At 38.7% G+C, this 60948-nt stretch overlaps 2 protein-coding genes across 3 annotated transcripts; one reads left to right on the forward strand and one right to left on the reverse strand.

Annotated features, from left to right (window-relative positions):
- Positions 1-24194: 24194 nt before the first annotated feature.
- Positions 24195-47064, reverse strand: NUDCD1 (NudC domain containing 1). The gene is made up of 10 exons (XM_034422187.3): positions 46641-47064; positions 43003-43157; positions 41957-42142; positions 39178-39361; positions 38029-38211; positions 36351-36558; positions 35547-35694; positions 34867-34992; positions 27132-27288; positions 24195-25064 (listed from the first exon to the last, which is right to left on the reverse strand). Exons 1-10 carry the CDS (start codon positions 46756-46758, stop codon positions 24772-24774), a joined length of 1758 nt encoding a protein of 585 aa, XP_034278078.1. The 5' UTR covers positions 46759-47064; the 3' UTR covers positions 24195-24771.
- A 2846-nt stretch (positions 47065-49910) lies between these two features.
- ENY2 (ENY2 transcription and export complex 2 subunit) lies at positions 49911-58111 on the forward strand. 2 transcript variants are annotated; one of them, XM_034422189.3, is made up of 5 exons: positions 49911-50151; positions 51117-51214; positions 51340-51410; positions 52701-52775; positions 57852-58111. In XM_034422189.3, the coding sequence occupies exons 2-5, from the start codon at positions 51147-51149 to the stop codon at positions 57926-57928; spliced, it is 291 nt and encodes a 96-aa protein (XP_034278080.1). In that variant the 5' UTR covers positions 49911-50151; positions 51117-51146; the 3' UTR covers positions 57929-58111. The 2 variants fall into 2 exon arrangements, with proteins under 2 accessions (XP_034278080.1, XP_034278079.1); XM_034422188.3 differs by having other exon boundaries at positions 49933-50151; positions 51114-51214.
- Positions 58112-60948: the final 2837 nt, after the last annotated feature.

Here is a 60948-nt window from a genome sequence, read left to right on the forward strand (position 1 = left end):
ACTCAGCTTGGATCGTCAGGCATTATCTTGGATCGTCAAACTCAGCTTGACGATCAGGCAACTCAGCTTGGATCGTCAGGCATTATCTTGGATCGTCAAACTCAGCTTGACGATCAGGCAACTCAGCTTGGATCGTCAGGCATTATCTTGGATCGTCAAACTCAGCTTGACGATCAGGCAACTCAGCTTGGATCGTCAGGCATTATCTTGGATCGTCAAACTCAGCTTGATGATCAGGCAACTCAGCTTGGATCGTCAGGCATTATCTTGGATCGTCAAACTCAGCTTGATGATCAGGCAACTCAGCTTGGATCGTCAGGCATTATCTTGGATCGTCAAACTCAGCTTGATGATCAGGCAACACAGCTTGGATCGTCAGGCATTATCTTGGATCGTCAAACTCAGCTTGATGATCAGGCAACTCAGCTTGGATCGTCAGAGGCATAAATGCCTCTGACGATCCAAGCTGAGTTGCCTGATCATCAGAGGCTTTTTTTCTTTTAAATGTCTCTGAGGATCCAAGCTGAGTTGCCTGATCATCAGAGGCTTTTTTTCTTTTAAATGTCTCTGAGGATCCAAGCTGAGTTGCCTGATCATCAGAGGCTTTTTTTCTTTTAAATGTCTCTGAGGATCCAAGCTGAGTTGCCTGATCGGCAGAGGCTTTATAAGGGCATGGGGGGGGGTCATGGGGGGGCAGGGATTTTTGCTACCAGTTCTCCGAACCACCCGCCTCCATCGCTACCAGATTGGGTGATCCAGTCAGAACCGGGAGCATATCACCCCTGCACTAGACCTATTCTTAAAGTCACATTCCTTAAACAATCTTGCCTGAAAATTGTTGAGATCACAGCTTGCGTTCATATGTCTATCCCTCTTGCTAATCAAATTCTGATGCAACTTTTGAGTCATAATCAATTATATTTGCACTTGACATTTTATTTTTGTCTCTCGGGTTACTTTCCAGTCTGACTCTTTTTTCAAAGGTCAAGTTTTTTACAGTCTCTGGAGAAAATGTAATTTCAAATTACAGCATTTGACAAATCTGCTCTATGTTCTGGCTTCCAACAAGAAACTGAACTTTATTAGAGATTCACACAATACACTAACTCATAATGTGAACTGATCGATTTGGGTTAAATGAATAAACATCATAGATACACGCTGGTTGCCAAGGGCCAGAATTGTGATCATATGACCATGGGGCTGCTGCAACTATTGAAAGTGAAAAAACCTGTTTCGTGTTACTTTTTTAGTGTCATTGTAACTTCAAACAGCCATTAAACTATCTCCAAGACTATCTGTAGTTTAGTGGATGTATGCAATGAAAGAACAGACAGCAAAAACAGACATACTTTAATTTGCATTTCTGCACTGAGCAGGAATTATTCAATAGTCCCTTCCAATTTTAGGATTCTAAGAAGTAAATTTAAAAAGCATCTCATTTTTCCTCCTTTATGCTTATATAACTTGTTTTGGGATAGAAGATTTTTGAGAGCATCCAACTCAAGGGTGAAATCCAGCAGGTTCTGGAGAACCAGTAGCAGAAATTTTGAGCAGTTTGGAGAACCGGTAGCAGAAATTTTAAACAGTTCAGAGAATCGGTAGCAGAAATTTTGAGTAGTTCAGAGAATCAGTAGCGGAAATTTTGAGCAGTTTGGAGAACCGGTAGCAGAAATTTTGAGTAGTTCAGAGAACCGGTAGCAGAAATTTTGAGTAGTTCAGAGAACCAGTAGCGGAAATTTTGAGCAGTTTGGAGAACCGGTAGCAGAAATTTTGAACAGTTCAGAGAACCGGTAGCAGAAATTTTGAGCAGTTTGGAGAACTACTGGCCGCAGAGTGGGGAGGAAATGGGGATTTTGCAGAATCCTTCCCCTGGAGAGGGGTGGGATTGGAGATTTTGCAATATCCTTTCCCTGCCCTGCCCACCAAGCCCTGCCCACCAAGCCACACCATGCCCACCAAGCTGCACCCACAGAACCAGTAGTAAAAAAAAAATTGGATTTCACCGCTGATCCAACTCATCGTCTTTTTTATTCCTGAATGAACCAATCCAGCCTTGCAGGGTTTGGTGGTTTGTTTGTTTTTTTAAGGAGCTTTAAGGGTGGTCTAAAGCACCCTGTTATTAAGACCAGATGCCTGCAATTACTGCAGGTTTGAATCTCGCCAAGGCTCAAGGTTGACTCAGCCTTCCATCCTTTCTAAGGTAGGTAAATTGAGGACCCAGTTTGTGGGGGCAATAAGATGACTTTGTATAAATATACAAAAGGATGAAGGCTATTGCTGAGCACATTGTAAGCCGCCCTGAGTCTCCGGAGAAGGGCGGCATATAAATCAAATTAAAAAAAAAAAAAAGTAAAAACAAAAAAGTAAAATTTCCAGAATAAGGAAGTAAGGTGGAAGCTGGGCAGATCTAAAGAGGAACAACTACTTTGGAGGGCAAGAATGGAGCACCTTGTCTCCAATAATTTAAAGCAGCTTCACGTTTTTCTGAGATCACACAGATTTCTGAGGAAAAGAAACATTTTGCAACAGAAAAAAAGATTGTGAAAGGGAAGGATTAACTTTCTTTCTCTTGGATCAGGGGCCCAATTTAATTTGAAGGTTCCAAAGCCTGCCTTTGATTTTCAAAAACAAGAAACTCACACTGGAAGTAATGCACCTACTGATCTAAGATGTCCTTTGGCAGTAAGGTCATCAGAAAGCTGTTCTGAGATAATGGTGATTATTTTTGTTTTGTTTTTGGCTTCTTGCGGAAGAAAAGCACATTCTATTTTTAAAATTATTTAAATGTCCACCCAATTTGGTCCAGCCATGCTTGTAATTGCATTTCTGATTTATCTTCATCAGAAGTAAAGGATTATAAATACTATTGGGCATGGCACAACGCAGCTAGACAATCTCAGCTTCTGTTGTGGTCTGCCAGCAGCCTGCGGAGCTGGCAGAGGAGTCAGACAGTGATGAGGCTAAGGAAGAACATGGGCCAGTCCTGGAGGCTGGGGAAGGCCTAGTCTAATAGATAAATAAAATGTCTTCTTTCTTGAATCTTAACCATGACATTGGAATTTCCACTTTTTTCTATGATTTAAAGGTAGAGTTGGTAGAGTAGTTAAGACATCAGGACAGAAACCAAGAAACTGTGAGTTCTAGGCTTGCTTGAGGCACAACACAAGCTGGGTTACTTTTTTTTAAAAAAAAAATTGATTTATATGCCGCCCTTCTCCAGAGACTCAGGGCAGCTTACAATGCGCTAAGCAATAGCCTTCATACTTTTGTATATTTTTACAAAGTCAGCTTATTGCCCCCCCAAACTGGGTCCTCAATTTATCTACCTTAGAAAGGATGGAAGGCTGAGTCAACCTTGAGCCTGGCAAGATTCGAATTTACTAATTGCAGACAGCTGGAGTTAAATTACAATGCATTAGTCTGCTGAGCTATCCTGGCTACTTTGGGCCAGTCACTTTCTCTCAGTCCTTGGAAAGGAAGCAATGGAAAGCCACTTCCAAAATCTTGCATTTCAAAAATATGGGATAGCTTTATAAGTCAGGATCCAGGTACACAGAGTTTCCTTGACGAAGATATAGAAAGATGCTCAAGAGTCAGTTCAGACTGGGTGGCAAATAAATTTGATAATAATAATAATAATACCTTCAAATATCCACATCTGCCTATCCCAGGACCTTGGGAATGCCTCAATAAGTGGACAAAAATGCCAAATCCAGTGTAAAAATCTGGTTGACTGTGCAACAAACCATAACAACAATAACAACAGCAACAACAATAATAATGACAAAGTTTTGGAACACAATACCCTGGATATCATGATTGTGAGAAGAAAAAAGTGTGGATCGTCGACATTGCCATACCTGGTGACAGCAGAATCGACAAGAAACAACTAGAAAAAGTCACCAGATATCAGGACTTGAGAATCGAACTGCAGAGACTCTGGCATAAACCAGTGCAGGTAGTTCCAGTGGTACTCGGCACACTGGGTGCTGTGCCTAAAGACCTAGGCAAACACTTAAAAACAATTGGTGCTGACAAGATCACCATTGGTCAGCTGCAGAAGCCACCTTACTGGGATCTGCTCGCATAATCCGCCGATACATCACGCAGTCCTAAACGCTTGGGAAGTGTTCGATTAGTGATTTGGGATACAAAATCCAGCATGGTCATCTCGTTTGCTGTGTATACTGTAATAATAATAATAATAATAATAATAATAATAATAATAATAATAATAATATATTCTATAATATGTGTTGTCCCAATTGTAATTGGAGCCCTTGAAGCAATACCCAAAAGGCTACCCCGCTATTTAGAAATTCTAAATTTGCCGGACTTTTGACTCTACAAAAAACCACCTTACTCAGAACAGCTTACATCCTCCGACAATACCTTAACAGTTCCTAGGTCCTTGGTTAGGACTCGAGCTGCTGAGCTATTAACCAGCCTCAAAGGCTGTGAATCTCACTAAAGATTAACCAATAATAATAGTAGTAGTAGTAGTAGTAGTAGTAGTAGTAGTAGTAGTAATAATAATAATAATAATAATAATAATAATAATAATAATAATATATTCTCACCAACATCTGGTGAGTTCCGCTTCTTCAGTCATGATAATGACACCCTTGATATATTTATCCCTGATGCATCTATAAAAATATAGCATGTTCCTTCTCCCAAAATTAATCTCTCATAGTAGTTCTTGAAGCAAAATCCAGACTGTCAACCATCCATCCAAAACCAAAGTAACATTTCCAGCTTCTACCAAAGAGTCGTCAAGTTATGATGTGTCTCTCCAGATGTGGACCATTAATGGTGGCTATCAACTAACTCATGAGGGCCATTATTTTTGGAACTGGGCAGAATATTTTAATAGTTTATCATCAATACCAATTCTCAGAAATACTTTATAGCAGTGTTAAAAATCACCCAAGGGTGGTGGTGTTTGCACAGAAAGGATGTGGAGAATGAGCATTTCCTCAAACAAAACATCCATACCGGAGCTTAGACAATTGAAACTATTAGGGGGAAAATTGCACCCGGAAATTATTAAAATCAGTGTTTATGAGATGATCATTGATGTAACAAATTATCTTGGAAGGTAGACAACTTTCCTAGTTGGAGATTTTAATGCTTAGGCAGTGTAATCTTTAGTGAAGCATTTTCTAGATATCACATATTTTCTAAGATCTTTGATTGACTAAATAACCTTCAAGGTTTGTTAAAGCTTTATAAATCTGTTTAAATCTGTCCCCTATCCCCTTCTCCTCTTGGATATTCTCATTGTTGCAGAGCAAATGAAATAGGTTTTTTTTCTTTTCATTACTATTCAAATTGTAGAGTTTTTGGTGCTCTCTGAGCTTAGTTGTTTGTTTGCAAATGTTTCATTAGGGTAATGAAACATTTGCAAGCAACCAAGCTCAGGGAGCACCAAGGACTCCACAGTTCAACACCGAGCTACAGATATTCTCTTCTACTGAGATTATTCAAATCATAAAAATACACTTGGCTGGTTCCTGAATTGATAACTGAATCATAAACTGGAAATTAAGGTGGTGCTCCTAAGCATACTTGCTTGAAAGTTAAGTCCATTAGAATCATAAATCTTGCTTAAGGAACAATATATTTCAGGTGGCAGCAAAGATATAACATCTGCAGTTATTCCTTACTTAAATTTAGAAATTGAGATATTAGAGGGAAGGAAGATTCAAGAAAGATTCATGCGTTCAAGAAAGGAAAATAGACTTTCCCACCTTTTACTTTGGTATCAGTCACATATGAAAAAGAAGAAAAGAAAAAATGAGATCAAACTCCCCCCACAAACATTAGTGGGGTATAAGAGTACAAGAGAGGTATCCAAAAATCTTGCATGAATCCATTAGAAATCTCCAAAATTTGCCTTCAAATAGAAGGTTTGAATGTGTCAGAAGGAGAAAATTATTAAATGGATAATGCAGAAATCAGAAATCAATTAATTTTGTTCTGTTTTAAATTTAATTTTAAAATGAAATGTAAATTCCTTTTTAATTGGCTTGACTCTGCCTACATTTTGGAATATGGACTGCAATTCAAGATCTTACAGGAGATTTTAGCCTGGAAGTTGTACGTGCCTAAATTATAATACACGTCAAATTCAGATTCTTTGTGTTGACCAAATGAGTTAAATGAGCTTCAGAAATTTTATACACTTGCAAAGAATAAAATCTGATGCTCAGCCACATGTCTGTCTAAACAAAATTTTATGTGATGATGCAAGTTGGTAAGTACTATTTATCAGCCAACTATCCATTTGAAACTGTGGCGATAAATTCTCCTTTACGGGAGGCTTTCAAGTGGCTGTCTGTTGGGAACGGCTAAGCACTGAGCAAGCAATTGGACTAGTTTGTTTCTCAACCTCACCAACTTTAAGAATACCAGAGGTGGTATTCAGCAGGTTCTGACCAGTTCTGGAGAACCGGTAGCAGAAATTTTGAGTAGTTCAGAGAAGCAGCAAATACCACCTCTGACTGACCCCGCCCCCCATCTATTCTCTGCCTCCCGAGTCCCAGCTGATTGGGTGGAAATGGGGATTTTGCAGTAACCTTCCCCTGCCAATGAACTTCCCCGAGAGGTTCCTATGATCCCTGACCTGCGTACCTTCCGCCGCGCCCTTAAGACTCTTTTGTTCCAACAGGCTGGGCTGGCTTAATATGAATTTTAAATCGGGTGTTTGTTAGCTTTTAACCTTGTGGGCCAAATTTTATATATTCGTTTTAAATTGTTTTTAAATTTTGTGAGTTTATATGTGTTTTAATATGGCTGTACACCACCCTGAGTCCTTTGGGAGAAGGGCGGTATAGGTTTAGGTTTAGGTTTTATTTGATTTATATGCCGCCCTACTCCCGAAGGACTCAGGGCGGTGAACAACCACAAGATAAAATACATAAATACAAAATTTAAAAGCAAAATAAAACCGAATTAAATAATTTGGCCCAAGACAGATTTAAAACACCCCAATAATTAAGAACAGATTTAAAATTTACATTTTAAAAGGGAAAAAGGGAAAGTTAGGCCAGGCCAGGCCAGCCTGATGGAATAAAAAGGTCTTGAGAGCGCGGCGGAAGGTGCGCAGATCCGGGATCCTCCGTATCTCCGGGGGGAGCTCATTCCAGATAGTAGGTGCCCCCACAGAGAAGGCTCTCCTCCTGGGGGCCGCCAGTCAACATTGTTTGGCCAACAGCACCTGGAGGAGCCCCTCTCTATGAGACCGTACCGGCCGGTGGGAAGCTACTGGTGGCAGCAGGCGGTCCCGTAGATAACCAGGTTCTAAGCCATGGAGCGCTCTAAAGGTGGTAACCAAAACCTTGAAGCACACACGGAAGACCACCGGGAGCCAGTGCAGCTCATGCAGGAGAGGTGTTACATGGGAACGCCATGTCGCTCCCATAACCACCCGCGTGGCCGCACTCTGCGCCAGTTGGAGCCTCCGGGTGCTCCTCAAGGGGAACCCCATGTAGAGAGCATTACAGTAGTCCAGGCAGGAAGTGACAAGGGCATGAGTGACCGTGCGTAAGGAGTCCCGATCCAGAAAGGGACGCAACTGGCGAATCAGGAGAACCTGATGAAAAATCTCATGCACATTTTATGTGGACCATAGATCGTGTAGATAATTATTTTCATCCAGCTTTTCCCCTGGCATTTCCCTACTGTATATAATAGCTTTTTGTAACTCAGTGCTATTGTATTTAACAATGAGAAGTGCATACTTTAGGCCAACTTTAATGAGCCAGCTTGCAATATTAAAAATAAGAGTATCAAGACCAAATAATTGAATGAATACGGCAAACTACGGCTTTCAAGTACAAGAAATACACAAACTGAACATCTGTACTAAGTCTATAGTAAGTAAGTCCAAATCATTAGCAATGATCTCCATCATTTATTTGCAGAACCCTTTTCCCTATAACTCTAGAATGGTTATGTCTAGTTTTGCTCATCTGGCAGCTAAACAAAAAGGAATCAAGTACTTCTTAGTTTCTCCAGAAAGTGCTAGTTTATCCTGTGACATTAGCATGGAGAGGTTTTATGATTTAGGTGCTGCTAACACATTTTGTCATGGGATTATCTCAATTAGAAAAACAACAGTCTTTTTAGTTTTTTTTCACTTTTAAAGACTATTGTAGCTGGTGGTGGGTGGTGGAAATGAGATGGTCCTAGTTTCTATTCTTCTTTCATTTGTTTTTGGGATGCCTTTAAAGCAGTGGTGAAATCTAAAATTTGTTACTACCGGTTCTGTGGGCGTGGCTTGGTGGTGAGGGGGTAATGTGACTGGGTGGGCATGGCCAAGTTTTTTTTTACTTTTAAAACCATTTTTTCTACAACCTCTTCAGCGAAGAGGTTGTAAAAAAATTCTTTCAAAAGGCTCTGATGATCCCAGCTGAGTTGCCTGATCGGCAGAGGCTTTTTTTTCTTTTAAAAGCCTTTGACGATCCCAGCTGAGCCGCGCGATCATCAGAGGCTTTTTTTTTTCTTTTAAAAGCATTTTTTGGCCGAAGAGGTTGTAGAAAAAAATGCTTTTAAAAGTTAAAAAAAAAAGCCTCTGATGATTGTGCGGCTCAGCTGGGCATGGAGGGGCAGGGATTTTTGCTACCAATTCTCCGAACCACCCGCCTCCATCGCTACCGGATTGAGTGATCCGGTCCGAACCGGGAGCATTTTACCCCTGCTTTAAAGCATATGTACATGGTGTCACTTTACACATTTACCACCTGGGAAAAGAACAATGAAACAGTTTGGGCATACACGTGAGACTCCAATATATTAGAATTATATGCAGCTTTTACGAATGTTAAAAACTAACTTAATTCCCCTTATACTCTTGCAACAGAATATACACTCAATCACATAAAGCAATGATACTGGGAGTGAGTGAAAAACCTGATAAATTACTTGCTCTATGCTACAACATTTACAACAATATCTGGACTATTAAAAAAAACCTCCTAATGATATTGGTTCAATGAATCATACATTTATTTATTTATTTGAATTTATTTGAATTTCATTATGTAATACTGAGTCAAATGTAATTGAGAGACCAATAAGTCACTTTTCATATAGAATGGCTCTTCCAAAGAACCAGTTTCGTCTAGTCTTGTGGTCCCAGTCTAGAAAACCAAGAGACATTGAATTCTAGTCCCCTTATATGTAAAAGTCAGCTAGGTGATTTGGGCTAGTCTCTCTTTCTCTCTCTCTCTCCCTCTTTCTTCCCCACCTCTCTCTCGTATATTTATCATACTTAACATTGTTTCTTATGTATTTTTAATATCAAAATTGCAAAAGTTTACAAAATTGTAAAAAAAAAAAGGTAACTTACCAGCCTATTAGTTTATTAGAATTGGTTCCTATGTTTCCTGTGGGCTGTAGTATTTCTATGGAAATTTATAAAATTAGTAATTGGCTTGTTGCTTAAATTCTTTTAAATATCTGGGAGTAATTATTCTGAGAAAGCTATCTCCATTTATGTATTGAAATATATCAGGTTTTTTTTCCATAAAAAATAAATATAGATATTAACATCACATATTAATATTTATTATTATTTATTACATTTAAATAGGGATGGGGTGGCTCAGTGGCTAAGACGCTGAGCTTGTCGATCAAAAGGTTGGCAGTTCAGCAGTTCGAATCCCTAGTGCTGCGTAACAGGGTGAGCTCCCATTACTTGTCCCAGCTTCTGCCAACCTAGCAGTTCGAAAGCACATAAAAAATACAAATAAAAAAATAGGGACCACCTTCGGTAGGAAGGTAACAGCATTCTGTGCATCTTTGGCATTTAGTCATGCCGGCCACATGATCACGGAAACGTCTTCAGACAGCGCTAGCTCTTCGGCTTTGAAATGGAGATGAACACCACCCCCTAGAGTCGAGAATGATTAGCACATATGTGCGAGGGGAACCTTCACCTTTACCTTTTTACTTTACATTTATATGCTACCTGAGAGTAAATCTGAATGGTTCACACCTATTAAAAACTGTTATGTAGTGCTAATGGGAAAAGATAAATGTTATACAAATGAATATTGCTTTAAATTTATATAAAGCAATATTCATTTGCATTAGTCAATTTTTTTATAAATGTTCCTATCTTCGCAAGTTATTTCAAGCAGATTATGATGATTTTAAAATCCGAATTTGACAAGAAAGCCCTAAAGATTTAATTCAAGCTCCAGTGATGTATCAGCCTGTTGTAATGTTAGGAGTTGTCTATCTGACCTCTGATGTGGTATATTTTATTTATTTTGTTTTATTATTTTATCATTTTCCTTTGTGTTTAATTTTTTAAAACATTTCTTAGCCATAAAACATTTCTTAGCCACCTAGAGCTGCCTGGCAAGGGCCGGCAGCTATAAATTTTATAACTTTATTGATTTTCAGAAAAGTACAAAGTGAAATGTTAATCAAACAGAAAAAAAAAGATTTGAAAGAAGAAAATGGTCAGAACAGAAAAGGGGTTAAAAGATGCAAGAGGAAAAGTAGAAAAAGAATGATTTCTGACTTTCTTTGGTAGACATATTAGTAAACAAATACATGAAACTCTTACTCTAACATTAGCATCTATCTGCATTATTTCTATAGCTCCATATAATTCTAATCATCAAATCCCCAAATCAACCTTTCTTTTCTTTCAATTTCTCAAAAGAAGTTCAGAAGTGGTTTCCAAGCAGAAATAAAATTTGTCAAAGTCTTTTCTTTCCACAAGGCTGTCAGTTTTAGTATGGTAATTCCAGCAGCTTCACTATCCATTCTTCTACTGCAGGTGTTTGTATGCCCTACCTTTCAGCATATCAGTCATAAATAAGAACATGGGGTGGCCCTATATATCGGATAAATCAATAACTAAAATTTCAGTGGGAAAAAGGATTGCCTAGATTTACTTTATTTACTGTATTTTTCGGAGTATAAGACGCACCGGAGTATAAGATGCACCTACCTTTTTTGGTGAGGAAAAGAAGAAAAAGAAATTTCTCTCTGCCTTTGCCTCTGAGCAATTTTACAGCAAACAGCAAACAGCCTGCTTTACTTTCATTTTCGTTTTCAGCATAGCTTGATTAGCACAAGGGGAAAAAAAAATCTGCTCTAGCAATTTACCTCTTTGCAGCAAGCAGCAGAGCCCTACACAAAACAGCTGAGAGCAAATCAGCTGAGAATCAGGAGGCCAATCCAATCAACTTGTGCTGATGGAACTATAATTTTGATGCTTATTCCAGTGGTGGGATTCAAATTTTTTTACTACCGGTTCTGTGGGCGTGGCTTGGTGGGTGTGACATGCTTGGTGGGTGTGGCTTGGTGGGTGTGGCAGGGGAAGGATACTGTAAAATGTCCATTCCCATCCCATTCCAGGGGAAGGATACTGTAAAATCTCCATTCCCACCCCACTCCAGGGAAGGATACTGCAAAATCCCCATTCCTTCCTGATCAGCTGGGACTCAGGAGGCAGAGAATTTAATTTAATTTATTTAATTTAATTTCCAATTTATATACCGCCCTTCTCCCTGAGGACTCAGGGCGGTGTACAGCCAAGATAAAAAACATAGAATACAAATATTAAAACATTTAAAAATATATATAAATTTGGGCCCGAAAGTTAAAAAATCACAGACTAATTAAAAGAATTTAAAAATTTCTTCTTAAGCCAACCCGGCTTGCTGGAAAAGATGGGTTTTCAGGGAACGACGGAAGGCATTGAGGTCATGGATTCTCCTTATCTCTGGGGGCAGCTGATTCCAGAGGGTGGGAGCCCCCACAGAGAAGGCCCTCCCCCTGGGGGCCACCAGCCTACACTGTTTGGCTGATGGAACCCTGAGGAGGCCCTCTCTGTGGGAGCGCACGGGTCGATGGGAGGTCATCGGTAGCAGCAGGCGGTCTCGCAGATAGCTAGGCCCTATGCCATGGAGTGCTTTAAAGGTGATAACCAACACCTTGAAGCGCACCCGGAAGACCACCGGGAGCCAGTGCAGCTCGCGCAGGAGCGGTGTTACATGGGAGCGCCATGTTGCTCCCATTACTACCCGCGCTGCTGCATTCTGGACCATCTGGAGCCTCCGGGTACTCTTCAAGGGGAGCCCCATGTAGAGAGCGTTGCAGTAGTCAAGGCAAGAGGTGACGAGGGCGTGAGTGACTGTGCACAGGGAATCCCGATCAAGAAAGGGCCGCAACTGGTGAATCAGGCGAACCTGATAAAAGGTCCCCCTGGTAACAGCCGTCAGATGTTCCTCCAAAGACAGCTGCCTATCCAGGAGGACTCCCAGATTGCGAGCCCTTTCAGTGGGGGCCAAAGACTCGTCCCCAATAGTCAGTGATGGAGTCAACTGACTATATCGGGATGCCGGGAGCCACAGCCACTCAGTCTTGGAAGGGTTGCGCTTGAGCCTGTTCCTCCCCATCCAGATCCGCACAGCCTCCAGGCACTGGGACATCACTTCAAGGGCATCGTTGGGGTGGCCTGGGGTGGAGATGTACAGCTGGGTGTCATCAGCGTACTGATGGTATCTCACCCCAAAGCCACGGATGATCTTACCCAGTGGCCTCACATAAATGTTGAACAGAAGGGGCGAGAGGACCGATCCCTGCGGCACTCCACAAATAAGAGGCCTCGAGGTCGACCTCTGCCCCCCTGCCAACACAAACTGCGACCGGTCGGAGAGAAAGGAGGAGAACCACTGCAACACAGTGCCTCCCACCCCCAACTCTTCCAACCAGTGCAGCATGATACCATGGTCGATGGTATCAAAAGCCGCTAAGAGATCTAATAGGACCAGAACAGAGGAACAACCCCTGTCCCGAGCCTTCCAGAGATTATCCACCAATGCGACCAATGCCGTTTCCGTGCTGTGCCCAGACCTGAAACCCGACTGGAACGGATCTAGATAGGATGTTTCTTCCAGGAATTGTGGAAACTGTTGCGCGACCACACTCTCAACAACCTTCGCAATGAAGCGAAGGTTGGAGACAGGGCGATAGTTAGCCAATATTGCCGGATCCAGGGACAGCTTTTTGAGGAGAGGCCTCACCACCGCCTCTTTCAGGGCAGCGGGGAAGTGACCCTCACTCAACGAAGCATTAATGACGCCCTGGAGCCAGCCTCGTGTAACCTCCCGGGAAGCCAGTAGCAACCAGGAGGGACACGGGTCCAGTAAACATGTGGCCGCACTAAGTCTCCCCAAAATCCTGTCCACATCATCGGGAGTCACAGCATCAAACTCCTCCCAGATAACATTCTCAAGACTATTCCTCATCACCCTGCCCTGATCTACCCAGTCAGAGTCCAAATCCCCCCGGATCTGAGCGATTTTGTCATACAGGTATTGTCCGAAATCCTCCGCCCTGCCTTCTAAGGGATCCTCCTGCACTCCCAGATGGAGCAGGGAGCGGGTCACCCTAAACAGGGCGGCCGGACAATTCCCTGATGACGCAATAGAGGCGGAAAAGTAGTTAGACTTTGCCGTCTTTATCGCCACTAGGTAGGCCTTAATATGCGACCTTACCAGTGTTCGATCAGATTCAGCGAGACTGGCCCTCCATCCGCTCTCCAGGCGTCTTTTCTGGCGCTTCATTTCCCTCAGCTCCTCAGTAAACCAAGGAGCCGCACGGGATCGGCATCGGGTCAGAGGCCGCAAAGGCACGACTCGGTCCAAGGCCCCACCAGCCGCCCGATCCCAGGCGACTACCAGGTCCTCGGCCGAGTCATGTGCTAGATCCTCAGGAAATGGCCCAAGCTCAGTCTGGAACCTATCAGAATCCATCAGGCACCTGGGGCGGATCCATCTAATTGGGTCCGCCTCCCTGCAGCGAGGGGTCGCGGTTCGAAGATCTAGGCGAAGGAGTGAGTGGTCAGTCCATGACAAGGGTTCCATGTCTATATCCCCTATAACAAGACCACTCAACCACTTGCCAGAGACAAAAATCAAGTCCAGAGTGTGACCTCCCCTGTGAGTAGGGCCATGAACTAACTGGGTCAGGTCCATGGCCATCATGGAAGCCATGAACTCCCGAGCCACCTCAGACGTTTCACCAACGGATGGCAAGTTGAAATCACCCATGACTAAAAGCCTCGGTGTATCTACTGCCACCGTGGCTATCACGTCGAGTAGCTCAGGTAGGGCTGTTGCCACGCGGCAGGGAGCCAGGTACGTAAGCAACAAGCCCATCTGGACCCCACGGCCCCACCTCACAAGGAGGGACTCACATCCGGCTATCTGAGGCACAGTGGTCTCCCTCGGACCCAGATCCTCGTTAATAATAACCGCCACCCCCCTGCCCCTCCCCTGGGCCCTCGGCTGATGGAATGCTCTGAAGCCTGGTGGGCACATTTCAACCAGAGGGACGCCACCCTCTGGGCCCAACCAGGTCTCCGTAATACCCGCCAGGTCCGCTCCTCCCTCTTGTATAAGATCGTGAATGAGGGGGGCCTTATTGACCACGGACCTGGCATTGCACAGCATCAGCCGAAGGCCCAGCTCCTGAGTATCTAAGCCACCTAGTATCCGAGCGGAGCCTTGGGGACCGGGGCAAGCAATTGCTCTCAGACAGTGAGTGCGAGCCCCCAACACCTGATGTGGTCCCCTGCTCCCGCCATATCTGCCCCTCCCATCTACCGTGCCGATGGTACAGCCCTCATAGATATCGTTCCCCATCCCTTTCCCGGTGCCCCCCAAATCGTTACCCTGTGCCGGGCACGGCTCTGACCCTGGTGGATTTCCCCCCCCCATCCACCATAGTCATCTTCCCAGTATCTTTAAAAGAATAATTACAACCCCCCCCCAGAACCCCTTAAAATCTTAAAAAATTTCCCTAAAAAGCCCCATAAATTCTTCCTTGCTCCATGCCATCTCTCCGGACTCCAAAGTCCGTCATCGAGATAGGCCCTCGATAATGTGGGGGGCCACACCTGCGAGAGGGGAGAATCTCACAGGGCGAGGAGTTCCGACACCGAGAATAGATGGGAGTGGGGCCAGTCAGAGGTGGTATTTACTGGTTCTCCGAACTACTCAAAATTTCCGCTACCGGTTCTCCAGAACTGGTCAGAACTTGCTGAATATCATCTCTGGCTTATTCCTATGATGAATTTACAGCAGGTGACAATCCCTGTTTGAACATGGCAGGTATACCTTTGCTTTGATAGTCATGGGCAAGTAGAAGTATTTATATTGTAGATAAGTTTAGTACTGCGAAAAACCAAAGAAAAAAAACAAAACAAAAAACCCAACAACCCTGCATGGTTGAGAATAATATTTGATCTCATAATTACATTCTTAAATTGCTATTATGGCTTTGCATTTTGGATGTGAGATTGCTCTTTGTTAATGTCAATGTTATGAATGTTCAGGTTTTATTGATGTATAAAATTGGGCTGAGGTATTTACTATGTTTCCGTTGCTTTTCCCCCTTTTTGTTTTATGTTTAGTCCTTTTTAAAATATATGTACTTTTATTGCTTTTAGTCAGTCTCTCTCTTTTGGTCTCTCTTATATATTAAATAAAGCTCCCTTTTTATGACTCTGTAGTCCCTTAATTCAGGATAGAGTCAGGGTGTCTGGATGGAGCTGAGCGTTTACTGGCCTGATGCCCTTCGGAGTTCACAGCAGATATTTTTTCTTTTGCATCCTAGAAAAGAAACATCTGCCTCTACCTAGGATTGAACTTTCAATCTTCACCACTAGGCCATCATCTCCCTCCCTCCCTCCCTCCCTCTCTCTCTCTCATATTAAATACCTAAATAAATTTTGATAGTTCTCGTTAGCCACCGGCTTGTCCTCTACTCATTTTGAGAAAAATATCCATGATTTCATTACTGCTTTACTTCTGGAAAAAAAAAAGAGAGAGAGCAAAAGTGACCATCCCGAATTAAAATGAAGCATAGCCTTGAGATTTCCACTTTCTAATCCACATATAAAAGACACATTCAAATAACTGCATACCGTACATACTTGAGGATAAGTTGAGAATTTTAGGTGCTAACATCACTCCAAAAACTGGGTTCAGTTTATCTGGAAATGGGTTTATCTATAGCTGTACACAGCAATATTTTTTAAAAAGGTGCCCATATTTCCCATATATGCTCATGTAAAAGTTCATCCATGGATAATTCAACTCTTGGTTTTTTAACCAAGGCCCCATAAAAGTATGGGTTGGCTTATTTGTGGGTGGCACATTTTTTCATGGTAATTGAGATAAAAAATCCAATGGGCTTATCCAGGGATGAAATCTAAAAATTTTCCCTACCGATTCTGTGGGCGTGGCTTGGTGGTCAGGTGACCGGGTGGGCATGGCTTGGTGGTCAGGTGACCGGGTGGGCGTGGCCAATAATAATAAATAATAAAAATAATAAACAAAGTACACAAAACAATAAGAGGTACCAAAAACCAACTTTCACACTTTACACACACACAACACAACACAACACAACACAACTGACTCACACACAATGTAAGAGCAGCTGCACTTCACCTAAAATAGCCCCTGTAACAAGCAGGAATCTCACACAGCCACAAAAAGCTCAAAAACCAACTTTCACACTTTTTTCACACAAAATGCCGCATACAGCTTTGTGAGCTTTTGTGTGTTTGTGTAGTTAGAGTGAAACACTACAGAAACACACCAAATCTCAGAAAACTGCACAAATATTTTATTTTATTATTTATTGTATTTATATTTTTAGACAAAAGCAGCTAAATGTAAAACTTCCTTACCTTTAAATTGCTATGTCTAAAAAAGAAAAAAACTCCTAAAAGACCCCCCAATTAACTATTTTTTAAAGCTCCACCCCCCCCAAAAGACCCCAGTTACTTACCAAATTGAAGGCACAAGGCAGGCAGATTGAGTTCCTCACCAATTGGATTGATTGTAGACAGGCAGATTCAGTTGCTAACTGATGCAATTGATTGCAGCAGCCGAAGCAAGGCAGGAAAAGCAACGAGTCCGAAAGAAGCAACAAGCTGCCAAGTGGGCAAGTGGGGTAATTGGGTGGGCATGGGTGGGGGGGGGGCAGGGATTTTTGCTACCAGTCCTCTGAACCTGATCGCCTGATCCGGTCCGAACGGGAGCATTTCACCCCTGGGTTTATCCACAAGTATATATGGTTTATAGAATACAAAGCCATGCATTTTTTCACCCAAAGTCCCCACCCCAGTTAGTGCATATAGATTTAAGTTCATGGATAGTAGAGAATGAAATTGTTAAGGAGAAAGAAATGACCAACAGACTAAAGTTATATGTTTCTGAGGATTGCTTGATAACTGCCTCCCTCTTTCTCACATACATCCTTATGACATGACTTTCTTTTGAATTGATCTTGTGAACGAGTCTCACGGTTAAGAATGAAAGCTTGTTTTTCCAGTTTCCATGCTGGACAGTTGTGGTAATTTTGTATTATGAGCTGCGGTGGCACAGTGGTTAAAGTGCAGTACTGCAGGCTAGTTCTGCTGACTGTCGTCTGCCTGCAATTTGGCAGTTCGAATTTCACCAGGCTCAAAGTTGACTCAGCCTTCCTTCCTTCTGAGGTTGGTAAAATGAGGACCCAGAATCAGTGGTGGGTTGCCCCCGGTTCGCACCGGTTCTATAGAACCGGTAGTAAAACTGGCCGGAGGCTCTGCCCACTGTCCCCGACGTCATCAAAATGTTTCTGCACATGCGCAGAAGAGCGCGCGTGTGGCCCCGTTGTAAACCAGTAGTAAAGGTAAGTAGAACCCACCCCTGCCCAGAATATTGGGGGCAATAGGCTGACTCTGTAAACTGCTTAGAGAGGGCTGTAAAGCACTGTAAAACGGTATATAAGTCTAAGTGCTATTGCTATTATGTATGCTGATACCCTAAACCAGAGACAGAATCTGATGATGTGCATCCTTTAGAAGTTGCCACAGTGTTCTTCCTTTGAAGTCTGAAAGCCACTTGTCATCATAGTGATTTGCTTTGTTTCCCTACTCACCGGTAGGGAAGTTATGGTGTTCCTGCTTTCAAACTCATTATTTTTATTTATTGACTTCCTGTGTGCCTTTTCTTCTTAGTGTGGATGATGCATTTTCATTAGACCCAGATAACCTGAACAACTACCGGCAAGAAGTTTTGTGTTTGGTTGTTTTTCATTTGATTTATGTGTTTTATTTATTGCATGCTGCCATTGTATTGACGTTTGTATTGTATTAGCTGCCCAGAGTCATTTAGATGAGATGGGTGATCATATAAATCAAATCAATAAATAAATAAGTTAGTAGAGAGTAGTTCTAGTGATCTGCAGTACTATTTATTATACCACATTTTCAAGGACCGGTAAATCCTGGTTTAACTTTAAAAGCTCATGAAAAATGGAAATTGTTTACTCTGTTGAGTGGGGAATCTGATCCTCAAGATATGAATTATGGCTTTTGATATCCCCCCTTTTATTTGCATAACCAGTAATGAGGAATGATGGAATCTTAGCAACACCTAGGGCAGGGGTATCAAACTCAAGGCCCATGGGCCACATCCAGCCCGCAGGATGTTTAGATCTGGTCCTCATGGCAGCCCTGGAAACAGCGAAGGACCAATCCACGGTGCCTCTGTCAATGAAAACGGAGATTGCAAGGGCTGTGGGCGGCCCTCCCAAGCTCCATTTTCGCTGGCAGAGGGTTGCAGGAGGCTGTCCCAGCTGAAAACGGAGCTCAGGAGCCCATTTTCACTGGCAGAGAGCTTGGGCCACCACAGGCGCCCCCAATACAAGTGACTTCAAGCTAGCCACATCCATCCTGGCCATGCCCAACCCAGCCCCCAGGGGTCAAGCACAATCCTGATGTGGCCCTCAGTGAAATCAAGTTTGATACCCCTGATCTAGGGAAATGCATCTTCCTCATCCTGGTTTACTATTCCTGCGTTCTATGCAATAAATTTTAGAATCTTTAGAATCTTTTAGTCTGATAAAAACAATTTAAAATGAAATTGGGATAAAATATAATTTAAAATGAAATTGGAATAAAATACAATAATTTAATATATAAATAAAATATGATACAATTATATTTCAGTATCACCCCTACAATCTATCCCAATCAGTCCCACATATGCCGATCTCAACCAAACCATTTTGCTTAAATACTGTGCTAAATGTTATTTTCAGATTCTGGCCGCACATAAGGCAAGATGTGTATTCTTAACAGTGGGATGATGAATTGGGATAATCTACCTAGGAAAATTAATGGGTACAGGTCTTAAGCAATATCGAATACACATCTTTGTTTATTTTGTATATATTTATTAGATTTTATCCTACCTTTATTACTTTATAAGCTAGGGTTAGGGTTTGCTACTCTATCCAAGATAGCAAACATGCGTATTACTCCTTCCTTTTATTTTTCCCCACAACAACCAACTTGTGAGGTGGGTTGGGCTGAGAGAGAATGACTGGTCCAAAGTCACCCAGCTGGCTTTCGTGCATAAGGAAGAACTATCACTCATAGTCTCCTGGTTTCTAGGCCAGTATCTTAACCACTAGACCAGGCTGGCTCTCATAATTTAAGAATGAAATTAATTAATCAGTTTTGTGTCTATCGGGCCCCTCAAGGATGCTTAAAAATGGATATGGATCCTATGGATCCTACCTAGCTACTTTCTAATGTTTACTTTGTTTTAATCATTACAATGTATGCCAATAGATGCAAAACCACTACTATGGATTCAGCAGGGATGTTGGAGAAATCTGGACTAAAGTATCCCATGGTGACCAATTACATTGTGAGACGACTTAACACTTGCATTATTATTACCCATTAGTGATTATAATGGTGGCCAGGCTTTACAGTACTTGCTCGGAGAAAAAAAAAATAGATCCAGAACTTGATGCATGATTTGGGTGGTAGAAAGAAAAACAAAAATCCACCAGAGTCAAATCCTACTGAACTGAAAAGAAGAAAGGGGGAAAAAAACAAACACCTTAGTGATAATGATACACAGAATGTGTTGTCATTTCATTCCAGTTGCTCATTTCCCCTGTAGTAAAACTGCGTTTTCTACTAGATACAAAGAAGGGCAATATATTTCCTTGCCTTAAAAAAAAAAGATCACTTTCTCAATACACAATAGCAGTTGTCAGTAGTTGAGGAATCATATCATGATTGAAGCTTCAGTTAACGTTGTTCAATTGCCAGAGTTGTCAGGTTTTGTGCATTGTTTTTGTGTTCCTGTCTTCATGACTTTCGTCTTCATGTATCTCCTCCAAGCCTCCCTCTAGGAATTTCTGTCTGCAATTTTTCAAAACACTGAACTGCAGGTTTATATATAATATAATAACCACTATTTGAATTCAGACTAATGTTTGAAGGAAAAGCAATGCACAGAAAATAGCAGAGGAAAAGCAAAAATCGAACATGGTATTTTATTCCAGCCTTCTTCAGCACTGTTTCATTTGATGAAGTTTATGTTCTTGCTTATTTTGATGTGCTTTTGGTCTTAGCTTCTGAATATGTAACTAAAGTTTTAGCCACAGGATATGACTTTACCCATTTGGGGGGGGGGGGCTTAACTGTACCCCTCCTTAACTGTAGACACGCAGGCTGTATGAAGTAGTGCTGAGGTTGAGTTTATGCCTTGCCAAGAGCAGAATCAAACAAGCAGATTTTGTATAAATTGAGTGTGACACCTTTCATAATGAATCTAAAAGACAGCTGACTTCTGGATAAAGTTTGTGCATTAAATGTGAGCTGCTAAGACGTCCTTGTTCAAGACTGATAAATATTTTGCCAAAGACTGTAAAAAGGTATAAGCAGAATGCATGTAAATTAGGGCCGTAATAAGACCCCGAAAATGTGTTGTGCTTGGAAGGATGCTTCTACCAAAGACACCTTCCCTTCAGAGGTGACTCATGAAACATTATCTCTCCATTTCTTGAAAGCAAAGCAAAAACATTGTGAGGCTTTGCATTGCCTCTGGGGCCTTCTCCGCCATATCCTGAAGCTAGACACGAAACAGAAAGAACATCTAGCAGCTACAAGACAGATGAAGCATCTTAATACATATACATATAAACTTGATATATGTTGTGGCAGGAACAGTTAATGGTACTCAGTTTGAAAAGCACTGCTTCCTGTAAATGTTATAAAACTTAGTCAAGACACAAAACAAAAAGACTGACAGGTCCTCTATGATCATTGGTACTTGTTCTCTTTAAAAAAAAGTACACACATTTGAATGGATATTGCCTTTTTTGTCATCCCAATTAAACAGAATTTAGGTGCATTAGGAAGTCAGATTGTTCTCATTGTTTGGCCATTTGGAGATTAATTGTTTTCATTCACTTACTTTGTGCGCCCAAAAAGCACTTTGCTATTCTTTAGCTGCCAAAAAACAGCTGACTTTTGGAGGTAACTAAAATTGTTCTTCCAAGTGATGAAACATGTATAAATCATTATATGATTTATATTCCCTTTCTATACTGCTTGGATTGGCAGAGATTATTCTTGGTCTCCTCCAAGCACTACCTCCATAGAAATATTTCAGAAAACCATCAAATAATTTCTTTGGTACTTTCGGAAATTTTCTTTGGCAAGAATATACCTCGGATTTGAACGGAATATTATTTGGATTGCAAGTAACAAAATTACACGAAGGGTGATAGATTGAATAAACATGAGCAGAAGGGGCAAAGATTCTGCTTAATTGCAGCCAAATGTGTTGTAAAATTTAGTTTTCTTTGCACTCTGAGTTCCTGCTCTTCTCTAGAGAGTTTTTGATAATAGCAGTAAAGCATTAATAATTCACTGGATAGTTTTTAAAACACTGCTTTGTTCAGCTGAGAGCGCAAGCAAATAGCATCTGGTTGAATTTGGGGCCAGCTGCTAAACAATGTTGACCCTAGTTATTGTTTTAATAGAAGATCAGCAAAGAATCTCAGGGATCTGGGCTGGAAAAAAGTATTTTTTCAGTGAAATTAAATACACACACATCCTGGGGGGAAAAATTGACAAACCACTTCTGTGCTGTTGCCAAGAAACTACATGGAATTGTCCAGGTAGTATTCAGGAGTCAAACTTGACTTTGAAGGAGATTTTACACATCATCGAAAAGCATAATGCTGATAGAGAAGGGAAGGTTTTGACAGAGGAGAGCTATTGAATGCTGGTTTAACACATTAACTAGGTCAAAGAGTCCATTCCACGTTAGACAATCATAGAATAAAAAAATGAATATTGTTCTGGACTTTGTTGCAACATTGCTGTTTTATAGTTTTAGATGGCCTTATTTATTCTTCTGACCCATCTGAAAGGGAAGAATACCGAAGAGGATTGACTGATGTGTTTGGCTGAAATATATTGAGCTTAATCAGGAATACTTTAAATAGAATCAGGGGTAGGTGGGTGTGACCAAGCCATCCATTCTTAAGAAGTGGTGAAGGAAGTGGGTAGCTGTAGTAGTCTGTTGAATTGCTTAATAAAAAATCAAGAACACTGGGTCATAAATCTCTATGGAAATTCTCGGTCATCCAGATAATGGTTGTCCCCAAGGTGCTTTAAGGAAAAACAAATGGTTGCCTTTTGAAAAAGCATTTTTGGGACTGGATCATAAAGTTCATAGTTTTTGTGGTCTCTGTAGTAATGACCAGAGTATGGACAATAAGCAACAAGGGAACAAATTCTTACACAAAGAAGTTAAGTATGACTTAATGGCAATGAACTGGGACCTAATGAGATGAATCTCATGATTGGAATATACTATTCAGAAAATACCATTTGTTCAAAATGGAATGGACCAGAAATAATGGAAATAACGGAAGAGGAGAAGCTGAACTGTACATTAAGAGTATTCCCAACTGCTCAGGAATCTAAATGAGCTTGGCAATGTTGTAGAGTACATGTAGTTAAATAAATAGAGGAAAAATAAAAGCAAACCTTCTGACTGCCCTCCCTAGTTTTGCTAATGCAACATGCAGTTCAGTATATGATGTAAAATTAAACCACTGTAGATGTGGGCATAACTGATTTCCTTCAGACATGCTACCAAACAGGGTGGATAAAAATCAATGATTTTTTTAAAAAAATCAAAAAAATCAGTGTTTTTAAATTTAAATCGGATTTTTTTGATTTTTATCGAATTTATTTTAATAAAAAACTTTTGGGGTAAAAATCTATCGTAAGATAGTTTTCTATTTAAGATACATAAATAATTTAGTTTATTCATCATGAAATGGAGCTTAGTTATGTAGCACAAGGCTCTATATTCTGCAACACTGGGACTATCGGTGAGTCAACAGTGGGTCAAAGGAGTAGCAAAGATGACAGTTGCTCTTTAAAAATTATGATTTAAATCGAGTTGATTTAAATCAAGCCTTTTTACTAGTGATTTAAATCATGATTTAAATTGTGATTTAAATCAACTCGATTTAAATCAAATCCACCCTGCTACCAAACTATGGTTAACTGAAAGCACCATTCCATTTTCAACATGGAAAGAAGTATTAGAAAAGAGCCGTTAATCTAGCTAGATGTGGTTTGTTGGTGTTGTAACTCCTTTTAAAGTTAAAGTATCTTAGCTGCTCTTTCCTCTTATTAGTGTGTAGTAAAAAGGCAATCTGGAAAAAGGAGTAATCATTTTTGCTGCAACTTTGCTTTAAACTGGCACATAAACATTTTTGAAAATTATTGACTTCACACAGTGGTGAAATCCAATTTTTTTTACTACCGGTTCTGTGGGTGTGACTTGGTAGACGTGGTAGGGGAAGGATACTGCAAAATCTCCATTCCCTCCCCACTCCTGGGGGGAGGATATTGCAAAATCTCCATTCCCACCCCACTCGGGGGCCAGCCACAGGTGGTATTTGCTGGTTCTCCAAACTACTCAAAGTTTCCGCTACCAGTTCTCCAAACTGCTTAAAATTTCCACTACAGGTTCTCTAGAACCTGCTGGATTTCACCCCTGCTTCACAATTATGTTGTAGTAACTGGAAGTCTTGTACAAAATAAGATTTGTTCTTTTATCTTGGACTGTTTATCCCATGGTAAAATCTACTTTCTCAGCCAGATTATCTTTAATGGGTCTTGGTAAATTTGTTCCTCCTAGTAAAAACTTATATACAGTCATTTTAACTCACAATCTTTTTCAAATAGTACCAGCTCAGAGAAGACAATTTCTAACAAATCTTTAAATTTTCTCAAATCCATTTTTAATGTCAAGGTAAAGAACACCGAAACCTTTTCTTTTCTTTTTAAAAAAAACTACTTTATTTCTCAAGTGGATGAGGATTTGCCTCTGGAAACCAGATACAATCCAACTGCAATTACAACATTTGCACATAATGAGAATTTTGAGCTTCAATTACAAATATGCTTAAGAAAAGTGGATGTACATATTCAGTCTGATTTGTTCAATGAGCCAATGCAAGCATTTAGGGAAAACATTTAAAGAAAATGTTAAAGAATCCAATTAAAACAAAACTAAAAATATCTTTACTTAGCTGCAAATTACATTTTCAGAATATCTTAAGTGATTCAGGAGACCAAATAGAAACAGTTACAATAAAAAGCTTTAAGACAATTTGAAAATAATAATACATTTATTAAAAAATAAATCTCCACCTGCTTCTCTCCTAAATATACAACAAAACAATGTTGGTCATCCTTTAGGAGACAGTACACATTATATTACACTATCTTTGCAATATAGTTGATACTGGTATTTTGTACTTTTGTGCTACGTTATGGAGTCATAACTGGAGTTCATTATGAATGCAGAGAGATCAATGATATATGTAGTCATTATGAGACCATGATTAATTCTCATTGCTTACTTTTATTATAAATAGAGCTTTTGTTGTGAGAACATACAATCTCTCATTTGTTGCTTGAAAACCCAAAAAAGAATCGTGTGTTTCCAGAGTTGCTACCAACTGCTTAGCAAGCTGATCAACTTGTCTGCCTTCCTTTCGGTTGTAGAGAACAGTGGTTAGAGGGCTTGGCTGGCGATAGATGAACACTCTTCGCATGCACTCGCAAAGGGCAGAATATGAGTGGTCTGGTGCACAAGCCATGAATTTCTTGTCCTGCTTGGATGCCTGCACATAGCCTAAAACACACATAGCCAGAAAAAGCAAATAATTATTTTTTTTATCTCACAGACCAGTTGTGTGAGTTTTTGCTCTCTTATTTAATGCAGTGTAAGATGTGTAGGGGGCACAACATTTTCTTTGGGACTCAGCTGGATAAATGTACACAGCTTTGTATCCTCAGGACTAGATTATTCTAATACAGGGGTGTCAAACTCAAGGCCCGGGGCCCAGATTTGGCCCGTGGCATGCTTAGATCTGGCCCACGGAGCCACCCTGGAAACAGCAAAGGACCGGCCCACAGTGCCTCTGCCAGCAAAAATGGAATTCGGGAGGTCCATGGGTGGCCAAAGGAGGCTGTTGAAGCTGAAAACAGAGCTTGGGAGCCCATTTTTGCTGGCAGAGAGCTTGGGCCACCATAGGCGCCCCTGACATGAGTCACATCAAGTTGGCCATGCCCACCCCAGCCATGCCCCCTCTGGCGCCCCAAGGTCAAACACAATACTGATGTGGCCCTCAGTGAAATCAAGTTTGACACTGCTGCTCTAATAGAATATATTTGGGGTGTTTTTGGAAGCTATAAGGCCCACACAGCTATGACAAACATGCTAAGAGGACATCACATGAAAAATACATTAGTAGAACCTCGTGTCTAGACTGGCTCTCCAGTTTTTCAACGCAGCATTTGAACTCTATGATATGTTGCTCTCATTCTAATTCAAAGTAAACATCAAATGAAAATGAGTTTCTAAAGTTTAAAGAATTACACTGATTATCTTTGACACATCTGTCTGAGCCCTTTAATTGTGCAGCTGGCAAGATATTTCTAATCTTTCATTATACATGGGGAAAATGAAGGCATATTTTCTTTGGAACCAATTACTGGAACAGATTATCACCGAAGTGTTATGTTGTATGCCATATTGCAACAGGCTAATAAACGAGAAGGAAAATGTTGCTAGTTTTTAATCAAACTCTTAAGATGAAGCCAAAACAAAAAGGCCAGATTTCTTTCTAGCTAGCTGCAAATCCTGGGCATTTTAGGTTTTTTTTTCCCAAATAGCACTTTTAAACTTTTAAACTGTTTGTTGATATACTCCTATTTCCACCTTTCCAGTCTATATCAACAGAAATTAAATTTCTTCTTTTATAGACCAGACTTGTTTATTGGTATAAATGCTTCCATTTCACTCTGCAATGTTTACACGTCATGTGAGGAATTTTATAATAAAAGCACAGCACAATTTAAAATGACTGAAAGATGTGGGCGTCCATGCAAATGTACACAGAGGCAATACTGAAAAAATATTTTCAAAAACAGCTAATGAAACTACATACCAGAGAGAGGGTGGAATTAACATCTAAAGTTTAAGCTGCCTTTTAGAGCAGCGGTCACCAACCGGTAGTCCACGGACCACTAGTGGTCTGCGAGAAAATTTTGGTGATTCCCAGAAAAATTATTTGCATTTTTTATATTGCACTAAATACTATTTATATTTTTAAAAAATTCATATTAGTAGTCTGTGGGATTTAAAATTATCCATTTTAGTGGTCCCTGAGGTCCAAAAGGTTGGCGACCCCTGTTTTAGAGGATGTCAGATTCTCTGGTATAAATGGGTGTTGCAACCTTAGATGGCCAGGACTCTATGACTATCACAAATAACTTTTGCTGACTAGAATCTGGTCAAGTTAACTCAGCATAAAGATCTTGGAAATATCAGGTAAGTTTCTTCAGGAAGATTTCCTTTAATTTAGGCTTTTATCCTCAACTGGAAATAGTCCACAATTTTAATAATGAACAAATTTATTTTCTCCATATTCTCCCTAATATTGCAGAAGCTTTCTTCTACAAAGCTAGCCTTTAATTCTGAAAAAAGAAAAATAGATTTGATGAGACAACACTTCAATTACTCTACTGATCTCTTTTATCACAAGATTGCTATTTTCTGAGATAACCATTTCCAAAACCCAGCCCAAACAAATTTTAATTGGAAACTTTGCTATATGAACACAGATGACTGAACTAAGTGGAAAAGTGCTTCAATTGTTCAATCAGAGAGAAATACTGTGTAGTCCTTTTCTCTTACCTAAGGCATTGAAAGTAGAAATGTGCTCCCATTTGTCTTGCTGATCTGGGCGAGGCTGCCAGAGAAGAGCATCAACGTCATGGCGTAAGCAGAAGCATGGCATTTCCTTAGGATCTACCACAGCTGAGAAAAGATACTGATTGCTTCCAAGGTTTACCTGCAGGATTAAGAAAAGCAATCTTCTTTATTACCAATACAGAAATTACTAACTGGCTACACAGAACACAGCGATATCAGTTAAAAAAAAAAAAAAAAAGTTGACCAGTTCAAATCTCTGTATATTGCATTTTCCAGTCCAGTTCTGATCTGCTCTAAAGGATTAGGATTTGGGGATTGGAGGATTAGCGCACACTATATAAAACTGATTATATTCAGTTGTGCTCCCTGATTCAGTTTGGTAGTGCTTTTAATGCTGGATCTGCAGGTTCAGATCTTCATTTGGTGATGAATCTTATTGGATAAACGCAGATTTATTAATTTTATAACCTTTTCCAATATAAGTAATATTCAGGATGATTAACAAGTTTTTAAAAAAACCAGAACAAGTGAAACAAAAGAAATTATTTCACTATTACTTGCTGTGCAATATTATATTTCAAAAGACTAATGCCAGGAAAAACATAAACTTTTTGGAAGCATCATTATGGGAATTTTATGTAGGATGTCGATATAGATTGTGGAATTCTGCATGTTGTACTTAAACTGGAATAAAGATTGCTATTTAAAGTCTATGAACTTGGGAATGGCTGTATGTTCCTTTAGAAAAGCAGTTTTTATCTGTCTTCCCCAGACCTATAAATGGCATTAGCACATTGTAAAAAAGGTCTGCTGAATACATTTAAATAGCAATCATAATTAGGATGGTTGATATGCCAAATCATTAAGGCTGCTATTTCCAACAGAAGCAAAAAACTATCTTTACGCCATTTTTAACACATAACCTATTTTTTTTCAGACTTTGAATGGAATCCAAATAAATAAATATTTTGAATTTGGAAAAGAGTATAACCTGGTCAAAAAAGGATCCAGAGGCTACATATTCAATACCGTCCATTGTATTTTGTAAGAAAAACTGTGGCTTCCTTGCTGAAAACCAAGGTTCAGAATTTGTAATCAAGAACAGTTAACGTCTTAATCCAGTATCTTCTTTCCTGAAATATTTAATTTTACATTGAATTTTGCGCATTACTACAGTTGCCTAGGTGTGTCAATTACAAGTAAGATGCCAATTACAAACACTCTGTGACATTTTTGTCCTTGTAGCTGAAGCTCTAGCTCTATACGAACCCCAAGAAAGTTCTTTGTACCATAGAGGGATGTAACTTTGGCTTTACAACTTTCAAGGGATTGAAAATGGGATCTTTTTCATGGCCATTTCACACAAGTTGGCGTTTTGAAGCATGGTTTGTCACATCATAAAGACAGCATACTACCCATTAGGTACTTACTTAGCTTTGCTGAGTTCAATAGAACCAATCATACCAATGTTTTAAATCAAAATCAAAAGGTACACAGGTTAGCAGAGGAGAAACCATGCTCCAGTTTTGTTTTGTTTTTTTAAATAGAAACTTTAATTAGAATATGTTAATTTCTAGTTTTTAGCAGCTACAAAATAAACAACGGATGCTTACTGATAATATTCTACATCTTCTGAACTGCTAAATTATTTATAGGCAATCAAAACTGGCAATATTTATATTTACGCAAGACTGTAAGAAAGTCTTACTGGATTAGAACAAAACCAGTATTTCTCCAACATTTTGATTCTCAGAGGGGCCAAATGTTTTATGGGTTCTGACAAGCAGGCAGTGCAGACATCTCTCTCCCTAACTGCTCATTGGTTCATCCTAAATGCAGATCATGTATGAACAAATTCAAAAGCAATGGACCCAACACAGAACTGTTTTTCATCCTGCCTTCATTACTTTATCAGTAACTCAAGGCAGCAAACATACTTGACTCTCCTTCCTCCTCCTATTTTTCCCCACATCAACCCACCTCAAACTCTCTCTTCCACTGAGAAAAAAAAGCCCATTTATTCCTTTGTTTTCTTGACCCACATATCAATTCCCAAAAGAACAGGTCTTCTTATCCCATGACCAGCAAATCGATTCAAAAACCTTTGATGAGAAACTTTGTCAATGACTTTTTGAAAATTCAGATATAGTGCTAACATTTATATGGTTCTCAACACTCTCAAAGTACTCTAAAAGTTTGGTGTGGCAGAATTTACCTGAGTAGTACTCATGCTCCTCTATATGCTTGAATACTGTTTCCTTGTTTCTCATTTCTATCAATTTGCCAGGAGTATGTTAAACTGATTGTTCTATAATTTTTAGGTGCCCTTTTTAAAATACTGTACAGTTTGTAGTTATAATCTTATCCACATGAAGCAAATCAACAACAAAGAATCTCCAGACAGAAGAGATTTCCATGTTATAGGAATGAAAAATGTTAATGCAACTGGAAAATAAATTCTACTTTTAACTTTTTTTAAAAAAAAAAACAGATAAGGTAGTACTATATATATATATATCCATTTTATACTGACAAATAAAATCCACATTGCAATATGCAAAAGGTCAACTTACATTGCTGAATAGTTAAGTGATAAACAAAAAAAAATTCACTGCAATTTAATATAGTTCATTACACCATGTAATTTTAGATATACTTTTTTTCCTACCCTAGTAACAAAAGCAACTGAATAAAAGTTGCATTAAAAGTAAAAAAGAAAAGTCACATAGGCAATCACGTGATGAAGCTCCTAACAATTGTGTGCAATTTGCCTAACTATCGCAACTGGAACTACCCGTATTAAGGCAAACTGGCTTGAGAGCCAGTTTAATATAGTGATTAAGGTACCAGGCTAGATAGAAACTGAAAGATGGTCTCGTCCTGCCTAAGGCACAAAGCCCTCTGGATGATCTTGGGCTAGTCACATTCTCTCAGCTATAAGAAAGAGGCAATGGCAAGCCACTTCTGAAGACCCTTGCCAAGAAAACTGCAGAGGCTGCCCAAGCAATCTCTGCCATCAGACACAGAATAACAGATTTGGAAGGGATCTTGGAGGTCTTCTGGTCTAACCCCCTGCTTAAGCAGGAAACTCTATACCATTTCAGGCAAATAGTTGTCCAATCTCTTCTTAAAAACCTCCAGTGATAGAGCACCTGTAACATCTGGAGGCAAGCGATTACTGGTAATTGATCTATCAGGAAAGTTCTCCTTAGTTCTAGGTTAGTTTTTTCTTGTTTAGTTTCCATCCATTGCTTCTTGTCCTGCCCTCAGGCGCTTTGGAGAATAGGTTGACCCCTCTTTTTTGTGGCAGCCCCTTAGATGTTGGAACACTGTTATTATATCAACCCTAGTCAACACAACTGAACAGAAGAAAAAAAGACAATATGAAATCAGATGCTATGTTAGGCCTGCTGTATTTACACAGTATTCTTTTCACCAAGTCTCTTGCACAAAACTTTGTTCTCCCCAATGAAACTATAGCCGATGGCTTACAAATTCATTCCTTGGGATATTAAAGAACAAAAGCCAACAATGAAACAATGTGGTATCAACAAATACATAATTGTACTGTTTTTCTTCCAACAGACTAATATTCACAGCAGCTTAAATATCCCATAATGAAGTGCTTCTAATCTACTCACTGCCAAGAAAGAACTCAATTCAACTTCAGGATTCAGAAAACAAGAAGAAGAAGATAGTATTATTTTAACTGCTGATGTGAAAATGAGATTCTCAGTATGGCTTCTCTGCAAAGCAATCGCATATTTTTAACAGAAATATTTTCACAAATCATTTGAGGATGCAATATAAGTGAGCATGCATATTCTTTATGAGAAACAAGATGCTAGAAGCTGTTATGTTTTGCTGAACACAAAATGGGGCTATTTGGAATGGTTCTGACCATCTCTAATCTTGCTTACTAGTTTACAAATTTCATTTGCCTTGATTTTTAAAAAAAGTTCTTACATTACTGAAGTGCTGCTAAAGTCTTAAGTGTGAAAACTGGTCATAGCTCACTTTTTTCAGTGCCATTTTAAATTCAAAACGTCACTAAAACAATGGTCATTAAGTGAGGACTCCCAGTAAATGTAATTAGCATTCTTCCAATACAAGCTGGAATGGGAAGCTTTTGCTAATTTTCTGAAGCTTTTTGGTCGAGTAAGTTTCATCCTACAGTTTCCTATGCTGGAAGACAACACTTGTACACCTACCTAAATTTATATATTTAAAAAGACCAGAAGCAGAAGAGGATTGTCTTTTGAGGCTAATTTTGATCAAATTGGAATAAAAATAATGTGATTTCTAGATCTGAGACCATTGTAATGGTCCTTCCCCTACAGCTGTAAAAGCCCAGGGATTTTAAACAAAACAAAAAACCATTTGTTTTCATTATTTTCTGGGCAATTTATGGCTGTAAAAATTTAGAAATTTAGAAAAATGAATTTTAGAATTCATAACATTTTATTTTTAAAGATATATAATGGATTAAGATACAAAGAAATGAAATCTATACACAGAAGTATTTTTAAAATTTTACATATAATCATACATATTTACATATAATTATGTTAAAAATAAAATGATTTCATAGCTGTAAAAAAGCACTGAAAATATAACTAAATTACATTTTTTTTTGGAAGTTCTGTATTCTTCCTATTCTCAGGCAAAAAACAGAAACAAAAATAACTCTAGAAGGGACATTTTTCTTTTGCTTCAATGCTTCTGGGACTTATGTCTCTGTTCTTCAGTGCTCAACATGTTGTTGTCCTAATCCTGCATTTTTGTATAAATGCAATAGTAATAGCACTTAGACTTATACACTGCTCCATAATGTTTTACAGCACTCTCTGAACATTTTATGTGTCAGCATATTTCTCCCAACAATCTGGGTCTTCATTTTACTGACCTCAGACGGATGAAAGGTTGAATCAACCTCAAGCCCCATCAGGGTCGAACTCCAGCCTATGGGTAGAGTTAGCCGGCAATACTGCATTTTAATCACTGTGCCACCAGTAGAATTAGAATGCAGTATTGAGTTAGAAACTCAATAAAGAAAACAACATATTAAATTAACCTTTAATGTTTATATTAAGACTCATCCACACATACTTAAAATTAACCACAGCATCATTTTGAATAATGAATTAAAAATCTACTAGTATCATCACAGTGATGGTCAAGTTGTTTTGGTTAGGAACTCCAAGTTATGCCACCATTTCATGAAGTTTTGCATTCAAAGAGAAATAACTATATGGATAAACCTTCTCTGCCTGATGCCCTATGGTTCCATTATATCAGGGGAGAACAATATTTTTTCTTCTGGGAAAAGCACTTCCTGCTCTTGCCTTGTTTGGTGGACACAGAGAATGATTTCTCTTATCAATGGAGTGGATAAAGTTTTCAAACTCAATTTCTTCGGCATAGGAATTTGCAGGGAAAATAAGTGCCTTAAATTCCGCCCCCCCCCCCAAAAATAGCATCCAACATCTGAGGAAATGTTAATACATTTTTCTCCTCAGAATAGCACAACCTGCCCCCCCTCCCCCAAAAAAGGGGGGAAGCTGAAAATTGTGCCCTGCTTACTCTAGGTGGATTGACCAACTGTGTTATGTAACTCTCAAGGCTGGGAATCCTGGGAGTTATAGTCAAATGTATTTGGAAAGCACTAGGTTGAAAAGGCTAATATAGACTGAAGATCTAAGTTTCAATAAGCCTACGGATAGGTTCATCTTGATTGCACCCAGCTACTTGTTCTGCTTCTCCCTTCTAAATGTCAAGTTGTGTAAATATTAGGAATCTGAAAAGGTGAAGTTTATTTTTAATGATAGTAAGAGTAGATTGCTGCACTGCAGATTTTAAGTTAGGTCGACATGACCCATTAGAATGAGCTATATTAAGCACTGGGTGGTTCATGGCTAATGAAATGTTATGGCAGGACCGTCCTTCTAGCTTTAAGGGTTCAAACTGACACTAGCGATAAGGTGTTTAACTGATCAATTCTTGGCGGCCACATAAGATATGATGATGCATGAGGAAATGAGGAAATTCAACTATTGATTGTTGCAGGAAAAATAAAAGAAACCGAGAGCTATGATAAGGAAAGCAAGTGGTAGTACAAATTTATGGAGATTACTGTTCTATGTGATTTGAGAGATAGCACCTCAAATTGGAAGCTACTGTATGTTTTTTGCAGAATTCTTTTAATAAATGACCAGTGGGATAAACAGGTTTGTCCATTCGGTGTGTATAACTTGGCAGCCAAAATAGACCTCAGGCTTTTTTCTTGACCAATTTTATGTCCCATCAAGTCAGTGTTGTCTCTTGGAAACCTCAGAGACAGATTTTCCAGGATGATCCGTCTACATCCAAGGGTGCACCCATCACCACCAAAATTGAATCCACCATCTTACTCCTAATCACTCTTTTTACTGTACTTTCTACTTTTTCCAGTATTAAAAACTGCTAAACAGACACGGGTCTTCGCATAATATGTCCAAAATATAGTCATTTCAACCTGGTCATTTGTGCTTCAGGTGATAACTCTGGAACAATTTGTTCAATGATCCATTTGTTGTTTTTGATGCCCCTAATGTTCTCAGGAACTTTTTCCACCATCAGAGTTCAGAAATGTGTCAATACTCTTTCTATCCTGCTTCTTCAAAATCCAACTGTCGCTTCCATAGAATCTCATAGGAAAGCCATTGTATAATGTTGATCTTTGTAAATAAAAGCATGTTATCTCATTATCTTTCCAAGGCTTTCCTTGCTACTCTACTGGTTGATAGTCTGCAGATATTTCTTTGATTGTTTTCTTTTTAGAATACTAAATACATATTTTTCCCCCAACAGTGAGGAATTGCTCTAATTTTGGGCACGACTAAAAGAATTTGAATTACTTCATAGAAGTCAAGCTTTTTATGCTCTTTAAAAGTAAGACCAAGTAACAAGTGCACTGTATCCTTGTTGAATCCCAGGTATTTTTGGAAGGAAATTATTGGCAAGAAAACAACCAAGCTCAGAGAGCACCAAAGAGCCCCCATTTCAACCCTCAACTACAAATATTTTCCTATATAGCTATGAATATAAACAATGAATATGCTTATATACAAGTACCAAACTTATATAATCTTGCTCATCCAATTTCAAAGAAATAGATGCAGATAAAAATTGTCAGCATCCCACATGAAAGGAACCATGCTTGTGTCTTTTAAATAAGTAATGAAAAGGATACTATGAACAATGCTATATCCAACTTTCATGGTTGTTAACCAGCAATTGTTTATTTCTTGTCCATAAAGAAAAGCTTATATAGTTCCATTGCTTATTAGGTATGCTCTCTTTTTCTGTCATAATGAATTATCTATGTAATTTGCCCAATAATAAATAGCACCATTTTATTTGGCTAAGATGAACTGTTATTATCATATACACCAGGGGTATCAAACTCAAGGCCCGCGGACCAAATCCAGTCCATGGGTTGCTTAAATCTGGCCCACAGGGCTGGCCTGGAAATAGTAGGCCCTCGGTGCCTCTGGCAGCCAAAATGGGGTGTGGGTTCCCCCGCGTGCGGCCCCCCACACCCCGTTTTCAGCCTGGATGGCCTCCTACAGCACCCTGCCAGCCAAAACGAAGGTCCAGAAAAACCAACAGAAAAAAAGAAATGAACTCTGTAAATTATCAACCATTATTGGATTTAAAAATACAATCTAATGCTTACCACATGAGTGATCTTCATAGTATGACCGTCAAATCTACATAAACTTGTACTGTCTTCAAGGAAAATGTCGCATTCTTCTAGCTCTTGAGCATTACATGGTGGATTTTCTTTGTTAGGGTCTGGATTCTGAAATCAGGAATTCAATTTAGCTTTCTATGCATTCTGTGAGCCAACATTAATAAAATAGCAGTAAAAAAGAAGCATGTGATATAATAATGAATCTATAATACATGTATTGCATCCAGTATTTCACTGATACCTTTAAAAGGGTGTAATTCCAGAATATAGTCAATTCATAGGAGCATGAGATAATTGCACCCTAAACTGAAACATTTCAGACTGAAGGTTGGGAAACAATAATTGTTTCTCATAAAAAAACCTGGAAACTCAGAATTTTGGGAGGATTGTTTTGGGTTTTTGTCCCCCTTTTTTATGTTTATGCATATTGAGCTTTTCTTCAAGGTATAATGATTTAATTTCATAACTATAGTCTGAAATACGTCCATCACTTTCAGCCTACCTAAAGATAACTAAACACAATATATAAAGCCAATCACTGTAGGATATTCAATAAAGTATGATTTCAAAAATCATGCAACTTACAATTTAACCACTAGATTGAAATACATTTTGATGTGTGTATTTATATATTAAAACCGCAAATTTTATTGTCAGTTTACCATTTCATCAGAAGTAAGATACATCAGCTGCTTAGCTATTGTGGCACTTCGAGCTGGGTCCATAATAAATTCGCCCCGAGAATCACCAATTATCAGTTCTGGCCATAAACGCTTCTCTTCTTCTTTCTTAATTAAAACTATCTCTAATCTGGGAATGGATAAAATAGATAAACATTGATAAGCCATAACCAAAGGTAGAATGCAGGAGTTAATATTAAATAAATTAGATTAATCTATTCACAATGCTTTGATAGTAGTAACTGAGGGTTCTTCGACGAAACCCAACTATGAATTCACACATATACTGTAGATGGTGCACTTTCACTGGAACAGTTTAGAATTAAATCATTCCTTAAGAATCTCTGTCTTCGGGCCTTATATACCATGTGTTCGCCTCAATTTTGATGACTGACAGCAATCCCAAAATTATAAAGAAAAACAAACCATCTGCAATAGGAAAGTGAGTGGATCATATGGATTTATAGATGACATGAAAAACTCGTTATAGATAAGCAATCGAGTCAACATTATTTTATGACTCACACATGGGTGATTATCTATTGAAAAACTCAGATGTTAAACAATATGATGTTAAACGATCCCTATATGACTGCTTTGTTGAATGTACATACTACTGATATTCATTTCATTGTGGCAATCTACACTAAAACTATTTTAGTAATGCCACCACCTGGTTACCCCTTTCCCCCATTAAATAGAAGGTGGGTGAAAAATGGCAATAGGTTACAGATTGACATATGTAACAAATTCAACAGATCAAGCACACAACACTAAAATAAATACCTATTTTCTTTAATTATCCATGTGGAGCTTTCATGGTCAATCAATGAAAAAAGGTCACCTTTCAGTATAGGAAACTGTGGATCTTTCAATGCTACACTGAGATGATTTGGAGAAAAGCTGACATGTATATCTTCTTTGGTAAAGTTTTCATGGAGTCGGAAAGTGATTGTCAATTCATCTTCAGTTTGTTGCCAGTAATATAGAGGTTCTATAAACAGAAGCACATAAGGGGAGTACATAATTAGCTAAAAGTTAAAACATTAAAGATTTGTGGAATAGCTGTCAAAACCCGGTTATTTGTACAATAAAATGTTGCATTGCCTAGTTACCTGAAACTAGAAAAAGAAAAGTAACAGCAGCTTCAAAGTACATCATCTGTCATTATTTAAAATCTACTAGGAAGGTACAAATAATCATTAAATATAAAGAGAATTTAAAAATGCAATGCATATTTAAATAGAATAATAAGAGTTGCAAAGGGGCAGTTTAGGCTATTAGTTCAATCTACTGCACAGTGAAGAAATGCAAATTAAAGCAGCCCATAAAAATGACCAGCTAATTAGTACTAAAACACATCCAGATGAGGTCAAACTGCTGTTAATGTTAGGAAGTCTTTTCTAGCACTGAAAAGTGTAATTATATCTCTTATTAGTCATCTTTTATCAGGGTTAAACATATTAGTTTTCTTCCATTTTTCTTCACTTAGATTTATAGTCCCTGATCATCTTCAGTGCCCTACTTTGAAATTATTCCAATTTTTCAGGATCCATAAATCATGGAGCCCAGAACTAGAGGCAAGAGTCTAAAGAATGACCAAAAAAGAAAAGAGCAGAACAGTTACTTCCACCGATTTTGAAATTATATTTATGTTGATATAGCCCAATGCAGGTTGAATTGTATGCAATTATCTTCCAATGAATTAAATGACAGGGCTGTTAGTCAGAGTTGCCATTTTTCCTTGACTGTTCTCATTTATAAAATCGCATCAACAATTATATCTTATGAATCATTGGAAAACAATATTACTGTCATTCTTAGACACTAACTGAATAGTATAATAAGATAACCCTACCACAAATATACTGTAATTTACTAAGTCATCAATATAATATACCAACTTTTTAAAAATAAAAGTATCACTTTCCCTTATTTGGCTATACAGGATAGATGAAACTATTAGCATGGAATTTTTTCTAGCAACTCTGCTAGCTAAAAAGGCAGAAGCTTTTGAATGAACAACACTACCCATCATTTATAATGTCTGAACTAGGCTATGAACTATTATCTTCTGAGAGGTCTACTTATCTTATTCACCTAAATGGACATAAATTGGAATATGTCATATTTCTGCATCACCATGGCTTCTTATAATCCTACAATCATACATATTGAAGGCTTTGGGAAGTTAAATATTTAAACAGATGCCCATTGTATACAGGTAAATATATTGTATACAGGTAAATATATTGTATACAGGTAAATATATTTTAATTCTAACTTCTACAATTACTTCTTTTAACTGTAAAAACTGTGTCACAAGCTAACATATCAAGGTTGCTTTTGATGTTCTGGGATTAGATCGCAGCATGGCTACGCTGAAGAATTTTCAAGCCTGCATGATTTTAATTATGTTTCCCACTATAAAGCTTCAGGATAGCATGAGTTGTAGGGAGGTTACCTTTCCTGTTTGCTTCTGTTTTCTCCTTTTCATTTTCATCTTGCTTGGTCTCACCATTCTGCAAAAGAGTATAGGGCTTGTAGGAGATAACCATCAGGCCACTGCCATCTGGTTCTAGAGCTGCATAATGAGGAACAGATTTTCCTTGAAGAACTCGGCGTTTGGAGACTTCATACACTTCACCTGATTTAAAAAAAAACTTTGAATTTCTTAATTCCTCCCATTTTTACAGGATAAGCATTGAACAATACTTTAATCATACCAAAATTTGGGGCATCATCTGACAATGTTTTTAGAAGGCTTTAATATAGCCTTCATGAAAGGAACCAACATGAAGTCCTTGGAAAAGTGTTATATAGATATAGAAGCACAGAACACATATATTCTCCTTATAGCTCCAAGGTTAATTATGCTACTAACAACTGTTCTGGAATATCTCAAAATCCTCATTTAGAAGACAGTGTGTTGAATACATTCATGGCCTTGAATTATTTGTAAAAATTGTAAAGGTGGGATAGAAATAAATTTAAAAAATTATAAATGGTCTTGTGAAGCTTGATGGATTCCGAGAGAGTGATCAGCCCAAAGTCACCTATCTGGCTTTCCATTTTCTGCCCTGCCTTATGTCCACAGATCAAGGCAGAGAACAAGGGCATACTCCTCTCATTTTTCCATATAATATGAAGTAGGCTGGGCTGGGCTGACAGAAAATGACTAGATCAAATTCACCCAGCACATTTTCATGACTGATTTCTATTGCCAGGCTTTGCCTTAGAGAAAAGTGTTTGAAAAGATGACTGCTTGTAACATGGAGTCTGCTTCAGCCATCTGAAACTATTTCTATACATTTCTGGGAAACAGGAAGGATAACAAAATATTTATTAAAAAGTAATTTCTTCAATTTCAATGTGATTTACTACTACTTTTAATGCCATTCCACCTTACCATATTTTCTTTTAAGAAATATTTTCTAATAGCTCTTCCAAACCTTCGGGCTATTAGGTATTTGCAAATTTGTATTCATATCGTTTCTACATTCCCCAAGTTAACAGTTTCCAGAATTCCTACAGTAAGAATGTAATAAATACGTATAGATACCCAGCATCTATGTTTCATATACCAGCAAAGTAAAACCAAGGAAACACTCACCCTCCTTAGAAGTATTCACAATTGTAACCCATTCCAATGAAACATGAAAGCCGCTGCCTTGTGCATCCAATTCATCCTTTTCTATTCGTAAGAGCAACACACCAACTGAATGTGCGTCTGACTGCACAAACGATAGGCTGTGGACTATAATAAAGGGAGTCTCAAACTCTTCACTGAATAGTATCTGGAGAAAGAAGGAATTTTAGTAAGTGACTGAGTAATATTTTCTGAGTGCACAATCCATTCTTCAGCTCTAATAGAACTATCAGGCTGTGTTTTTGTAATGATAATTCAGCATCTACTATTTCCACTCCACACAGTTCATATAACAGGAAAATAAAATACTTATTTGAAGTGCTTTAGATGTTGCTGATGGCATATGGTCATTTGCTTCCAATTTTAAGATTATTTTCCCCCATACAAATAGACAAACTATGTTATTGGTCCCAGAAGTTCCATCTTTATAACTGAATCATCTATCCCGAGCAACATACACATAAATCTAGAGTCTAGACAATAAAACTTATTCTGCCTGTCCATCTCTCAACACTAAAAATCTTTTGCAAAGGGTAAAATATCACCTCAGTGCTCATTCAAGCCTTTTTCTCAGGGACTGGCTTATCATGATGGATGGATCCCCTTAATTGTAGCTTTATGCCACAAACCATGAACATTAATATGCCTTGTATACACTTCCTTAATCATCCAGGAAAATGAGTAAGCCACCACAGATATTGCTCAATCTATAATAGAAAGCTCTATGGGCAGGTTGGAAATGTGTTTATCTTTTCATAAACCAATTTTATGAATCAAATTCCAAGACTAATTATGAACACATGAATGAGAAAAGATACTAAAAACTCTATTGAAATACTGAAAAAGTTCTGGAAGCTTTAGGGATGTTTATAAGGTATCAGTGCAGCTCTTGAGATAGAATATATAGTATGATAACATAGGATGGAGAGCCAATTTGGTCTATTATTTAAGGCAGCAGACTAGAAGGAAGGAGATCGTAAATTCAAGTCCCACTTTGGCCATGAAAGCCAGCTGGGTGACTTTGGAGCAGTGACTACCTCTCAAACTAACTCATCTCCCAGTTGCTGTGAGGAAAATAACAGGAAGGTATGATGGATATGTTTGCCAGTTTGAGTTATTTGTAAAAATAATAAAAGCAGGATACAAACAAACAAATAATAGTAAAAGGATATCCCAAATTCTGAATTTAGTTATTGTATTCAACTCTCAGCACAATTTCTAGGAAAAAGATAACAGTGATATTTATGGAAAAAGATAATAGTGATATTTATTTTTATTCTGAAACGAACAAACCTTCTTTCTTCCTCCTATTTTCCCAAGAAAAATCCTTTGTGGTGGGTTGGGCTGAGACAGTCACTGGCCCAAAGTCATAGCTGCTTTAATGCCTAAGGTGGAACTAGAACTCATAGTCTCTTGGTTTCTAGCCTGCTGCCTTAACTATTAGCTGATTTGAGGAGTAACAGAAGAATTAATGATATAAAAAACCTCCACTAAAGGTTCTAAACCAGCAAAAAACTAGATAGTGTTTTGAAAATTAGTTCTTTAGCTATATAAAACAGAGAAGAAATAGTTAATTTCTATGCTGCATCATTTTCTTTCAGAAATGGCTTAAGTGTAATTTAGAATTTCTTTATTCAAAGAATGTTAGGAAATAGGGCAATCTTCAATGCTTGATAATAGCACTTTTGATGCTAGCTCCTGCAAGATGCAATTAAGATCAACATGATGTTCAATTAATTAACCTTCTATACAAATTCATTTGCATATCTAGCACTTGGACAAAAAATATCATTCCAGAAATCAACAGAACTATGCAGAAAGGCATATTTCATAAGATACTTTAGAGAAAATGTATTTTTTTTCTGGGAATTATAAGCCTTTATAGCTGTTCTTTATTTTCATATTTTCCATATTTCTGAACATGGAAAATCTAACCATATTTAAGGTTAGATCTTCTTATAACTAGCAGTAATGTTTTATAAACATTTTTCTATTTAATGGTATGATGCATTTAATATTTTGCAGGTAGTCGTCCTTGACTCACAACAATACTTTCCATTATAAATCATGATGGTCATAAGTCAAGGCACCCACGTGACCAAACCTGACTTTTTTGTAACAGTTGTTAAGGAAACATCATAGTTGTTAAGTGAACACCATGTTTGTTAAGTGAATCAATGTATTTCTACTGCCATTTTTTGCTGGAAAGCAGGGGAAAAAAAGCATAGTCACATGAGAAACCACAACTGTAACCAGCTGTAACAATGAACTGGTTATCAAGCATCCAAAATATGGTCATGTGATTGGGCGGTGTGCAGCCATCAGAAGTCCAGGTTGTAAACAGATTTGGGGGGTCTGTTGAAATTTCGAACGGTCAGTAAGTGGCTGGTCATTTAACAAGAACTTAACAATGACTTTAACAAGTTTTAATTTAGGGATAGTGGTTTTTTGCACATTGTCTAGAACTGTTTTGTGTGTGCATCAGGCATTTGTAAAATTATAATATACAAGCGACAATAATAATTAGGTTTCCTGAGGTTAGCAGTCTTTAATGAAGAAACAAGGAGGAAAACACTTATGTTACATTTTGAAACATATATGAAAGCCAATGTGTTTACACTGAAGCAAGTGAGCAGTAGAAAGAGGGTAATCTTAACCAAGCATCTTGAACCATTTGAGAAAGGAGACAACATTTAAAATATAGTTAATGCTTCTCATCACAAGACAAATTCTCAGGACTTACTTCCCACTTTTCACAAGAACCATCATCCCGCTTGCCAGTTTGAATAAGATACAGTCTTCCTGTTCCATCTGAAAGGGTAACCCAGGTGGAAGATGTGAAATGTAGTGATGCACAAAGACGATTATCACAAGCTATTAAGTCTGCAGGAAGCCTGAATACTTCTCTTGGTTTTTTTAAGGCAGTGTCCTGCAAAGCAAGAAAAAAAGAATATGTTTAAACTCAAAAAACATATCCAACAAAGAAAAACAAAGAATAAACAATCATAATAGTATAGCTGAGGTTTTCATGGACTCTGATGATAGTCTTTGATCTATACAGCCACAAAATAAAGTTAAAAATAGTAAGAAGTCAGAAGAAAACATAATCTCCTTATTAGAAAAGCAATATATACTGAACAAGAATGTATGGCGATTGACCTGGAAGTTCTCTGATTAAGTTCTCTGATTCTTTGGCTCTGAAAAGGGTAGTATTCTCCTGAAAGAATTGGCAAGTGGGATAAAAGTCAAAATCTGAGAGTATTTTTGGATTTAAGTTTCCTAGCATATTAATACATGGTTAGTACCCCCCACTTCCTATTATACCAATTAGAACCACTTCCGGAATGAGATGTATGGAGTACTGATAAATATAATTCTTAATGTTCACCTGCACAGTCTCTCACCTTTTCATATTTAAATTAAAAAACAGTGCATAAATAGCTTTAACTGAAGAAACATTACACATTACAAACTACAGCCTTTTTGACAAATATCCAGATCATCCATAATTACCTATTAACAGAGAGAAGACTATTAATTTTGAATTTTGCTTTGAATACTTTATTTGACCAGGTGTGATTAAACATACAAATTGTCTTCGGAGCTCAGGGTAGGAAGTTTAAACTTCCCCCTCCCTGAATACTGAAATTTGGGAGGCAAGAATGTGAAAAACAATATTTTTGCTGAAAATTACACATGTAGCTCTTGGACACATGCTTGCAAGAAAATTTACCCAGTTTGCTGCTACCGCCATGGACATCTAGCATATTTATTTTACAATGAACTTACCAAAGTAACACTTAAATTCATGACTCTTCCAAGCTGATCAACATAATAAACATTATCTTGGTACCAGGAATCCAGATGTAGGTAATTATACATGCCAAATGCACGCATGTGTTCCAAGGTGTACTGATCATCTCTCAGTTTGACTTCTGCTACCGCTGAAGGGGAAAACAAACAGGAAAATTATGATATTGCATAACCACTTAGGAAATGAACTTACAATATTGAACTCATGGGTCTTGTTCAAAACATAATTTCCTCATTATATATTTCAAATAAAGGGGAATGTAGGTTTTTCCCAAGATACCTCAAAAGTAAATACACAGAAACCAGGCTGATAAGTAAAATTAGTATTAGAGTGCCATCTACTGTCTCTGACTTTTCTTTAAATACTTAGGCAAATTTTAGAAGGCATTTTTTTCTTAATAACTTTCATAGCTTCTATTTCCTTGGCATTAAAAAACACAAAGAAAGAAAAATTAAGTTGTGACAGCAACTTTAATCTACAAATCTACCATACCTATTTTCTTATACCAGGACCACAAATCTCTTCATCAGAAACAAAACAGACTAATATAATGCATAATACAGCAAGCTAAATAATTAGAAATAACTCAATTTTCATTAGTGGAACTCTGAATTATCAAGTAACAGAATACTGAAAAGCTGTCTAGTCATCACATTTTTGTAACCTATTCAGTTATATTAAAAGCATTATTATCTCCCATGTTCAACTAGTTTGCCATTACATCTTAGGGATCTCCCACAGTATTTCGCTAGCTGATCCTATCTGGCAAGGTTGATAGGCTCCAGGATCTTCCAATTAAATAATAGGTTTCTGGATATTTGCATGTTCTTTGTAGCAGTGCCTGCCCTCTGAAATGAGGTTTCCTCCAAGATTTGAACAGGTGCCAAGGTAGAGCCTTGGTAGGTATTACAGCAGTTATATAGCATACAAGCTTCTGTCTCACAATCATTCTTAATTCTAGTTACTATTCAGTAACATTATCTAAGATTAACTTTTGCTTAAATCACCACATTAAATCATCATCATCAAATCTTAGTTTATAAATACAATTATAATAAAATATCAGAGAACAATCAAGTTCCTAATATAATTCAATTGACTTCTTATTGATTCCCTTTGACTTAAGATCTTTCTTTCAAGTAGAGAAAGAATGTACATTAAAATCTACCTTTACTGAATTAGCCCAGATTAAATTTACAGGCATATTGAAAAAATATTTCTTTGAAACTATTCAGAAGAAATATACGACCAAACTATATATTTGAAACCAAAGTATCTGTATATACTGTTCCAACAGGCCGGGCTGGCTTAATATGAATTTTAAATCGGGTGTTTGTTAGCTTTTAACCTTGTGGGCCAAATTTTATATATTTGTTTTAAATTGTTTTTAAATTTTGTGAGTTTATATGTGTTTTAATATGGCTGTACACCGCCTTGAGTCCTTTGGGAGAAGGGCGGTATAGAAGTTTAATAAATTCAATTCAATTCAATTCAATTCAATATGTATTGAACAATTAAGTAGAGAAACTCATATATGCTGTTTTATTATATAATGTATTTTAGATGGCTTTATTCTATATTGTATTTATATTGTGTTTTAACTGTATTTTAAACATCTATGCCTACTGCTGATAAGTTAAAAATGAATATGCATTTTTATGTAAGGTGCTGAAATGATCTTCCCTAATCTTGAAAATCTAAGCTGAGGACCCCAAACATTTCAGCTCATCGATCCCCTCATGAATTTTCAGATTGTTCACCCGAAACATTTATTATCTGAAATTAATTTAATAAATACTTTATCCTTAATAGTACTACAAAGAACAATTTTGCTCTTTTGGATAGTCTCATGACTCTCATCAACCTTTGGGGTCCCTATTTATTTCTCTGGGGATCCCTGATCTAAGCAGACTCCAAACTGATGTTTTTAGAACTTGGATGGGAGACCAACAGAAAATTTGAGGAGAGGAGGAGGAGGAGGAGGAGAATGAGAAGAGAGTTTGGGAAGTGAAAAAATACCCCAGCCATTTTTTAAAGGATGCCAAGAAAACTACAGAGCCCATTTGGTTTTGTGGTTAAGGCTCCAGGCTAGAAACTAGGCCAGAAATCTGACTGGGTGCTCTTGGACTGGTCATTTTCCCACAGCCCAACTTCCCTTATAGGGTTGTTGTGTGGAAATTAGGAGGAGGAAAGTGTGTTGGATATGTTCACTGCCTTGAATTATTTGTAGAAATAAATAACCAAACAAATAAATGGGAAATAAATAGATGCAACTCCATGATACCACCAGAAGTCAAATTTGGCTCAAAGGAATATATTAGTGGATAGTTGCTTGACAGTTGCGAGATGGGAGGCATATTGAATGAATGAATGAATGAAGAAAGGAAGGAAGGAATAAAGGAATCAATGGATGGATGGATGGATGCATCTCCATGAAGCCACCAGAAATCAAATTTGGCTCAAAAGAATATAATAGTGGATAGTTGCTTGACAGTTGCGAGATGGGAGGCATATTGAATGAAGGAAGGAAGGAAGGAAGGAAGGAATAAAGGAATGGATGGATGGATGGATGGATGCATCTCCATGAAGCCAACAGAAATCAAATTTGGCTCAAAGGAATATAATAGTGGATAGTTGCTTGACAGTTGCGAGATGGGAGGCATATTGAATGAATGAAGGAAGGAAGGAAGGAAGGAAGGAATAAAGGAATGGATGGATGGATGGATGGATGCATCTCCATGAAGCCACCAGAAATCAAATTTGGCTCAAAGGAATATAATAGTTGATAGTTGCTTGACAGTTGCGAGATGGGAGGCATATTGAATGAAGGAAGGAAGGAAGAAAGGAAGGAATGGATGGATGGATGAATGCATCTCCATGAAGCCACCAGAAATCAAATTTGGCTCAAAGGAATATAATAGTCAATAGTTGCTTGACAGTTGCGAGATGGGAGGCATAAGGAAGGAAGGAAGGAAGGAAGGAAGGAAGGAAGGAAGGAAGGAAGGAAGGAAGGGATGGATGCATCTCCATGAAGCCACCAGAAGTCAAATTTGGCTCAAAGGAACGGGAAACTAATAGCCAACAATTGCTTGACAGCGAGATGGCAGTCAGATAAATTTAATCAATCAATAAATCACAAGAAAATAAAACAATCGACTAAACAAATAACATAAACAGAGCCGGTGCTGTAACAAAACGACATCTAACTGTCATCCAATTTGCTTCGGGATCCGGCGGCTCCCACCGAGATGTTGTTTTCTTCCTTCCTCAGATGGTGGGGGAAAAAAACCCGGTATTTAAAAACTCAACAGCACAACACAAACTTTTTTTTTTTAAAAAAAATATTTTCTTAAGCCTGGGCATATCCTCGGCTTTTCCTGCTCCGTTTTGCCTGCCTCCCATCCTCCCCGGCTGATCCCTTGGAAGCGCTTTCCCTGTCCAGCCAGTCTCCCGGGGGGCTGGACTAGAAGACCTTCAAGGTCCCTGCCACCAGCTTTATCCTATTCCCCGCAGGGCCGCAAATCCGGGAAGGCGAGCCATGAGGGTTCCCCCACACCCCGACGCAGCCTCCTCTTCCCCGTAGCCCAAACCCGGGCGCCACGCCGGCACTCACGCGAGTCCAGCCCCACTTGGTAGCAGGCCAGCGGCTCCAACGAAAGCTTGTAGCCCTCGAACCTGGGGTCGAGCAGCAGCCGCTTGACGCGCAACGAACAGTTCGCCGCCGTCTCCATGCCGCAGGCCTCGGCCTCGGCCTCCACTACCACCGCCGCTGAGGAGAAGAGGCTTCCGGAGCGGCCCTCCAAAGCCTTTTCCGTCGCCACAGCACTGAGGCCTTGGCAGCCCCGTCGCGAAGGATTTTGGGTAGGAAAGCAGTGCAGAGCCTGCTGGGAATCGTAGTTTTGGAGCGCCTGTCGTCGCCGCCGAGATAGCCTTTCTAAATAGAATAGAATAGAATTCTTTATTGGCTAAGTGTGATTGGACGCACAAGGAATTTGTCTTTGGTGTATACGCTCTCAGTGTACATAAAAAAACAAGATACATTCATCAAGAATGTACAACACTTAATGATAGTCATAGGGTGCAAATAAGCAATCAAATCATATTATACAGAGCACTGCACACAGAACAACTAGACGCAAGAACAGTTTTTCCCCCCGAACGCCATCACTCTGCTAAACAAATAATTCCCTCAACACTGTCAAACTATTTATTAAGTCTGCACTACTATTAATCTTCTCATCCTTCACCCATCTCCTTCCATTTATGACTGTATGACTGTAACTTTGTTGCTTGTATCCTTTCGATTTATATTGATATTGTTTCCTGATTGCTTATTTGTACCCTATGACTATCATTAAGTGTTGTACCTTATGATTCTTGATGAATGTATCTTTTCTTTTATGTACACTGAGAGCATATGCACCAAGACAAATTCCTTATGTGTCCAATCACACTTGGCCAATAAAAAATTCCTATTCTATTCTATTCTATTCTATTCTATTCTATTCTATTCTATTCTATTCTATTCTATTCTATTCTATTCTATTCTATTCTATTCTATTCTATTTGGTAACAGTCAATATAAATCGTAAGGATACAAGCAACAAGGTTACAGTCATACAGTCATAAGTGGGAGGAGATGGGTGATAGGAACGATGAGAAGATTAATAGTAATGCAGCCTTAGTGAATAGTTTGACAGTGTTGAGGGAATTATTTGTTTAGCAGAGTGATGGTGTTTGGGGAAAAACTGTTCTTGTGTCTAGTTGTTCTGGTGTGCAGTGCCCTATAGCGTCATTTTGAGGGTAGGAGTTGAAACAGTTTATGTCCAGAATGTGAGGAGTCTGTAAATATTTTCCCAGCCCTCTTTTTGATTCGTGCAGTATACAGACCCTCAATGGAAGGCAGGTTGGTAGTTATTGTTTTTTCTGCAGTTCTAGTTATCCTCTAAAGTCTGTGTCTGTCTTTGTTGGGTTGCAGAAGCTCCTGTGCGCTTCGTGCCGGGGCATTGCAGTTTGGCGCATGGTCCTTGCAGGATGGGTGGGGGTCAGTACTTAAGGATTCCCCATCACCCTAATTCAGTACAAAGCAACGTTGTTGAGCTCATGAAGGTTGCTCCTTTTCTACATTCGATTGGACGTAGTGGACAGAACTATAGGAAAGTGCCTAAGATGGATATTTGGGTTACTCCTTGGTCTCTAAACCGGTGTTTCTCAACTTTGACCACTTTGAGAACTCTAGATTTAAAGTTCCAGAATTCCTCAGGCAACCATGTTGACTAGGGAATTCTGGGAGTGGAAGTCCAGACTTAACAGAGTTGAAAGGGACCTTGTAGGACATCTAATCCAACCCCCCTTTTCCCCCTCCCTCCATCACCACCCAAGGAGGAAACCCTATACCATTTTTGACAAATGGCAGTCCAGTCTCTTCTTGAACACTTCCAGTGAGGAAGCTCCCACAACTTCTGAAGGCAAGCTCTTCCATTGGTTGATTGCTCTCACTGTCAGAAAATTTCTCCTTATTTCTAGGTTGAATCTCCTTGATCAGTTCCCTTGTCTGGCTTTCAGCTGCTTTGGAAAATAGGTTGACCCTTTCCTCTCTGTGGCAGCCTGCTCTAAACCATTTAAAGCAGAGGTGGGCAACTATGGCCCTTTTATGACTCATGGACTTCAATTCCCAGAATTCCTGAGCTAACATGGCTGGCTCAGGAATTCTGAGAGTTGAAGTCCACAAGTCATAAAAGGGCCATAGTTGCCCATCCCTGATTTAAAGTAATAAAGGCAGGATAAAAATCTGAGAGACAGACAAACAGACAAGACAATTGATTTTGGTTTAACGTATTAAGTGAGTTCAATCATTAGGGTTAATGAAATGTTGATGTCTTAGTTATGCTTAATGAGTTGTATGGATGAGGACACATAACATACTATGCCCTAAAACTATGGTCTATGAACAAAATAATCTGCATCCAGACACTATGCTAAGCCAAGATCAAACAAACCACATTATGGCTTAGTGCAATGTGTCTACTTGCCTTCTCCGACAACCTAACTTTTAGGATTTATTTTTATGTTTAGTTAGAGTAACAGTTGGAATTTCCAGATGTATGTTGTTTTCAATGCAGTGAATAGGGTGAATAACAACTCTGTTATTCTGATGTGTCTTATCTTGAATCTGGTTACCCATATTATAAAATAATTTCACTCCCCAATAAAATGTAAGTTGGATTGCACGTTTATTGGGAATAAAACTCATTGAACTGTAAGAGTCCTATTTCTGAACTTTCTATATTGGGATCATTCTGAAGGTTTCTCTCTCTCTCTCTCAGAGACACCTGAATTTTGAAGTCACTGTTTACTTCCCTGTGTACCATTTACTTTTACGCTTTCCAAGAAAACTATCTGGAAACATGAGTGACTGAACTTTATTTTCCATTCATTTTAAATAAAATAAAGGTCAATTCCTGATAGAACAATCATGTGTTTTCTTTTAAAATTGTAGAGAAATTGTTCATTTTTTCTTCTCGGATATGTTTTCCCCATATTCATAATGTGGTCTATAGCCCCAGGATTTCCTAGTGTCTCCCACCCCAAAAACTAACCCGATCCCGCCTTGAATTCTTGAATACTTTCCAATAGAACCAAACCAAGATTGTTTTTTTTTAAAAAATGTAAATCCCAACTAAAACAGGCAATGAGAATACACCTCCATTTTGCTAAATAGCTAGTTTAAAGTCAGAAGAAACGACTGCGGCATCAACATAAATCAACCTAGACGTAAAAAAAAAAGTGGGGGGGAGTGCAGCACAGAAGAGCATTGTGGGAAAAGTAGTTTTTATGTTAAGGCGGCGTGAAGGGCGTCATGGGAACGGCTGAGCGGCAACGTCCTTCTGGGAGTTGTAGTTTTCATTGGGCGTCGAGCCGTTGAAGCCATGCGGCTGAGAACTACGCTTCCCAAATCTTTCTGCGAGGATTGAGGGAGGCGGTTGCAAGGCTTCTTTCTCTTTAGTTGGGTAAAGTCTTGGGCAACCCGGGGAGAGTTGGTCTTGCCGCGAGTTCGAGGCTCCGTTGAACCGGGTCTCCTCGGAGACTGAGCTCGTGGAGGGAGCAAGTGGGTCGCCGGAGAGGTAACCCGTTTGTTTGGGGTGGGTGGGGGGCGGGCAGTGCATCTAATGGAGGCTTTTGTGCTTGTGTGGATGCCGATTCCCCTTAGAATGTGCTTGATATTCTCGTCCCTTTTTCCCCATCCCTCCCAGTTTCCCTTCCTTAAAACAGAAACCGACTCCAGATCTGACTTATTTATTGCGAGGCTTTTTTTCAGTAGTATAGTTTGAGCATCATCATCATCATCATATGATGAAACTGATGGGCGTGCAACTCAAAAGCAAGGAGGACTCAAAATGGGTGGTTTTTCAGAGAGGAGGGGATCCCCATGTTAGTAAGTAATCTCAATTGTTTGGGTGCTTGAACCACTCAACCCTTGGAAAAATGCAATGGTACAACAGGGTCATATAGGTCGTTGAATTAAATCCCTCTTATATGGGCTGGGTTTTTAGCTGAGTAGGGGATGCATGTTGTGTGAATGCAGTCGAAATACACACACACACACACACACACACACACACACATATATATACACACACACACACATATATATATATACATATATATATGTAAATTTTCACGGGTATATATGTGTGTACAGTTAATATTTCGGGTTTCTTCCCGTGTAATTGTGAACATATCCCTAAAAGGGTTTTATCCTAAAAAGATTAAAAAAAAGGTTTTTATCCTAAAAGGAACATATCCCCCTTTTAGGGATATGTTCACAATTACACGAGAAGAAACCCGAAATATTAACTGTATATACACACACACACACACACACACACACACACACACACACAGTGCAGGTTTCTGGGAATCCAGATCCAAATTGGCAACAGGACAAGCTAACTTTATACCCAAGTCGCAATATTGATAATCCTTATTTCAGTTGTGGGTCTGCAGGTTTGAGGAGCTGCAACCAAAGAATTTATGGAAGCCAGAGATTGAAATAGTTTACATCATTGAAATCTCTGCTTTTCAGTAGATCTGGTCTACTTGCACGCAGGAGGGAAAAATGAACAAAGATGCACAAATGAGAGCAACTATTAATCAAAAGTTAATTGAAACAGGAGAACGAGAACGGTATGTGGGTTTTATTTTCTACTCTAGTTGTAGAGCTGTGTTGCTCGCTGGTTGAGAACACGCTTTAATGTTTTTCTAGTACCTAGTATGGATATACCATACTTCTAACACTGTTGTTTTTACAGCCTTAAAGAACTACTGAGAGCCAAATTAATTGAATGTGGTTGGAAAGATCAGCTAAAAGCACACTGCAAAGGTAATTGTCACTTGGGAATAGAGTGTAACTCTCACTTCACTAATTGTTGGTACCATGGTCATGAATCTTAATATTCATGTAATATGAATGTTCTCATGTTGCATTTTCAATCACAGATGTATGATATATAGACAATATTTTTAAAAAGGAAATAAATTGCAATGTCACTCTTAATACGTGATTCCCACGTCTGGCCTGCCTTAAGTACCCCTCTCTCCTCTATTTTGTCTTTTTTTCAATATTTATTTATATCCCACCTTTATTATTTTTATGAATAACTCAAGGCAGTGAACATATCCAGCACATCTTCCTCCTATATACACACTACATGGACAAGTTCCTGCAGACAAGATTTGCCATTACCTCCTTGATAGAGTTGAGAGGGAGTGTCTGGCCCAAGGTCGCCCAACTGGCTTTTTGCCTAAGGCAGAAGTATTACTCATAGTCTTCAGGTCTGATGCTTAACCACTGCATCAAATTGGCTCCCTAGATTTTAAATTATTTTTCTTTATTCCAATTACTTTGGAAAAGGGAAAATTTAAATAAAATAGCAACGTCAGCTAGGTTACAATGGTGTTTAGTTATGGACCAAGATAGATTCTTCCAAACAAGGATTCAACTGGATGATCTTGGGTGTAGGTTGCTGCATTAGTTTTAAATAATGTGGCACTACTTTAATTGAGTTGTGCAATTCAACGATTAAGTCAAACACGAAAGCGCTCTAAGCTGGATTTCAAGAGGTTTTTTTGTCATGTGTTGAATACATTGCTATTCAAAAACTACTCAAAAAAAATTGGGTGGCATGGGACTAAATGAGAGAGTAGAAGAGTGAGTAGATGTGGTTGGATTCTAGAATATGTAAGTGTGTGTGGTTCAGGCCATAATCCAAAGTATGCTTATTTATTTTTTAAAAAGCTCTATTTTAAAATAGAGGCAGTTTGGTCTAGTGGTTAAGGCACCAGGCTAGAAAATAGGAGAGCATGAGTTCACGTCCCACCATAATCATGAAAGCCAGCTGGGTGACATTGGACAGGTCATTCTGTTAGCCCAAATCACCTCACAGGGTTGTTATGGGGAAAATAGAAGGAAAATGTGCTGGATATGTTCTCCGCTTTGGGTTGTTTATAAAAATAAAAAAGGCAGGATACAAATAAATAGTGTTTAATGTATAAATAGGGTTTGTCTGTGCTATTGAGTTTAATGTACAAAAAGTTAGTTTCTGTAACTAAAACAAACCTCTCTACTTTTATCTGACATTAACATCTATGTGCTTGTCTTTATTTTGTTTAGATGTCATCAAAGAGAAAGGGCTAGAACATGTTACAGTTGATGATTTGGTGGCTGAAATTACTCCAAAAGGCAGAGGTAATAATGCTCTATTGCTTTGGTACTTGAGCATAAAGTGTACACTGAGTTGTTGGAATGAATTCTTTCTAAGCGCTGAACATAATTCATTTGTATAGCTTTAAGAAGATGGCTGATTCAGGTACCCTCCAATGATGCCCTGAAATTTACATTTGCATTTTATTCCAGTGTTTTTCAACCTCAGAAACTTTAATATGTGTGGACTTCAACTCCCAGAATTCTTCAACCAGCATGCAATGCATCCTGGGAATTGAAGTCTACACACCTTTTAAATTGCTGAGGTTGAGAAATACTGGTTTATCTGGTCAAAAGGGCTGACTTTTGTTTCCTTGATCTCAGCATTAAAATAGTCTCACATGTTGATTTGCTATGAAAATGTCTCAGTCTTTTAGATGCAATTAGCCACTGAGGGGAACGACAAAAACTAAGAATAAAACTTACAATAATTTCAAGGAGACCGGGGCAATCCTACTTGCAGGGATATTAATATTAATTGAAAGAGCTGAAGTTGCTGAGATCTTCAGTCTGTTTCAATAAGGAGTATTCTAAGTGGCAGATTTTATTTTCCTGGGCTCCAAGATCACTGCAGATGGGGACTGCAGCCAAGAAATTAAAAGACGCTCCTGAGGAGGAAAGCAATGGCAAACCTAGACAGCATACTAGAAAGCAGAAACATCACCCTGCCAACAAAAGAGCGCATAGTCAAGGCTATGGTTTTCCAGTTGCAGTGTATGGCTGTGAAAGTTGGATCATAAGAAAGGCTGAGCGCTGAAGAATTGAGGCCTTTGAACTATGATACTGGAGAAGACTCTTGCGAGTCCCTTGGACTGCAAGACGATCAAACCAGTCAGTCCTAGAGATCAACCCTGACTGCTCTTTAGAAGGCCAGATCCTGAAGATGAAACTCAAATACTTTGGCCACCTAATGAGAAGGAAGGACTCACTGGAGAAGAGCCTAATGCTGGGAAAGATTGGGGGCAAAAGAAGAAGGGGACGACAGAGAATGAGGTGGCCGGATGGAGTCACTGAAGCAGTAGGCGTGAGCTTAAATGGACTCCAGAGGATGGTAGAGGACAGGAAGGCCTGGAGGAATGTTGTCCATGGGGTCACGATGGGTCGGACATGACTTTGCAACTAACTACAACAACATTCTAAGTAGCTTAGCAGTGCTCATCTGCTCTGCTTTTTCATATTCCAAGATTCTGTTTACTGTCTCAGGAAACATTTGTGCGGGCCCTGAGATATTGCTATAAATAATCATCACAGAATTATAGAATTGACAAGTGTTACATAGAGATGATCAATGCAGGATTCCAAATGAAAGCATCCATGACAGCTTCTGTAGGAATATATTTATTTATTTATTGGTTCGATTTATATGCCGCCCTTCTCCGGAGACTCAGGGCGGCTTGCAATGCGTTAAGCAATAGCCTTCATACTTTTGTATATATCTGCTTAGTAGGGCTTTTGGCTCCCTCTAAGTGGTGTTCTTTTTTATACAAAGTCAGCTTATTGCCCCCACAATCCGGGTCCTCATTTTACCTACCTTGAAAGGATGGAAGGCTGAGTCAACCTTGAGCCTGGTGAGATTTAAACTTGCAGTAATTGCAGGCAGCTAGTGCTACTTAACAGCACTTTAGTCTGCTGCGCCACCAAGGCTCTTAATACATCAACAAAGACAAGCCCATCATCTGTCTCAGGGATCACCAATCTCCGGTCTTGGACTGGCACCAGTCCGTGGCATGCCAGCAATCAGGCCACACAAACAAATGAAGCCCCATCCATGGGATGTAGGCAGTATGCAAAATCACGCTCCTTCCGGTCCATGGAAAAACCTCTCTCCACGGAATTGGTCCCTATCTTATTCTTAGGAAGTTTCTACTATCAGCCAGAATATGCCTTCCAATAATGTAAGACAATTGCAGGTAGTCCTTTACTTTCAACCATAATAAGGACCAGAATTTTTGCTGCTAAGTGGGGTGGTTGTTAACTGAATTATGTCCAATTTTACGACCTTTCTAACGAGACTAGGTTATGCAGCAAGGCTAAAAATGACAAAGTGATTCAAAGAAGTTGGGAGCATCCTTTGATGCCTTCTTAAATCACTTCGGTACCATGTGCAAATCTGTGTCATGCATCTATGGGACATAGGTGACCAATTGCTTTGATTGACTTTTACCTTTCATTTCTGGATTGCAACACAGTGCAGAATAGAGTTCAGCAGTTCATTTCCATGATGTACAAACTGGCCTTTTCAGATGCACTGGATTTGCCATTTGAGCAGTCATAGCTTAGTGCTGATGCATCTTTTGATCGATTTCAATCCCTAGGCACTGTCCCAAAGGTGCTTTTTCAGGAGGCAACTGGACTTTCTAGTTTTTTCTTTTGAAGACGTTTCGCTTCTCATCCAAGATGCTTCTTCGGCTCTGGCAGGATAGTTGGGAATGGAAGGGAATGGAATGACTAACCTGTCAGAGCGGAACAGCATATAAGGAACAACATCAGGATTATATTGGATACGATAGAATACTATGAAGTCCACAATGAAAAACAGATGGTGTTGATATTCATCGACGCGCAAAAAGCATTCGATAACGTTAAATGGGACTTCATACTAGAACAATTAAAATATATGGATTTTGGGGGAAAATTTATAAAGATGTTTAAAACAATCTACTCCAGACAAGAAGCCAGAGTGGTGATAAACGGGGAAACGACAAAGAAGTTTTTAATCCAAAAAGGCACAATACAAGGTTGTCCGCTATCACCACTGCTTTTTATTTTATCACTAGAGGCTTTAATTAGACCAATTCGAGAAGACAAACAAATCAAAGGTTTAAAAGTAAGAAAATAAAGTTTTAAGGTACAGGCATTTGGCCTACCAGACTGGACAAAGTATTATCAGGCAGCAGTGTTGGTTTGGCTAAATGAGTGGATGCATCTTAAAAACACAAGACTATTGGCACTAGAATGTCATGACTTACAGACAGGGTGGCACGCTATTCTATGGGAGGAAAAACATTTAGTCCATCAGTACTTCCGGAGGCATTATATTAGGAGAGCACTATTGGATATTTGGAAAAAAACAAAAAGAAATAATTATATGGAAATTCCTAATTGGGTGTCAACATTAGAAATGTACACACATCCAAATTTGACAAAACGGGGAGCTGTCATCTATAAAGGTATTTTGAATGAGAAAGGAGAATTAAAAGCAAGAAATACTTTAAAGGAAGAAGGAATCAAATTGGAATGGTGGGCGTATCTCCAAATTCAATCTAAATTTAGCAAATTTAGCAAAGATAAAAAGGAATGGGGCATAAAGCAAGAATCATCAGAATTAGATAAAATTTTATTTAGTAGGGAAGGCAGGACCATAAGTAAACTATATCGATATTTATTAGAACAAGATGTGATTGAGGAACAGAAACAATGATAATTTGGTGTAAATATTTTGAGCACAATATCAATTTGGACAATTGGCAAAGTTTATGGGAAAAAAATTTAAAAATCACACTAGCAACTTCCTACAAGGAAAACCTCTATAAGATGTTCTATAAGTGGCACCTCCCCCCCCCCCCACAAGATTAGCACGAATGAATAAGGGAAAATCCTCGATATGCTGGAAGTGTGGAGAGAACTTTGGGAATTACTACCACATGTGGTGGGAATGCCCAAAGATGCAGAAATGGAATTTACTAAAGAACTGGCTGGAAGAAATTTTGCTAACAGATATAGAGGTCAAACCGGAATTTTTCTTATTGGGAATTCTAGAAAGAAAATATAAGAAAGATACAAATTGTTTATTACTGCATATACTCACAGCGACACGAATAGCCTTCGCTCAAAAATGGAAAGAGAAAGATATTCCAACTGAAGAGAAAATATTACTGAAAATCTTTTAACTGTGCAGAAATGGACAGACTCACTTTGGAACTCAAGGATAAAAGCGAAACTAAGTACTACAAAATCTGGGAACAATTTTATGATTGGATAGATAACTAGAGAGTAGCCAAGACAAATGTATAGTGTTAGAACAAAAATATAGATGTTATAGATAAATGTATGTTTAAGAGATAAATAAATATACAGAAATAAGGGAAAAAGTATGATTGTATTATTAATAAAAAACTTTTTTTTTAAATAAAAGAGTGTTCCGAAGTTTGTTTCAAGCAACTAATACTATTTTTGGGTTGAGCTTGATTTGGTGGCTCACACGGACAGATTCATGTTGTTATATGGGTCTGATTCAAATGTTGCCATTCCATGCTTTTTGTAAGAATTTTGGATTTCCCATTCACGTCCTACCCATGGTCCATCATACTTAGCTTTCTAGCTTGCCACCTGGCAAACATACCTGCATCTACGCTCATACCAGTGGTGGGTTGCCCCCGGTTCACACTGGTTCTATAGAACCGGTAGTAAAACCGGTGGGAGGCTCCGCCCACCGACCCCGATGTCATCAGAACACTTCTGCGCATGTGCAGAAGAGCGCGCACAAAGCAAGAGCGTGCACGCGGCCCTGTTGCGAACTGTTAGTAAAGGTAAGTAGAACCCACCCCTGGCTCATACATATAGAAATGCACAAAGGATAGTATAGTATAATAGTATAATACAATACTAAATAAACAGTTCTCGACTTATGACTGTAATTGAGCTTGAAATTACAGCAGTTAAGTCATGTCAGTTGTTAAGCAGATCACCATGTGACTGTCCAATTTTACACCTTTTTTGCCGTGACTGAGTGATGGGCACAGTCATTCAGTGATCCCAATGGGCATTTTTTTTTTTTTGCCGGAAACCAGAAGTTACATATCAGTGTCCAGCAGAAAACATCATACATTGCAATCAAAAAGCTGTAAATGAGGGCAAACACCCAAAATGCGATCATGTGACCATGGAGCGGGGTCTGGCTCTTGGAACTTGAAAACCTGGTCATAAGTAGCTCTGGATAGGTCCGTCGTAACTTTGATCATTGAGCGACCAGTGGTAAGTCAGGGACTATCTGCATTTGAAATTATTTGCAGCGTGGCGATGATTTCATCTTGCTCTTTTTCTTTTTCTTTTCTTTTTCAGCTTTGGTGCCTGATAGTGTAAAGAAAGAACTTCTACAGAGAATAAGAACATTTCTGGCTCAACATGCCAGTCTTTGAGCCATCCGTTTGAATTTTCCCGTGCTTTAACACACTGTTCAGTAAATCACATGAAAAACTGGGCATTTTTCATACTTCAGGGTTCAAGTTCACTATTTTTCTTTAAATATTTCGTTTACTTACTCCAAGTCCACTTCGATATCCTGACCTCTTAATGTTTTAATAAAAGAACAATGCCAACAACCTGCGCTTACATGTTGAAGTCAAAGATGTTTTGCCATTGTGTGTCTTAATGGGTTTGACCTGTGTCCATATACTTTAATATTAAATGGCTTGTCTGCCATCCCGCTAGATCAGAAGTCTTCAAACTTGGCAGCTTTAAGACTTGTGGACTTCAACTCCCAGAATTCTCCAGCCAGCATAGAGAATTCTGGGAGTTGAAGTCCACAAGTCTTAAAGCTGCCAAGCTTGAAAACCTCTGCGTTAGATGAATTCAGCAGAAAGGATAATAAAGAATAAATTCTAAATATTTGATGTCAATTGCAAAACAGCACTGCAGCAGAGGGAAAGCAAAGAGTAAAATTACTGTACCATGGTTCCAAATAATGGCGCATGACCAGTGACGTGCAAATCCAGCCATTGCATGCCTGCCATGCTGACCTCGGTTGAAAAGGCCAGCATTTGTGTAACAATGTACACATTTTGTCACCTGTTTGCTTTTCCTTCCACCCCTTGGATGTCCAGGAGAAGAATGATTCCTTTGAAATAATGGAAGGTACAGAATAGTAAACTTCAGATTTTGCCACCTTTTAGCCTGTCACAGTCCATAATGAGTAAGTAACAAGATGAGTTCAGTCTTCTTCTTTTTTTAAAAAAAAAATTGTAATAAGTAATGTGTTTCATGACCAAAGAAGCCATATTCGGTAATCTGCAACACAATTTGGGCCACATATACTAATACTCCGGTTGCTACGAGATGTCAAAAATACAAGGCTGTCAGAAATCAAACCTATTTCTTACTTATTAGTATAATGTATAGGTTTGATTGAAATAATGTTGTAGCATTATTTTGAAAGTTTTAAATTTGAATGGCTCAAATAGATCTGAGCCTGAATCTGAGCCTCTTTCTGGTAGGATTGCATTTCATGTCTAGTAGTCCTCAACCTACAATCATTCGCTTAGTGACCGACCATTCGAAGTTACAATGGCACTGAAAAAAGTGACACGACCGTTTTTCACATGATTGTTGAAGCATCCCCATGGGCACGTGATCAAAATTAGGAGGCTTGGCAACTGGCATGTATTTATGATGGTTGCAATGCAATGTTCTAGGACAGGGGTCTGCAACCTTAAACATTCAAAGAGCCATTTGGACCCGTGTCCCACAGAAAAGAAAACACCGGGAGCCACAAAACCTTTCCCGTGCCTGACTATTTCTTGAGCAGCCACAAAACTAGCATATGTAGTTGAATTAACGTTGTGTTTTCTTCTGAAACTTTACTTTTCTTGGATTTATCCATGGTTGGTCTACCGGGGGTTGAAAAGCTCAATAAATCATGTGCTGGTGGGTGTCGCACGTTGGCTGTTGTGACGCATATTTTGAGTGACGGAGCCGCAGCAGAGGGGTGAAAGAGCCACATGCGGCTCCAGAGCCGCAGGTTGCTGACCCCTGTTCTAGGGTCATGTGATCCCCTTTTGTGACCTGACAAGCAAAGTCAAGAGGGAAGCCAGATTTACTTAATAACCATTTTACTATCTTAACCGTAGCAAGAAAGGTCACAAAATGGAGCAAACCTCACTTGACAACTGTCTTGTTTAGCAACAGAAATTTTGGTCTCAGTTGTGGTAGTAAGTTGAGGACTGCCTGTTTGACTATTGTAAGCCAGAACCAGGTTATGTGGTATCATAATGTGTAGTGGGCATATTAGCAGTATCTTGAAAATAGGTTCTTGAAATGGGTGTGTGGATGCCCCTTACAAAGCTAGCATTATTTACGTTGCAAATATCCAGAGAGGTGGTAGCAGATTGCCTCTCTCTGCTGCCATCTAGTGATCGCCCAGATGTTTGCAGCCTAATTATGGTAGATTTAGTATCTCCTACAGATCAAGTGGAGGTATCCATTTCTGAATGACAGTTCAGGCCTTTGAATATTATTTAAGCAAATATATGGATGTTAGGTCTCAATTCTGTAAAAAAAATGAAATGCTTCATAAAAATTCTATTAATTAACATGTAGTCCTCAATACTTTTAATTTGTATTTTTAAAAGATGAAACTGAATCGGTAAAAGAAAAAATATTTTTGGAACAGAAAGATGTTCCAAAGTAACACGAATACTCTGAAGTTAATGTCTTGCTAACTCTATATAGTCTTAATTTTTAATTTTAGAAACATTGCATTGTTTTAAAGGTTTATTTGGAGAAGTTCCCTTGCTTTTCATTTGGGTACAATCACTGGCCAGCAAAAGGGATTCACTTTCCAGATTCCTATTTATGCCGTAAGAATATATGATTTAATTAATGACACATTTTGTTTGCTAGAAATTTAACCTCATGGATGTAGCACCTTTTTGAAAATCCAAATGCTTTGCCAACTACGTTCTCTTTTAAAAATGCTTTTGAACATACTGTTTAAAAAAATGCCAATTCCCAGCCCACTATATCTTAAGACATGTCTTTCTCTGACACTATATCCGTAATGGTAAATAAGTCGACAGTTTTATTTTGGAAGGCTCAAGTGTAGACCAGAATGGATAATACGCTGGATATTATTAATATTAGGAAGGCAGGCAACCGTAAGCTTAGAGAGACAATCACAAAGATAAGGACATTTCAGTGAAACAAAAATCAGCTAGTGATCTGTAGATGTGAAAGCTGGACACTGCAAAGCAAAAATAATAATAGATGTCTTGAAGATTTGGAGACGGTTACAGTTCGTCCTTGTTTAACGACTGCCTCATTTATCAACCGTTCGCAATTAGAAGGCATCTGACAGCGCAAAAGTAACTTTCCCAAAACCTCGCAGCAGGTCTGCAAAGCACTGTAAAAGCAACTCCAGTTTAAACCAGCCCGTCTCGCTCTT

The sequence above is a fragment of the Pantherophis guttatus genome, chromosome 3 (genome assembly GCF_059756535.1).
Source record: "Pantherophis guttatus breed Tessera chromosome 3, ASM5975653v1, whole genome shotgun sequence".
NCBI classification, from domain to species: Eukaryota; Metazoa; Chordata; class Lepidosauria; order Squamata; family Colubridae; genus Pantherophis; species Pantherophis guttatus.

Excerpts from the sequence above, each read along its gene's own strand:
- NUDCD1 (XM_034422187.3), bottom strand. The coding sequence starts at position 46,758 with ATGGAGACGGCGGCGAACTGTTCGTTGCGCGTCAAGCGGCTGCTGCTC. Across the intron at positions 39,362-41,956 it reads GTTCTTGTGAAAAGTGGGAA|ATACTATTCAGTGAAGAGTT; the intron begins GTAAGTCCTGAG and ends TTCTTTCTCCAG. Across the intron at positions 27,289-34,866 it reads CTATGAAGATCACTCATGTG|GTAAACCTTGGAAGCAATCA; the intron begins GTAAGCATTAGA and ends TTAATCCTGCAG.
- ENY2 (XM_034422189.3), top strand. The coding sequence starts at position 51,147 with ATGAACAAAGATGCACAAATGAGAGCAACTATTAATCAAAAGTTAATT. Across the intron at positions 51,411-52,700 it reads GCTAAAAGCACACTGCAAAG|ATGTCATCAAAGAGAAAGGG; the intron begins GTAATTGTCACT and ends TATTTTGTTTAG. Across the intron at positions 52,776-57,851 it reads AATTACTCCAAAAGGCAGAG|CTTTGGTGCCTGATAGTGTA; the intron begins GTAATAATGCTC and ends TTTCTTTTTCAG.